Source organism: Hordeum vulgare, chromosome 5H (genome assembly GCF_904849725.1).
Source record: "Hordeum vulgare subsp. vulgare chromosome 5H, MorexV3_pseudomolecules_assembly, whole genome shotgun sequence".
Classification (NCBI taxonomy): domain Eukaryota; kingdom Viridiplantae; phylum Streptophyta; class Magnoliopsida; order Poales; family Poaceae; genus Hordeum; species Hordeum vulgare.
Genome location: NC_058522.1, coordinates 560,952,009 through 561,023,113, shown reverse-complemented (window position 1 = coordinate 561,023,113; position 71,105 = coordinate 560,952,009). Strand labels below are relative to the sequence as shown.

Genomic DNA, 71,105 nt, shown 5'->3' with positions numbered 1-71,105 from the left:
TGAGTGTGTGATTGAGTTTGTGGCCGCGTCCCTTGTTGCTTGTGACTTTGAGACTTCGTCTTCAGAGGGCAAGATCTAACATGGTGCCCTTTAACTTTGCACTTGAAGCAAATGATTTTGGCCGAATTCTTAACTCGTTCTAGGCCACTCTTGTTCTTGTTTGAGTTTACTCCAACATCATTTTTGTCATTCAGAGATGTTTGCTCACACAGGACGTTGTTGAGTGTGGACATCCCTTCATGACACTGTTCCAAGTCTTTCTTCAAAGAAGTGACTTGGGCCTTGAGCTCTTTGATTTCCTCTGCACGGTTAGTGTCAATGCAAGTACTAGAGGAAGTGTAAGCTTCATTGTTAGAGCAACAAGGCAAGGAAAGTAATTCATCACACGAGGTAGCAACATTATGAGTAGACAAATTACGAGGACTAGCACATGGAAATATAGTACTTTGATTAGAAGTGGTGCCATTGTCCACATGAGGCTCACTTGATGTTACCTTGGTGATGATAGCCTCATGAGCTAACTTTTGCACATTATCGGATGTTAGAAGATCGACATGAGAGCTTGTGAGCATTACATGGTTTTCTTCCAACTTCCCATAATTGCTAGTTAGTAAATCAAGTTGAGCACGTAGCTCAACATTCTCCTTCAATGTTGATACTTCAAAAGAGATAGGGTTAGATGTACAAGTATCATCAACAATATGAGAGGAGTAAGTAGCGATTAGAGACTTCTCATGAGTAGATTGAAGCTCCTCATAGATCTTAGAGTTTTTGATGAGCTCTCCCTTGCATTCTTGCATTCAAGGAGAAGGACCTCAAAAAAAATTTAAGTTTATCATGAGCAACTTCAATCTCTCCTTTTGAAGATCTTAAGTCTCTACATGCTTGATGACTCTTCTCAAGTTCATGTTCAAGTTGTTCACTTTTAGCTTGTTCATGATTAAGTGAATCATTACAATTTTCAAAGTAAGCAAGAACATCTTGGAATCTTTGAAGAGAGTTATTTTTAGCTTTATGAAGAATTTCACTGATCACACAGATATTTTCAGTCAAGTCATCATCATCATCATCATCGCAAATATCATCGTTATTGCACAGGGAAGATGATACCTCATTATTACCTCTTGCCATGAGGCACATGTGAACTGGAGGAGTTGATGATGATTCTTTTGGTGAATCAGATTCTTCAGTCAAAAGTACTTCATATTTCTTGGTTTCCCCTAAATGATTAGTCATAGAACAACTAGGGAGAAACAAGATATTTTGATCAAGAGGACACGGGAAAGCAGGCATATCACCACAAACATTTGTCGAGGGATCTTTAGGTGGAATGCATGACCTATCAGCACAATAATTTACACTATGTGTGGTGCTAGATATGCTCGTGTCCATGGAGGCTATGACATTTTCATCAACATGTATTTCTTCACTCGCCATGTCGTTACCTTATGAGATTGAAGATGCTGAGGTGTGCAAGCAATCGGATATGGAAGTAGTGGTGGACTATTTATGATCAAAAAGAGTGAAGAGCTCATGCACCAACTCCTTCATCATAATATCGTCTTCATCAAGATTGGACCCACCATATATATCTTCAAGTTTAGTCCAAACTTCATGAGCCGACTTGCAAGTCGAGATAGACTTAAACACTTCAGGACTTATGGTTCGATCAATGGCAAGACAAGCCTCACAATCAAGATACATTTCATTAGTAGATGAAGATGCATCATCCTTTTTGTCAGCAATCCCTACAAGAACAATTCGTAAAGTATTTGGGCCCATGGCCCGAAAGTGATGAAGCATACGAACTCTCCATAGGGTATAATTTGTGCCATCAAAGTCAAAGGTGTCATTGTGCACTAATCCAATAGTCGACATCGATACTCTCTAGGTCGTGAAACCTAATTAAAGAGAGACCTTGCTCTGATACCAATTGAAAAGACCTCGATGACGCCTAGAGGGGGCGTGAATAGGCTATTTAAAAACTTCTTTGGATTTGGCTTAAACCTAATGCGGAAATAAACTAAGAGGATACTTGTCAAGCACAAATCCTAAATGCACTAGGCACTTCAACGTGTATCAACAACACGATCTACCAAGATGGACACAATACAGTTACTAACAAGCCCAAGTAAGTTACACAAACTTACTTGAGCTATATCACACGACAAGTAGGTGAACGACACAAGATACTAGATCACACTATAGCACACGATATATCAAAAGCTGCAAGTGAACGTGTGGATATAGAGGGTATGCTTGAATGATTAATCTTGTACAAGAAATAGCCAACACACTATAATGAGCACAAACAATATGCAATGTATGTATGCTCAAGTAACACAAGTAAACCACAAGTAAGGAGTTAGGGTTAAGGATAACCAGGGTCACTGAGACGAAGATGTATCCCGATGTTCACTTCCTTGGAGGGAAGCTAGTCACCATTAGAGACGTGGATGTTACCACGAAGGCACACCAACGCCACGAAGGCTCACCCTATTCTCCCTTTGAGATAACACCACGAAGGCGTTTCTCAACCACTAATGGTAAGCCTTTGAGGTGGCTTCCAAACCCTCACAAACTTTTCCGGGGGGTAATCACACGGATTGATTCCTCTCCGAAGAACTCCTACCGCCTAGGAGTCTCCAACCTCCAAGAGTAACAAAATCACGGGGAATGCTCAAAACTTGCTCAAATCTCAAATAACTTGGGTTGAGAGAAGGAGAGGGAGACGATCTATCTTTTGATTGGAACAACTCTCAAAGGGGCTCACAAATGCTCTTGGGATCTAAGATTTGGTGTGAGCAAATGTGTGTGAGGTAGAAATGTGTTATTATGAGGATATGGCTGTGTTGGACACCCTCTCACGAAGTGGGAGGGGGTATATATAGTGGGGAGAGTAAAACAGCCGTTGGAGACACTTTAAGTCACACAGGGGTCGGACATCCGGCAGTTCACGGATGTCCGGGCGTCCACAAGGAGTCGGACGTCCGACAGGGGTCGGTCGTCCGAGGGATGTAAATATATCTGGAACCACTAGGTAGTTGAACAGGGACCGGACGTCCGGAGAAAGCCGGAAGTCCGAGTTATTCGACTCAAACTTCTCTGCTCCAAGATTCCGGATTTCCGAAAGTGGACGGACGTCCGGCCCTCGGACGTCCGGAGGGAGCCGGAAGTCCGAGTTATATGGCTCAAGTTTCTCTGGTGCAAAGCTCCGGATTTCCGAAGCTGGTCGGACGTCCAGAGAGAGCCGGAAGTCCGAGTTATATGGCTCAAGTTTCTCTGGTGCATAGTTCCGGATTTCCGAAGCTGGTCGGACGTCCAGGCCTCGGACGTCTGGAGGGAACCGGAAGTCCGAGTTATATGGCTCTGATTTCTTTGGTATAGGATTCCGGATTTCCGAAGTAGTCGGTCGTCCGGCCCTTGGACGTCCGCAGGAAGCCGGATGTCCGAGGCACTGGTCCTGTTTTCTGATAACAGCAGAGCAGTGGAGATGTGGTATGAGCCGAACAGTGGATATCTAGTTTGAGCAAGTTCATCACAAAACCTGTGATCCCCTCTTAATAGTGCGGGATCCCTAAAGACTCAAGAATTGTAAAAGGGATACCGATGATCCATACTTGAGTGTATACTTTTATTCGCTGATCATCACTCCGCACCACTAACTTCAAAGGAACTCATACCATTGAGTTAGCCCATTCACTCGAGCTTGATGTTGTTGTTCCTTCTTGGCTCAATGTTGAAAGCAAGACATGATGAAGTCTTCAAGTAGCTCTCCCATACACAATGTGGAAAGCCTAGCTTATATATTCATCTTCATTTGTCCACCATGTGAACATCCACAGGGATCAAGCATGTAGTGCTCAGGAATGCTTATCTTGATATTGTCCTTGTTAGCACATGAGCTTGTCCTTATCAACACATGATCATTCACAATAGCTTAAAAGGGGATTAGTGATTAATTATCTATATGTGTGTTGTCAACAACACCAAAACACGATTAAGGGCATGACTGCACTTTCACTTGTCACACAAACCATGAATGATATAACTAAATTAATTGCTCAAATTCTCAAAGTAAGAGCAAGTTATCCTAAACAAGGGATAAATCCATTCGAATGGACAACTTCGTTGAACTCATTTCACAAGCAATGTCTGATTATACATAATAGATCATGTAATACACATAATGGTTTAGTTCAATATCTTATCAAAGATAATGAAATTAATAATATGACAAAACTTATAGAATCGTAATTTACTAGCCTCATGCTAGACAAATACGACATTACACACCGTAAGTATGATATAAATCATACCAACTGCATAGCATACTACTTTCTCCTTGTAGTAATTACGTGGAAATCAACAAAGTATTTCCTATCTGCGATAATTCGGTTACATACCAATATCACCACTCCAGCATACATCAATGGGCTCTCACAAAAAAATAGGGATCTATGTGAGGAATAAAAATTTATCCGTCAATCAAAATTATTCATAGCCCGTATGCTGATTGCACCAGCAATAAGGACATTTCTGGCATTAGGGGGAGATTAGTACCACAAAGAATGCCAAGAAATAAATTAGAAATGTTATTCACATTTAGTCCTTATATCCACGTACTCAAAGAATCTGAACAAGAAGTTTAGAATCACATATTTGCAACACACTGCAAATCTGGCACATACATTTACTGATGACAAAGGTGTTACTGAGTTATATTCCTGCAGTAAAGTGTAAGAAAGAGTGGAGGTACCTGATAAACCACTTTTCTCCCAAAATGAGAGCAAGAGTGGGAGAAATCTGACCACACGAGATATAATCTCGCATATGCTTCCGCGGAAATAGAGGAAATCAAATCCTTAACCAGTAAATGTAATTCAACATCATGTTGAAAGACACCTCACCGGATGCTCATCATCCAAAACCTGACATAAATGTGCACAATGTTTTGGTGTCGGGACATCGAAACACCTTGACTCCATTGTTGTAGGAAATCACAAGGAGTTAAAAGGAATAAATGCATTTCCACAAATTTCATTGATATCTCCAGAATCATATAACATAAGTCTACATTTGTCGACATATATTTCTTCTAAAAATTGCTAAAACCTTTTGGGCCCTGAACCAAAATCCATGGTAGAGTGCCTCTTGTACTCATATTGGTTCACATAAAAGGAAGCAAGTAATGAAGAATAGCACTCACTCATCAAAGAGTGGTATTTACCATAGTAATACCTATTCCTCATAAGTATCTTCCATATGGAATACTAAGAACTTCTCATTTATAAACAAAGTCAATGAGGTGGTGAAAAAGCGAGGCTTGTAGCAAAAGGGTTCATGGAGAGACCCGACATCAAATTATGATGTAACATACACTCTTGGTATGAGTGGAATTCAGTTTCGATAATAAATATCATTGGCAGTACAAATAATATTATCCATGCAGTTAACGGATGCAGTGACTACATACTCATATGAGTCACTCATTTCGGAAATCTATATTAAAGTCCCTGAAGGGCTTCATTTCCGAATCCAAAAACAAATCGCAACATGTATTGTGTAAAACTTCATAAGTCACTCTATGACTAGAAATAGTCGGAAATCTTATGGTACTACCGACTAAATGATTTTCTTCTTCCGAAGGATTACTCAATGATGATTGTTTATGTGTTAACAAAGGAATACCAAATTTGAATTCCTTATATCACCTCAGTGTATATTGATGATTTCATCATCAATGTCTCTACATGACCTAAACATACATAAAATCATCTCAAGACGGAAAATTTGGATTTAACCAAAATTAGCTTAAGTTTACAACTTGAGCATTCTCTCAAGAATACATATTAGTCTACATATATCCAAAACATATACGAGAAGTTCTATTTAGATATATCATATCAATAAATGATATGTATGGTCATACCGCCCAAAATATGGTACAAATCCATCCATACCTAGAGGTGATAATGAAGTGATACTAGGACCTGAAGTTCTACATCTCACTAATGTCAAAGCACTCGTATACTTGCAAGCTACGTCAGGCCTGACACTATATTTGCTATCTTTATTCGGAGTGCAACCCCAATCAAAATTATCTGAAGATTACAATAAATCTTGAATATTTTCATCAGGAAATAGAAGATATGACCATGATATGATGTAATGATATTGGCTCTTTATTTGATCCCAACGACGCCATATCAATGACTGAATTTGCTGGAATAGCATTCACATGGAAGTCATATAAATGAATTTTAATGGTTATTTCCACTTATCATTCTGACATAATTGCTTTATCCTAAAGCATTGCAAAAATATGTATGGCTTGGCAGAATGATTAACCACACTCAAAATCGTGTGGTTGAGATTCATCAGAATCACATAACTTGATTTAACAAGATACTTCCACTTGTGTTACTCAATACCTACAGGTTATATGAAGAGCAATACCATAAATCACATTGCTCAGAAATTACTTATCCTCAAGGATTGTCGAAAATTGAGGAAATAATTTGCAAACAAAATATTGTGATAATCCAACAGATCATACACAATCTCATGTTCATGTCAATGACAATGGTATGAGACATTCTCCATATTAGCAAGGTTCAGGGGGAGTAATCTCCCAAACTATAACTTGTTAGCAATCATCAGATTGCATATATTGTACTCTTTTTCCCTTGACGAGTTTTCCCTAACGGTTTCTCATAAAAGGTTTTTAACGAGATAATATAAACACAAGTATCTTTATATGCCATATCATTTTCTCCTTGTATTTTTCCCACTGGGTTTTAAAGGAGTTTTCAATGGCATGTACGATTGCACTCTTTTCCCTTTTGAGTTTTCTCTCAAGTTTCTCATAATGGTTTTTAGTGCGGCAATACTTCTCAAAGATCATATGTCATACTTTCTATTTTCCCTACCAGGGTTTTTAAAGGAAGTACTCAAGACATATTAATTATTCTCTAAACTTATCAATGAGTTTTCTCCTTCTTCAAAAGTTTTCTCATATGAGTTATCAAGAGACAATGATCATCATATGTTGCATCATTTTCTCCTTATTTTTCCCACTGGGTTTGAAGGAGTTTTAACAACATATCTACTCTATTCTCCTCATATTTTTCCCACAGGGTTTTTGAGGGAGACTCTAAAGATTATCTGGAAGATTTCTCAAGATGGAAGATATATATGCAAGAAGCTTTCAATGATGAAACATTCAAGGAGCGGTGTTGTACAAGGGGGAGTGTTAGAAATTAATTAGTAGATTAATCCAAGGGATGTGTCCAACCCCGAACAGTCGTGTCTCCTCTCTCTCTCTATTGTCAACAGGCACCTGTTCTGGAGGGATGACTCCGAACAGACACCTTTTTTTCGCACCTTTTTCAGATGTATGTAAACTTGAGAATCAATAGAAATCAGGACTAATCGTTCATTCACTTTCATTCAATCTCGTTTTACTCTAACAAAAACTAGGAAGGGTAGCCATCCAGCAACTCGAGACCCCGAGTGTGCATGTATGTTTTGCGCAAAGGTGACCTGGAGTATTAGCATTTCTAGATACATGTTAAATAATAAAAGACCATAAAGATGAGGCTAGTCCTTCAACTTCCATGAGAATTGGCGCTACCACCGAGCGCGGGAAAGTGCGTGAGGTCCAAAGATCGACCTCCTCCTTGGGGTCAACCTCGAGCATCACTCGCAAGAAACCTCGGAGCTTTGCGAAGCGAACACCATCACGCGGGGCCATAGCTTCTGCTACCAATGGGTCTGTAATTTCCGGATAATGCTTACTCCAGGCTGCAAGGAAATCGATGGATGACCGGGCGATGCCCCCGCCCCACCTTTGATTTCCTCCTGTGGCACACCCGCGTCAGTGTTGATTTTGATCGATTCATCCTCCGGCGGCCTCCAACCAAAACCGGTCCGAACTTTGGTGTGTTCCAGCAGACTGTCTAACACTGCCAAAGCTTCCTTGATCAATCGAATAAAATGACCTCGGCCGAGTCCTTCCTTGTCATGTGTAATATTGTTTCTGGAGGTCCAGATCGCCCACATCACGGAAACTTTGCCCCCTGTCATCCACTAGGAATCTCTGGTCACACACGATGTCCTTCGCCCACATCTCTGGGTGGAGGTCGGGAAGTTTAACCTGCAACCATTCTCGAGCTTCCATCCAGAACCGTTTAGCATGAGAGCATTTAACCAACGGATGCAGTAAGTCCTCATCTGCAGCAACGCAGAATTTGCATCTCGCCGTAGTGACACTCTGCCTGTATTGTAGTGTTCGCTCCACCGGAAGGATACCCCGTAGAACTCGCCACCAGAACACACGCACCTTAGGCACCACCTTCAGCTTCCAGAACCGTGTCCATAACTGATTATCAGTCTCTGAAGTACCCATCATCGTCCCTTCCTCTAGAGCGGAATGCTCGTTGCGAGTCATAAGAGCCCAATAAGCAGATTTTACAGTATAGACACCCGTCTTCTCCCACGCCCATGCCCAGAAGTCCTCACCTCCCCCAGTCGCAGTGGTATGTTCAATATAGCATCAACATCGGGGGCAATGAAGTTATTTCTGACAATATCCTCTTTCCATGACCAAGAATCACCATCGATGAGGTCGGACACTCCGTGAAGTGTATCATTTTCAATCTGCACCGCCGGCTGCATTGAGAGATTTCCTGGTATCCAACTAGCATTCCATATAGACACCGAGGAGCCGTCCCCAATACGCTTGAAGAGACCTGCGTTGAGCGCCTCCCTTCCCGATATAATCGTGCGCCATGTTGCCGGAGCGTTTTCGGGCACACTAGCCTGCATAAAATTCGTGGCCGGGAAATACTTCCCCTTCAACACTCGACCACTAAGAGAATTCGGATTAGTGGTCGGTCTCCATCCATGCTTACCTAGCATGGCAAGATTAAACATCTCAACGGCCCGAAAACCCATGCGCACGCGTGGTATTTGCAAAAAAAGAATGGGTACATCAGCGGTAGCGAGCGGGTACGCAGGTTTGAATTTTGGTTTAGGCCCTGTTTGGAACCACCCAGATTATATAATCTGGTTTTTATAATCTATTGTATTTTTAAACAGGACAGTTTATATTGTAGATTTTATAAACTAGATGATCAGATTATTATAATTTCATAATCTCCTCTACCCCAGCTAAAATGAGATTATGGATTACAAATGACGTGTTATCCTTGTAAAACTTCAAGAGAATTACGCAGTGCCGCCGTCACTTTTTTATTTTTCCTTGTAAACTGAGGGCAAACATGTACAATTTAAAAGCTGGTTTACAGTTTATATAATCTGGCCTCCAAACATGCCCACCTGGATTATTTTAAACCAGTTTATATAATCTATGTTCATAATCCAGATTATTATAATCTATTATGGTTTCAAACAGGGCCTTAGGCGAGCGATTTTTTCCGCCCAAATCCATTTTTCTTGTAAACAAAGGATAATACGAAATTAAATAAAAACTAAGGGTCTTTTCTTGCAAAGTGGTACTGACTTAACTCTAATCCACCTCATCAATATTTTCAATTTTTTTTCTTTACTCTCATGCGGCTGTTTCTATAACATTCGACCAAATGACAACTTTCTATGGCAGAGAATCCCTCGTATCCGTCTCAAACGCCCCAGGCAGGCCGTCCGTTTACTCACCGGTCATAAAACACACGACTCAACCGGACCTTTCAAATGGGTCTCAGAAGTATGGGTTGACTGACACCCCTCATATTCAGTCCAAATGTAGGGCGGATATGAAGGAGTCCGGGCACGTCCGCCTGACCCGCGCCGGCCCCATATATACTCGTCCTCATACATTCGTCGGAGCAAACCCTAGTCACTTCACTTCACCCCTCTCCACTCCCATTCGCCACCCTAGCCCACCTCCGGTGATCTCCGACCTTTTCTGACATGGAAGGCAGTGGATTCAACTCCGTTCAATCCCGATCCATTGACTGCGGGATCGTTCCATGCCGATTGAAGAAGGCAATGATGGTTCGCATTCCACTCCGCCGCTTCTCTGAGGACATCGCCCGACCTACGACGGGATCTGTCTGTACCGACTCCATAGCGTCCGCTCAAGAGACACTCGGTTCTCTTGCGGCTCGCCCTCCTCATGTGGGTACATGCGGCTCTAGTTCTGGTCATCGAACATGATTGCCTCTGTTTCTCCATCTCCACCGAAAGACAAAAACCACCGCATGTGCCTGAATCTCATCATCGGCGTCCGCAATGACGAGCTGCTTGAGCTGGGTTGCTCCAGTTGAGACTCAGCTATGACGTTGTCATCGGGAAGGAGGCCCCGTTTCCCTCCACTTCACGCTCCACGTCGACTAGAGTCTAGAGCAACATGACAGCCCGAGAACACGATGGTTTCCCGCTCTCGTCGTGACTGGAGGCCTGATACATACCCCGACATGCTCCTCCACCACAACGGCCGACGTCTTCGATGATGTGCTCGATGGGTGTGTGTGCTCGTCCTGGTCGACGAGCTCCCTCCTCGAAACAGGCATTCGTCCTGTTTTATATATAAAGTACAAACCACAAATACATGGCAGGACGATACAAAGTGATGAGGAGGCCCTCAAACAAAGCAGAACTTAGAAAAAGCGGACAACATACATCGGCCGGGGCACAACTTTGCCGCCAAGAAAGGTAACAGGATGACCTAAGGACTACACAACGACGACCACCAACTGTTGGGTTCCCTTGGCAACGCCCTCAAGAGTGGGAACGACGCGACGCGTCACCATTGCCGCGTCCAACAATCCGGATCAAGGTTTTCACCCGGAACACTGGCAGGGGGAGCAAACATCCGACGACGTCCTCAAGAGAAGAGCGGCACCCACGGGCACCGTCGGCGGCGACGTCGAAGCGCAGAGCTTTCGTCAAGTTGCACTCGCGCCACGACGTACTAGGAACATCTAGAACCAGAACTGGGCATCTCCTCTATCGTGACGAAGAAGACGCCAGAGCCTCCCAACGCAGCACCCCTCGCCGCCCACACGACCGAAAGATGTCGCCACCATCGCTAACAGGTGACTCGCCGGAGAGCCAACCGGATAGCCCGCCGCCCCGGCATCCCTCTCCACTGCACTCCATGATACCACAACATGCACATGCCGCCACCAGGAGGGAAAGCAAACACCTGCCCGCCAACCCGCAAAGTCCAAGCACACAGCCAGCCAGAGGGGGGCCATATCCGGGCAGCGCCATCGCCACAGCTGCTCCGTGACCAACACCAAGCCGTCGGAATAGGGAAGACCCGACCAAACGGGCCCGTGTCGCCAACCCTCTGCCGAAAATGCCTCGGGCCTTGTTCGGTTCCTTTATATTTGAAGAGGTTTGGAGGGGATTGAGAGGGATTAAATCCCCTACAAGTCAAATTTCACCTAAATCCCCTCCAATCCCCTCCTGAGAGGGATAACCGAACAAGGCCTCAGGAGGAAAGCGACGGCCGGTGCCCCGTCGGATTTGGTCACTACAGATCTGGACCGGGGGGGGGGGGCAGGAACCTGCATCTCCAGTCACCAGGGAGCTTCGGCAACACCGGCCACAGCCACCTCCAAGCCCCCACACCAACGCCAGCCCTTAACCCATCGAGGTCCGTCGCCGCAACATCCAACCTTGTGCGCGCGCCCGCACAGAAGTGTGCGATCTCAACATCATCCGGACGCTGGCACCCACTCCATCACACCCAACAACGCTGCCCCCTACCACTAGCGGCTGCAGCACCCCAAGAAGACGCAACAGCCCCAGGACCACGTCGTGCACAACCTGCGCCGCCTCGTACTCCCTAGCGCCAGCTCCGAGCGGGCAAGGCCCTGAGCTCCGCCACGCAGAGGGAGACACGCCCCACTCGGAGGCCACCCGCCCCGCAGCGAGCCCGCGGGCCGTCGTCGTCGGGAAGGGAACCACCCGCAGCTGCCTGAGATCCAGATCTGGACCCCGCCGCAGCTACGGGAGGATTTTTTCACGATTTTGATCCATGGGATGAAAGTATTGCACGGAATGAACTCTGGTTGAAACCATTTCACGATCTGACCTTTTTTGAAACGCCAGAGCCCGTGGCGTTGCAGACGCACATAGAAACGCCAGTCTAATATGGCGTTGCAGACCCACTCAAACGCCAGTCTAATGTGGCGTTGCAGACCCACGCAAACGCCAGTCTAATGTGGCGTTGCAGGCCACGCGTGAAACGCCATGGTCCATGGCGTTTCAGCAGTGCACATGTTGCTGGCAGCATGCCGTTGGCTGGCTGGATGTCGTCGCTGCGTTCCATAGTGGGTCTGCAACGCTAGCACTGTTGGCGTTTCACAATGGGCCTGCAACGCCACATTAGACTGGCGTTGCAAGAAAGAAAAAACGCCACGGTAGACAGGCGTGTCACTGTTCGGCAGAAAAACCAGCACTGTTGGCGTTTCACAGTGGGCCTGCAACGCCACGTTAGACTGGCGTTGCAAAAAAGAAAAAATGCAACGGTAGACAGGCGTGTCACCAAAGGCAGCAACGCCATGGTAGACAGGCGTTGCATAGTGGGGCAGCAACGCCACGGCTTGTGGCGTTTTTAAAAGGGTCAGATCGTGAAATGCTTTCAAGTCTGATGCATTTTGTGCTCATGTTTAGAAAAAAGGTTAAAACAGTAAAAAAATCCGCTACGAGACGCAGCCGCCACGCGCCATCACCAGCAGCACGTCCTCGCCAGAAGACCCCGTCGCCACGCCGTCGGACCCCGCACACGCGCGGCGCCTCCGCCCCGGCTGGCTGCCCCGCGCCCACCACCACAAGACGAGGAGAGAGGATGCCCTGCCGCGACCGCGTCGCCGGACCCCGCGCACGCGCGACGCCTCCACCCCGGCTGGCTACCCCGCGCCTACCACCACAAGACGAGGAGAGAGGATGCCCTGCCGCCACCTCAAGGGGCTTTGCCCGAGCGGCTCTAGCCGACGGCGGAGGCACGGGAGGGGTGAGGAGAGGGGGCCGCCCGCGGTCGGATCTGGAGTCGCCGCCCGGGTCGCACGCGGGGGCCTGTGTGGAACTTTTTTTGATTAATTATTAATTTGGTAAAAGAAACTCGACGAGCTCCCTCACCGTGGGTTTCCTCGGGTCACGACTCTGGCGGATGATACTCAAGGCAATGTGTACTGACCCGATCGCTGTCAAGCCGTCTTGTGAGATACAATCGTCAATTCGTCATGCTTAAGCCTCTGTTGTTATATATGGAGAACACATGAAAAGTTATTCTTGTGGCAAACATGAAAAGTTGAAGAAAAGCGAGAAAAAGGCAAGAGAGCGAATGAAAAAGAGGATTATTCTGTTTGCATCTGTCCATACACATACACCCTAAACTGCAGCTATACATACATGCATCACGCCACGTCCGCTATATTCCAATGTTCAGCGCCCAAACTAATTCACAGACCCAAATACATTAAAATATGAAACTAAGTCCACTTGTTTAATCATTAAAACAACCTATAAAACTGGTGAAATGTGCTTAGTTTAGCAAATTACAAATTAGCCTAACTAATCCAGAGCCATTTCTTCGCCGCAGCATGATTAGTTAGGCTAATTTCGAATTTCAAATTAGCCTGACTAATCCAGAGCCATTTCTTCGTGCATACCCGTCCATGCGATATGTGCCGTTTCGTCTCTTGAGCAAAGTTCAAATCTCACATCGGGTGGGCCCATCGTACCGTCAGGTCGGCCGGCCGGCAGGTCACGCGTCCGTTTCGTCCCTGCCCCATCTGTTTTTGGGTGGGTGCGCGTGCGCATCACTTGCACGCACGATTATCTCATGGCATGGCCCGCGGCCGGCGGCACTGCCGAGTGATCGATCACCGCGGCATGGGGCGCGCGAGCGCGAGCGCGAGCGCCGCCACGCCGACGAGGACGGCGGCGAGGTCCAGCGCCGGCCGCGCGGCTGCGCCCGCTCCGACGAACTGGTCGCCCCCCTGGTACACCATCGTGCCGTTGATCAGCGGCAGGCCCGCCGGCGCCTCCGCGTTCGACCCGGCCGACTTCACGCTGCACAGCACACACAAAATAAAACGTACTATCGTCAGCACGAAATGTTAATAGTACATGGAATATGTATACCAGTATACGTACACGTCAGTGCAATAGTGAGCGGCTATCGTTAGAAAATAAGCCACGGAGAGGAGAGCGTGCATCGTGACGGGATAACACGTTGCGTGTCACCAACGAGAGACGATTTGGCTTGGAACTGTTCGATTGGCGGCATGCGTGCCACCGACCGGGCTCTCGCGGACGGACGCGGCGAGGTCGTTGTTGGCCGGCTCGTCTCGTCGGTGCGCCGTGCACGTCAACCGGACAGCCATGCTTTTCTTTTGCTTTTGGGAGGGCCTAGCCATGGAAAGGCAGCTCTCTTTTGGTTTGACAAAACGCAACGATAGATAGTTACCGTACCTTGTTGTGCTGGGGCAGAAGGTGATGGCGTAGGCGGAGACGGCGCCGGCGCAGGTGAAGGTGGAGGTGGCGTCGTCGTAGGCGTAGCTGTAGGCGCGCGGGCACGCGTTCTTGAAGAACTGCGAGTAGGCCGACGGCCGGCACGTCCCGGGGCTGCCGTACTCGCCGCTGCAGCAGTACTGCGCCGTCCCGAACGCCTCGCACGCGCTCTTGCACGCCACGCCGCCCGTCGACGACGGCACGCGCAGGTCGCCCGGGCACGCGCCGTTCAGGTCCACCACGCACCCCGTCGGCGCGCAGTTGCCGCCCGCCGCCGCGGCGGCGCCCTGCTGCTCCGGCGCCACCAGCATCGGCAGGTTGTACCCGTCCACCAGGCTCACGTCGTAGAAGTCCATGCCGTCGTTGCCGTCCATGGTGAACTCCGCCAGCGTGGCGGGCGGCGCCGCCCCGCCGCCCGCGCAGTCCTGCCGCCCGGAGCCGCAGTCGCCGGTCACGCACGCGAACTTGCCGGCGGGGTCCGTGGTGCAGAGCGTGCGGCCCCAGAGCCGCCCCGACCACCCCGCCGGCACCGGCATGGTCCTCGACTCCCCCGGGGCCAGCGCGAAGCCGGTGCTGTCCATGCCCGGAGAGCCCGCGCTGGAGAGGATCCCCGGCCACACCGTGTACTCGCAGTTGTTGGTGATGGCGAACGACTTGGACGCCACACCTGAAGAATCAACAGCGAGCGACGATCCATTAGCAACCAAGTAGTAACTAAATTGAACGGAAGATGGAAAGGGCGTGCGTCCATGCATGGATCGATTCGCGGCTTACCGGTGACTGAGGCGAGCAGTAGGACGAGGAGGGAGATGGGAGCTCGGTGTGCCCGTGTCGCCATTGTAGCGAGTGCGGAGAGCGTTGCTCTGACTCTGATGGTACGCTGGCCGGTATGGTTAGGGCAGACACGTGGGTTTTATTTGCAGGGCGGTAGGAGTGTGGCCGCAATTGGTGTGGGCAGGCGCTGGTGGTATTTATAGAGAAACCCATTTTTCTGTGGGAGACGATGTCAGATATTTTTCTGCTTTTTCTACGGCCGATATGACGTGTAAATTTCTCAATTTCTCAGGTTATCTTATCTTAATTTATTGGGCGTCCGATGTGTCGTGTTCCATCGCATGACGCAATGCACATCTGCCGTTCGGTGCAGTCAGTTGAGACTTTTCTTCTTTGAATTTTTATATTATCTATTCATCGTCGATGATCAGATAATATTACAAACAACATCAGAAGTAGTAGCAAAAGTTACATCTAGGTTTGTAGACCATCTAACGACGAGTACATGCGTTGGAGCAAGCCGCGTCATCGTCATCGCCCCGCCTTCGTCGAAGCCAGACAATCCGGTTGTAGTAAATAGTTGATAAGTTGTCATGCTAAGTCTTCATAGAACCAACAAAATAAAACAACAATCATTACTGATGACGAGAAGCATATTTAGACAAAAATGATCCAACCTGAAAACAAATGTACGAAAAATGAATCCAAACATATTCATCGAAGACCAACACCGAACAAATCCCATGATGTCCATCAAAGACACACCTCCACATGCCCTTCGATGATACCAGACACACTACCGAGATGTGGTTGGGCGGGAAGCTTATTCCATCTTTATGGAACTGCTGACACCTCACCTCCATGAGCACAACACAAAACCTAATCAAACATAAAACCTAGCTAAACCGGAGCATGATCCCTCCCGTCGACAAGGGCCGGGATCCACCGCACCTCCATGGTCCTAAGGCCTCCATGGCCCTAAGCTGGATGAGGTGATGCAAGAGCAAATTCCCTTGTCCATAGAGTAAAATCATACAGGAAAGAAATATTCATGTAACAATAAACCATATGAAAACCAGAGCATACCGAAAGGATACGCAAAAATCACGAGGAACTGCATCGCAGATTGATCCCACATAGTGGTAGACCCCGAGTTGGGGTTGGGCCCATGAAACGCACACGCTTGTGCATTTGCTCTCCAGCTTGTCACACATAGCGACAAATAGGAGCACTTCATAGTGTCGGGGACGGCTGTGACGTTCCATGGATCAGTCAGCGACGACCCTTTGTCATGATCTTGGTCTTGGGGTTGCGGTCAAGTGAACCAGCTAAGCCATAATAGCATTTATAGCCGGATTCTTCACATTAACTAGACGAGGGCAGGGACCACTGACTAGACAGAAGAGATAAGGAAACAAGTTAACCCAACCGGATCCTTCATAGTCTCGTTAAATGCCCGGGCTGTCCGGCACTCCCCAAATTGCCCTCAAATATGGGATGAGTATGAGATGTGTCCCGGCGTGTCCGGTCAATGGTCCTGCATTCACAGATAATTTTGTCCCACCTTTTTTTTCTTTATTTATTCTTTCTTTTCTTTCTCTCACTTTCTCTCCATGAATGACATGCATGTAATTGGACATATATTGAAAAAGTAAAAGACACTGATATGAAAGTGAAATTTGAAGTGATGGCTGAGCAGTGTCTGCAGACGCGCCCGGTCGTGTATGCGGACGTTTGAGGGCTTAGATTTGCTTGCGAGTGTAGATGCTCTAAGGGATGCTACAAAATGCACCAAGAACCAACCCAAATCCATCCACGGAAATCCACGTTATTATTTGGTTAGGTCTTTCCATGACCTTTATGGAGGCGATATTAATCCCATTGTGTCCTTTGGATTCAGGTTCGGTCGAAGCGGCTACTGCAATAGCAAAATTGCTATGATGAGGAAGTAGTTCCGATGAAGGTAAGTTTACAATTGTTTATGGTGATTGTGTTAGCAACCATGAAATGATTGAAAGTGTAAATGCCAATTGCTGCGATCATTTACATTTGAAATTTCTCTATTAATAGCTGGTTTTATATGGTATTTCGAATAACAAAATAAATATTATATATGGCAGTACTGAAGTATAAACTCTTTCATAATACTACAATATTTATCTCTCCCTTCTCGTCTTGGACGCGAGGACGTGGAGGGGGTATAGGCCTAGTTTAAAAAACGGGCCGGAACGCCGGTTAAATAGGAAAAAAACGAAACCGGCAGCCTCGTTGGGGTTTTAAGCTAATAAAACCATTCTGTAATTGGATCGAGAAAAATCAGTCAACCGGCCGGGTTTTTTAAAAATCAATGAAAATAGGGTCATTAAACCGGGAAAATCAGAAAAATATTTTAATAGAAATTAGGAGAAGTGGGATTCGATCCGAGGTCATGTGAGCAATACGCGAGACCTGCCCACGGACTTATAACCAATTCGGCTATGCTATTTTGTTGTCCACTACATGAAAATAATTTTATTTGCCCATTGTTTCACCCTATATTAACACATATATTACTCAATATTTTTTTTTCTTCTTGAAAACCGACAATTGAACCGGTGAACTGTTGGTCCAACCGGTAAAACCTGAACCGACAATCTTTCCGGTCCGTTTTTCAAACTATGGGTATAGGTGATGATGGTAGGGAGCGACAACCAAGACGGGGATGAGCGACGAAGCTATGATCTACAAGAGTGAGGCCTACAACGGTCATTGGGGGGTTAGATTCGCAGACTCGATCCGCCGTTAGTAGCGACGGCGGTTAGGGAGGCGTTTGATTGAAAAAAGGTAAAGCAAACAGTAACATAATCATTGTCTGTTGGTAAAGAAAATGCAATGAAAAGCCTAAAGTATGTTTGTTTGCTGGATGTAAACATAATGGGAAAACATAAAATCAACGGTTCTCATTCATCTGAGCACCCTCTAACTCTGCACCCGGCCCATTGGACTGGCACCATCAGAGCCCTCCCACCACGGCCATGCATGGGCGCTCCCATCGACGATGACAGGGACCACATCGATGATTGGTAGTCCATGCTACTCCATGAAGGATGGAATCGATTGTGAATTGAAAAGGCTACACGGCTCGTAACACGAGGATGTCTAGGTGAAAGTTGTGGTCAGAGGATGGCGCAACAGAAAATGAGTAAGTTTCGCTCCGGTATCACTTCTGTTACATGAGGTCTTAACACAATCGACGGTGAATAGAGTGTGTCTAATTTACTCTCTTTGCAAAGAAATATAATATCGTTTAGATAAATATAAAGCAAACAATGTTTTAGTGCCGCACCCTTAAAAATGAAAAAAAAACGTTTTTAAGGGACACACTCTAATAATCAGATTAAAGCATCTCTAGTAGATCCCGTAACCCGTCATCCCGCAAAAATCGTTTACACTATCTCATACCCGTATTTCATAAACGATTTTGCTGGACGCGAATGCGCAACCACAACAGATCTTATAAAATGCTACTGCAAATTTAAACTTCTAGTTTACGTGGAAACATGGATCACCAGAGTTCGTCAAACATAGCATAGGGAGGTTCTACTACATAACATAGTGGATTTAAATACAAATCAAAATCAAAACATCTCCGTTTTGAATTTTTTTTAAATATCTATCGAAACGAAAAGCATAAATATCTACTCCTCGCCGGAGTTGATGTCGCTGTCGTCGCGCGTGCGGTTGCAGCTGCATCTCCGACAGCGGCGGCCTCCTTCGCCTCAAACAAGGTGCGCTCGACCATCCGGAGGTGCTGGATGGCCGGATCAAAGAGGTTCTTGAGGCGACAGAAAGTTACCCAAGCCCACGCTCCGACGCTGCGGGACTTCGTGTCGCGGGTGCGCTCCTACTCCATGAGCCTTTCCGACGTGGGAGGGTGGAGGGAGGAGTTATCGGCCTCGTCATCGATGTGGCGCTTGATGGGGAATGTCGCATGGGAAACAAAAAATTTCCTACGCGCACGAAGACCTATCATGGTGATGTCCATCTACGAGAGGGAATTTCCGATCTACATACCCTTGTAGATCGCACAGCAGAAGCGTTAGTGAACGCGGTTGATGTAGTGGAACGTCCTCACGTCCCTCGATCCGCCCCGCGAACCGTCCCACGAACCGTCCCGCGATCCGTCCCACGATCCGCTCCGATCAAGTGCCGAACGGACGACACCTCCGCGTTCAGCACACGTACAGCTCGACGATGATCTCGACCTTCTTGATCCAGCAAGAGAGACGGAGAGGTAGATGAGTTCTCCGGCAGCGTGACGGCGCTCCGGAGATTGGTGGTGATCTAATCTCAGCAGGGCTCCGCCCGAGCTCCGCAGAAACGCGATCTAGAGGAAAAACCGTGGAGGTATGTGGTCGGGCTGCCGTGGCAAAAGTTGTCTCAAATCAGCCCTAATAGCTCCATATATATAGGAGGAGGGGAGGGGAGGCTTGCCTTGAGGCTCAAGGAGCCCCAAGGGCTGCGCCACCAAGGAGGAGTTGGAGTCCTCCTCCAATCCTAGTCCAACTAGGATTGGAAGGAGGAGTCCTTCTCTTCCTTCCCACCTTTCCCTTTTCTTTTCTCTATCTCTTCTTTTGGTTTTTCTTTATCTCTTGCACAAGACAGCCTTGAGCTGACCCCACCTACTTGGTGCGCCACCCCCAAGGTCCTCGGGCCCTCCCGGGTGGGTGGCCCCCCCTCCCGGTGAAGATCCGGAACCCATTCGTCATTCCCGGTACATTACCGGTAATGTCCGAAAACCTTCCGGTAACCAAATGAAGTCATCCTATATATCAATCTTCGTTTCCGGACCATTCCGGAAACCCTCGTGACGTCCGTGATCTCATCCGGGACTCCGAACAACATTCGGTAACCAACCATATAACTCAAATACGCATAAAACAACGTCGAACCTTAAGTGTGCAGACCCTGCGGGTTCGAGAACTATGTAGACATGACCCGAGTGACTCCTCGGTCAATATCCGATAGCGGGACCTGGATGCCCATATTGGATCCTACATATTCTACGAAGATCTTATCGTTTGAACCTCAGTGCCAAGGATTCATATAATCCCGTATGTCATTCCCTTTGTCCTTCGGTATGTTACTTGCCCGAGATTCGATCGTCAGTATCTGCATACCTATTTCAATCTCGTTTACCGGCAAGTCTCTTTACTCGTTCCGTAATACAAGATCCCGCAACTTACACTAAGTCACATTGCTTGCAAGGCTTGTGTGTGATGTTGTATTACCGAGTGGGCCCCGAGATACCTCTCCGTCACACGGAGTGACAAATCCCAGTCTCGATCCATACTAACTCAACGAACACCTTCGGAGATACTTGTAGAGCATCTTTATAGTCACCCAGTTACGTTGCGACGTTTGATACACACAAAGCATTCCTCCGGTGTCAGTGAGTTATATGATCTCACGGTCATAGGAACAAATACCTGACACGCAGAAAACAGTAGCAACAAAATGACACGATCAACATGCTACGTCTATTAGTTTGGGTCTAGTCCATCACATGATTCTCCTAATGATGTGATCCCGTTACCAAGTGACAACACTTTCCTATGGTTAGGAAACCTTGACCATCTTTGATCAACGAGCTAGCCAACTAGAGGCTTACTAGGGATAGTGTTTTGTCTATGTATCCACACATGCACTGTGTTTCCAATCAATACAATTAAAACACAATCAATACAATTATAGCATGGATAATAAACGATTATCATGAACAAAGAAATATAATAATAACTAATTTATTATTGCCTCTAGGGCATATTTCCAACAGTCTCCCACTTGCACTAGAGTCAATAATCTAGTTCACATCACCATGTGATTCCAACGAATCCAACACCTACATAGTTATGGGGTCTGATCACGTCTTGCTCGTGAGAGAGGTTTTAGTCAACGGTTCTGAAACTTTCAGATCCGTGTGTTCTTTACAAATTTTTATGTCATCTTATATATGCTGCTACTATGTGCTATTCGGAAATACTCCAAATATCTACTCTACTGTACGAATCCGTTGCACTACTCACAGTTATTCAGATTAGTGTCAAAGCTTGCATCGACGTAACCCTTTACGACGAACTCTTTAACCACCTCCATAATCGAGAAAAATTCCTTAGTCCATCGGTTAGTAAGGATAATTTTTGACCGCTGCTAGTGATTCAATCATGGATCACTCTCTGTACCTCTCAACAGACTTTGAGTCAAGGCACACATCAGGTGAGGTACCCAGCATGACATACTTCAGATTCTACGGCCAAGGCATAGAAGACGACCTTCGTCTATTCTCTTTATTCTGCCGGGGTCGGGTTTTGAGTCTTACTCAAATTCATACCTTAGAACGCAACCAAGAACTCCTTCTTTGCTGATCTATTTTGAACTCCTTCAAAAACTTGTCAAGGCATGCATCTTGTTGAAACTTCTATTAAGCGCTTTCAATCTATCTCCATAGATCTTTGATGCTCAACGTTCAAGTAGCGCAATCCAGGTATTCCTTTGAAAAATTCCTTTCAAACAACCTTGTATGCTTTACAGAAATTCTACATTACTTCTGATCCACAATATGTCCACCACATATACTTATCAGAAATTCTATAGTGCTCCCACTCACTTCTTTGGAAACAAGTTTCTCATAAACCTTGTACAAACCCAAAATCTTTGATCATCTCATCAAAGTGTATATTCCAACTCCGAGATGCTTGCACCAGTCCATTGAAGGATCGCTGGAGCTTGCATACTTGCTAGTATCTTTAGGATCGACAAAACCTCCGGGTTGTATCACATACAATGTTTGCTCAAGGAAACCGTTGAGGAAACAATGTTTCGACATCCTATGTGCAATATTTCATAAATAATGCAGCAACTACTAACATAATTCTAACAGACTTTTAGCATCGCTACGAGTGAGAAAGTCTCATCATAGTCAACTGTTTGATCTTGTCGGAAACATCTTTGCGACAAGTCGAGCTTTTCTTAATGGTGACTTATCACCATCATCGTCAGTCTTCCTTTTAAAGATCCATTTTTACTCAATAGTCCTATGACCATCAAGTAGTTCTTCCAAAGTCTACACTTTGGTTTTATACATGGATCCTCTCTCGGATTTCATGGCCTCCAGCCATTTGTCGGAATCCGGGCCCACCATCGCTTCTCCATAGCTTGTAGGTTCACTGTTGCTCAACAACATGACCTCCAAGACAGGGTTACCATACCACTCTGCAGTAGTACGCGACCTTGTCAACCTACGAGGTTTTTAGTAACTTGATCCAATGCTCGATGATCACCATCATCAGCTTTCACTTCAATTGGTGTAGGGGCCACAGGAACAACTTCCTGCGCCCTGCTACACACTGGTTGAAGTGATGGTTCAGTAACCTCATCAAGTTCTACCACCCTCCCACTCAATTCTTTCGAGAGAAACCTTTCCTCGAGAAAGGATCCGTTTCTAGAAACAAACACTTTGCTTTGGGATCTGAGATAGGAGATGTACCCAACTGTTTTGGATATCCTATGAAGATGCATTTATCCGCTTTGGGTTCGAGATTATTAGACTGAAACTTTTTCACATAAGTGTCGAAGCCCCAAACTTTCAAGAAACGACAGTTTAGATTTCTCTAAACCTCAGTCTATATTGTGTCATCTCAACAGAAATACGCGGTGCCCTATTTAAAGTGAATGCGGTTGTCTCTAATGCATAACCCATAAACGATAGTGGTAATTCGATAAGAGACATCATAGCATGCACCATACCAAATAGTGCGTGGCTATGACGTTCAGACACATCATCACACTATGATGTTCCAGGTGGCATGAACTGCGAAACAATTTCCACATTGTCTTAACTGCGTACCAAAACTCGTAACTCAGATATTCATTTCTATGATCATATCGTAGACCGTTTATCCTCTTGTTACGACGAACTTCACTCCGAAACAGAATTGAACTTTTCAATATTTCAGACTTTTGATTCATTAAGTAAATACTCTTGTATCTACTCAAATCGTCATTGAAGTAAGAACATAATGATATCCACTGCGTGCCTCAGCACCCATTGGACTGCATACATCAAAATGTATCACTTCCAACAAGTTACCATCTTGTTTCATCTCAATGAAAACAAGGCCTTGCTCATGTGGTATGATTTGCATGTCACTAGTGATTCAAAATCAAGTGAGTATAAAGATCCATCAGCATGGAGCCTCTTCATGCAATTTATACCAACATGACTCAAGCGGCAGTGCCACAAGTAAGTGGTACTATCATCATCACCTCGTATCTTTTGGCACCAATATCATGAACATGTGTAACACTACGATCGAGATTCAATAAACCATTGAAGGTGATTATTCAAGCAAATAGAGTAACCATTATTCTCTTTAAATGAATAATCGTATTGCAATAAACACGATCCAATCATGTTCATGCTTAACGCAAGCACCAAATACCAATTATTTAGGTTTAACACCAATCCCGATGGTAGAGGGAGCGTGCGACGTTTGATCATATCAACCTTGGAAACACTTCCAACACGTATCGTCACCTTGCCTTTAGCTAGTCTCCGTTTATGTCGTAGCTTTCATTTCGTGTTACTAATCACTTAGCAACCGAACCGGTATCCAATACCCTCGTGCTACTAGGAGTACTAGTAAAGTACACATCAACATCATGTATATCAAATATACTTCTTTCGACTTTTGCCAGCCTTCTTATCTACCAAGTATCTAGAGTTGCTCCGCCTCAGTGACCGTTCCCCTCATAATAGAAGCACTTAGTCCCGGGCTTGGGTTTAATCTTGGGTCTCTTCATTAGTGCAGCAACTGCTTTGCCGTTTCACAAAGTATCCCTTCTAGCCCTTGCCTTTCTCGAAACTTAGTGGTTTTACTAACCATCAACTATTGATGCTCCTTCTTGATTTCTACTTTCGCAGTGTCAAACATCACGAATCGCTCAAGGATCATTGTATCTATCCTTGATATGTTATAGTTCATCACGAAGCTCTCACAGCTTGGTGGCAGTGACTTTGAAGAACCATCACTATCTTATGTGGAAGATCAACTCCAACTTGTTTCAAGCGATTGTCGTACTCAAATAATCTGAGCAGACGCTCAATGATTGATCTTTTCTCCTCTACTTCGTGGACAAAGAATCTTGTCGGAGGTCTCATACCTCTTAACAAGAGCACAAGCATGAAATCACAATTTCATCTCTTTAGAACATCTCTTATGTTCCGTGACGTTTCAAAACGTCTTCGGCGCCTTGCTTCTAAGCCATTAAGTATTTTGTACTGAACTATCGTGTAGTCATCAGAAACGTGTATGTCGGATGTTCACAACATCTACAGACGACGCTCGAGGTGCAGCACACCGAGTGGCGCATTAAGGACATAAGCTTTCTGCGCAGCAACGAGGACAATCCTCGGTTTTACAAACTCAGTCTGCAAAGTTTGCTGCTATCAACTTTCAACTAAATTTTCTCTAGGAACATATAAAAATAGTAGAGCTATAGCGCAAGCTACATCGTAACTCGCAAAGACCATTAGACTATGTTCATGACAATTAGTTCAATTAATCATATTACTTAAGAACTCACACTCAAAAAGTACATCTCTCTAGTCATTTGAGTGGTACATGATCCAAATCCACTATCTCAAGTCCGATCATCACGTGAGTCGAGAATAGTTTCAGTGGTAAGCATCTCTATGCTAATCATATCAACTATATGATTCATGCTCGACCTTTCGGTCTCATGTGCCATGTCTGCACATGCTAGGCTCGTCAAGCTTAACCCAAGTGTTCCGCGTGTGCAACTGTTTTGCACCCGTTGTATGTGAACGTTGAGTCTATCATACCCGATCATCACGCGGTGTCTCGAAACGAAGAACTGTCGCAATGGTGCACAGTCGGGGAGAACACAATTTCGTCTTGAAATTTTAGTGAGAGATCACCTCATAATGCTACCGTCGTTCGAAGCAAGATAAGGTGCATAAAGGATTAACATCACATGCAATTCATAAGTGACATGACATGGCCATCATCATGTGCTTCTTGATCTCCATCACCAAAGCACCGACACGATCTTCTTGTCACCGGCGTCACACCATGATCTCCATCATCATGATCTCCATCAATGTGTCGCCATCGGGGTTGTCGTGCTACTCATGCTATTACTACTAAAGCTACGTCCTAGCAATATAGTAAACGTATCTGCAAGCACAAACATTAGTTTAAAGACAACCCTCTGGCTCCTGCCGGTTGCCGTACCATCGACGTGCAAGTCGATATTAACTATTACAACATGATCATCTCATACATCCAATATATCACATCACATCGTTGGCCATATCACATCACAAGCATACCCTGCAAAAACAAGTTGGACGTCCTCTAATTGTTGTTGCATGTTTTACGTGGTGACCATGGGTATCTAGTAGGATCGCATCTTACTTACGCGAACACCACAATGGAGATATATGAATTGCTATTTAACCTCATCCAAGGACCACCTCGGTCAAATCCGATTCAACTAAAGTTGGAGAAACCGACACTCGCCGGTCATCTTTGAGCAACGGAGTTACTCGTAGCGATGAAACCAGTCTCTCGTAAGCGTACGAGTAATGTCGGTCCGAGCCGCTTCGATCCAACAATACCGCGGAATCAAGAAAAGACTAAGGAGGGCAGCAAAACACACATCACCGCCCACAAAAACTTTTGTGTTCTACTCGAGAAGACATCTATGTTGGAAATATGCCCTAGAGGCAATAATAAATTAGTTATTATTATATTTCTTAGTTCATGATAATCGTTTATTATCCATGCTATAATTGTATTGATTGGAAACACAATACTTGTGTGGATACATAGACAAAACACTGTCCCTAGTAAGCCTCTAGTTGACTAGCTCGTTGATCAAAGATGGTCAAGGTTTCCTGGCCATAGGCAAGTGTTGTCACTTGATAACGGGATCACATCATTAGGAGAATCATGTGATGGACTAGACCCAAACTAATAGACGTAGCATGTTGATCGTGTCATTTTGTTGCTACTGTTTTCTGCGTGTCAAGTATTTATTCCTATGACCATGAGATCATATAACTCACTGACACCGGAGGAATGCTTTGTGTGTATCAAACGTCGCAACGTAACTGGGTGACTATAAAGATGCTCTACAGGTATCTCCGAAGGTGTTAGTTGAGTTAGTATGGATCAAGACTGGGATTTGTCACTCCGTGTGACGGAGAGGTATCTCGGGGCCCACTCGGTAATACAACATCACACATAAGCCTTGCAAGCAATGTAACTTAGTGTAAGTTGCGGGATCTTGTATTACGGAACGAGTAAAGAGACTTGCCGGTAAACGAGGTTGAAATAGGTATACGGATACTGACGATCGAATCTCGGGCAAGTAACATACCGAAGGACAAAGGGAATGACATACGGGATTATACGAATCCTTGGCACTGAGGTTCAAATGATAAGATCTTCGTAGAATATGTAGGATCCAATATGGGCATCCAGGTCCCGCTATTGGATATTGACCGAGGAGTCTCTCGGGTCATGTCTACATAGTTCTCGAACCCGCAGGGTCTGCACACTTAAGGTTCGACGATGTTTTATGCGTATTTGAGTTATATGGTTGGTTACCGAATGTTGTTCGGAGTCCCGGATGGGATCACGGACGTCACGAGGGTTTCTGGAATGGTCCAGAGACGAAGATTGATATATAGGATGACCTCATTTGGTTACCGGAAAGTTTCCGGGCATTACCGGAAAAGTTTCGGGCTCATCGGTAGTGTACCGGGAGTGCCGGGAGGGGTGCCGGGGACCATCGGGAGGGGTATCACGCCCCAAGGGGTCTCATGGGCTATGGGAAGAGATAAACCAGCCCCTAGTGGGCTGGAATAAGTTCCCACTAAGGCCCATAAGGTTTGAGAAGGAAAAAACACAAGGTGGAAAGAGTTTCCAAGTGGGAAGGTGGAATCCTACTCCAAGTAGGATTGGAGTAGGACTCCTCCACCTCCAATTTCGGCCAAACCTTTAGGTTTTGAGGCTGCCTCCTCCCCTCCCTCCCACCTATATATACGGAGGTTTTAGGGCTGATTTGAGACGACTTTCTCACGGCAGCCCGACCACATACCTCCATAGTTTTTCCTCTAGATCACGTTTCTGCGGAGCTCGGGCGGAGCCCTGCTGAGACAAGATCATCACCAACCTCCGGAGAGCCGTCACGCTGCCGGAGAACTCTTCTACCTCTCCGTCTCTCTTGCTGGATCAAGAAGGCCGAGATCATCGTCGAGCTGTACGTGTGCTGAACGCGGAGGTGCCGTCCGTTCGGTACTAGATCGTGGGACTGATCGCGGGATTGTTCGCGGGGCGGATCGAGGGACGTGAGGACGTTCCACTACATCAACCGCGTTCACTAACGCTTTTGCTGTACGATCTACAAGGGTACGTAGATCACTCATCCCCTCTCGTAGATGGACATCACCATGATAGGTCTTCGTGCGCGTAGGAAATTTTTTGTTTCCCTTGCGACGTTCCCCAACAGTGGCATCATGAGCTAGGTTCATGCGTAGATGTCTTCTCGAGTAGAACACAAAAGTTTTTGTGGGCGGTGATGTGCGTTTTGCTGCCCTCCTTAGTATTTTCTTGATTCCGCGGTATTGTTGGATTGAAGCGGCTTGGACCGACATTACTCGTACGCTTACGAGAGACTGGTTTCATCGTTACGAGTAACCCCCTTTGCTCAAAGATGACTGGCAAGTGTCGGTTTCTCCAACTTTAGTTGAATCGGATTTGACCGAGGAGGTCCTTGGATGAGGTTAAATATCAACTCATATATCTCCGTTGTGGTGCTTGCGTAAGTAAGATGCGATCCTACTAGATACCCATGGTCACCACGTAAAACATGCAACAACAAAATTAGAGGACGTCTAACTTGTTTTTGCAGGGTATGCTTGTGATGTGATATGGCCAACGATGTGATGTGATATATTGGATGTATGAGATGATCATGTTGTAATAGATAATATCGACTTGCACGTCGATGGTACGGCAACCGGCAGGAGCCATAGGGTTGTCTTTATAACTAACGTTTGTGCTTGCAGATGCGTTTACTATTTTGCTAGGACGTAGCTTTAGTAGTAATAGCATGAGTAGCACGACAACCCCGATGGCGACACGTTGATGGAGATCATGATGATGGAGATCATGGTGTGACGCCGGTGACAAGAAGATCGTGCCGTTGCTTTGGTGATCGAGATCAAGAAGCACGTGATGATGGCCATATCATGTCACTTATAAATTGCATGTGATGTTAATCCTTTTATGCACCTTATTTTGCTTAGAACGACGGTAGCATTATGAGGTGATCTCTCACTAAAATTTCAAGACGAAATTGTGTTCTCCCCGACTGTGCACCGTTGCTACAGTTCGTCGTTTCGAGACACCACGTGATGATCGGGTGTGATAGACTCAACATTCACATACAACGGGTGCAAAACAGTTGCGCACGCGGAACACTCGGGTTAAGCTTGACGAGCCTAGCATGTGCAGACATGGCCTCGGAACACATGAGACCGAAAGGTCGAGCATGAATTGTATAGTTGATATGATTAGCATAGAGATGCTTACCACTGAAACTATTCTCGACTCACGTGATGATCGGACTTGAGATAGTGGATTTGGATCATGTACCACTCAAATGACTAGAGAGATGTACTTTTTGAGTGGGAGTTCTTAAGTAATATGATTAATTGAACTAATTGTCATGAACATAGTCTAATGGTATTTGCGAATTACGATGTAGCTTGCGCTATAGCTCTACTGTTTTTATATGTTCCTAGAGAAAATTTAGTTGAAAGTTGATAGTAGCAAACTTTGCAGACTGAGTCTGTAAAACCGAGGATTGTCCTCGTTGCTGCACAGAAGGCTTATGTCCTTAATGCACCACTCGGTGTGCTGCACCTCGAGCGTCGTCTGTGGATGCTGTGAACATCCGACATACACGTTTCTGATTACTACACAATAGTTCAGTGCAAGATACTTAATGGCTTAGAAGCAAGGCGCCGAAAACGTTGTAAAACGTCACGGAACATAAGTGATGTTCTAAAGAGATGAAATTGTGATTTCATGCTTGTGCCCTTGTTAAGAGGTACGAGACCTCCAACAAGATTCTTTGTCCACAAAGTAAAAGAGAAAAGCTCAATCGATGAGCGTGTGCTCAGATTGTTTGAGTACGACAATCACTTGAATCAAGTGGGAGTTAATCTTCCAGATGAGATGGTGATGGTTCTCCAAAAGACACTGCCACCAAGCTGTGAGAGCTTCGTGATGAACTATAACATATTGAGGATAGATACAATGATCCTTGAGCGATTCGTGATGTTTGACACTGCGAAAGTAGAAATCAAGAAGGAGCGTCAATAGTTGATGGTTTGTAAAACCACTAAGTTTCAAGAAAGGCAAGGGCTAGAAGGGATACTTCGTGAAACGGCAAAACAGTTGCTGCACTAATGAAGAGACCCAATATTAAACCCAAACCCGAGACTAAGTGCTTCCGTAATGAGGGGAACAATCACTGAGGCGGAGCAACTCAAGATACTTGGTAGATAAGATGGCTGGCAAAAGTCGAAAGAAGTGTATTTGATATACATGATGTTGATGTGTACTTTACTAGTACTCCTAGTAGCACGAGGGTATTGGATACCGGTTCAGTTGCTAAGTGATTAGTGACGCGAAATGAAAGCTACGGCATAAACGGAGACTAGCTAAAGGCGAGGTGACGATACGTGTTGGAAGTGTTTCCAAGATTGATATGATCAAACGTCGCACGCTCCCTCTATCATCGGGATTGGTGTTAAACCTAAATAATTGTTATTTCGTGCTTGCGTTAAACATGAACATGATTGGATCGTGTTTATTGCAATACGATTATTCATTTAAAGAGAATAATGGTTACTCTATTTTCTTGAATAATCACCTTCAATGGTTTATTGAATCTCGATCGTAGTGTTACACATGTTCATGATATTGGTGCCAAAAGATACGAGTTGATGATGATAGTACCACTTACTTGTGGCACTGCCGCTTAAGTCATGTTAGTATAAATTGCATGAAGAGGCTCCATGCTGATGGATCTTTGTACTCACCTGATTTCGAATCACTAGTGACATGCAAATCATACCACATGAGCAAGGCCTTGTTTTCATTGAGATGAAATAAGATAGTAACTTGTTGGAAGTGATACATTTTGATGTGTGCAGTCCAATGAGTGCTGAGGCACGCAGTGGATATCATTATGTTCTTACTTCACTGACGACTTGAGTAGATGCAGGAGTATTTGCTTAATGAATCACAAGTCTGAAATATTGAAAAGTTCAATTCCGTTTCAGAGTGAAGTTCGTCGTAACAAGAGGATGAACTGTCTACGATATGATCATAGAAATGAATATCTGAGTTACGAGTTTTTGGTACACAGTTAAGACAATGTGGAAATTGTTTCGCAGTTCATGCCACCTGGAACATCATAGTGTGATGATGTGTCTGAACGTCATAGCCACGCACTATTTGGTATGGTGCATACTATGATGTCTCTTATCGAATTACCACTATCGTTTATGGGTTATGCATTAGAGACAACCGCACTCACTTTAAATAGGGCACCGCGTATTTCCGTTGAGATGACACAGTATAGACTGAGGTTTAGAGAAATCTAAACTGTCGTTTCTTGAAAGTTTGGGGCTTCGACTCTTATGTGAAAAAGTTTCAGTCTGATAAGCTCAAACCCAAAGCGGATAAATGCATCTTCATAGGATATCCAAAACAGTTGGGTACATCTCCTATCTCAGATCCAAAAGCAAAGTGTTTGTTTCTAGAAACGGATCCTTTCTCGAGGAAAGGTTTCTCTCGAAAGAATTGAGTGGGAGAGTGGTAGAACTTGATGAGGTTATTGAACCATCACTTCAACCAGTGTGTAGCAGGGCGCAGGAAGTTGTTCCTGTGGCGCCTACACCAATTGAAGTGGAAGCTGATGATGGTGATCATCGAGCATCAGATCAAGTTACTACAAGCCTCGTAGGTTGACAAGGTCGCGTACTACTACAGAGTGGTACGATAACCCTGTCTTGGAAGTCATGTTGTTGAGCAACAGTGAACCTACGAGTTATGGAGAAAGCGATGGTGGGCCCAGATTCCGACAAATGGCTGGAAGCCATGAAATCCGAGAGAGGATCCATGTATGAAAACAAAGTGTAGACTTTGGTAGAACTACTTGATGGTCATAGGACTATTGAGTAAAAATGGATCTTTAAAGGAAGACAGACGATGATGGTGATAAGTCACTATTAAGAAAAGCTCGACTTGTCGCAAAGATGTTTTCGACAAGATCAAACAAGTTGACTATGATGAGACTTTCTCACTCGTAGCGATGCTAAAGGTCTGTTAGAATTATGTTAGTTGTTGATGCATTATTTATGAAATATTGCATGTAGGATGACAAAACATTGTTTTCTCAACGGTTTCCTTGAGCAAACATTGTATGTGATACAACCAGAAGGTTTTGTCGATCCTGAAGATACTAGCAAGTATGCAAGCTCCAGTGATCCTTCAATGGACTGGTGCAAGCATCTCGGAGTTGGAATATACACTTTGATGAGATGATCAAAGATTTTGGGTTTGTACAAGGTTTATGAGAAACTTGTATTTCCAAAGAAGTGAGTGGGAGCACTGTAAAATTTCTGATAAGTGTATGTGGTAGACATATTGTTGATCAGAAGTAATGTAGAATTTCTGTAAAGCATATAAGGTTGTTTGAAAGGAGTTTTCAAAGGAATACCTGGATTGAGCTACTTGAACGTTGAGCATCAAAGATCTATGGAGATAGATCGAAAGTGCTTAATGGAAGTTTCGACAAGATACATGCCTTGACAAGTTTTTGAAGGAGTTCAAAATAGATCAGCAAAGAAGGAGTTCTTGGTTGCGTTGTGAGGTGTGAATTTGAGTAAGACTCAAAACCCGACCCCGGCAGAATAAAGAGAATAGACGAAGGTCGTCTTCTATGCCTTAGCCGTAGAATCTAAAGTATGCCATGCTGTGTACCGCACCTGATGTGTGCCTTGACTCAAAGTATTTTGAGAGGTACAGAGAGTGATCCATGATTGAATCACTAGCAGCGGTCAAAATTTATCCTTAGTAACTAATGGACTAAGGAATTTTTCTCAATTATGGAGGTGGTTAAAAAGTTCGTCATAAAAGGTTACGTCGATGCAAGCTTTGACACTAATCCGATTAACTATGAGTAGTGAAACGGATTCATATAGTAGAGTAGATATTTGGAGCATTTCCGAATAGCACGTAGTAGCAGCATCTATAAGATGACATAAAGATTTGTAAAGAACGCACGGATCTGAAAGTTTCAGAACCGTTGACTAAAACCTCTCTCACGAGCAAGACGTGACCAGACCCCAGAACTATATGGGTGTTAGATTCGTTGGAATCACATGGTGATGTGAACTAGATTATTGACTCTAGTGCAAGTGGGAGACTGTTGGAAATATGCCCTAGAGGCAATAATAAATTAGTTATTATTATATTTCTTAGTTCATGATAATCGTTTATTATCCATGCTATAATTGTATTGATTGGAAACACAATACTTGTGTGGATACATAGACAAAACACTGTCCCTAGTAAGCCTCTAGTTGACTAGCTCGTTGATCAAAGATGGTCAAGGTTTCCTGGCCATAGGCAAGTGTTGTCACTTGATAACGGGATCACATCATTAGGAGAATCATGTGATGGACTAGACCCAAACTAATAGACGTAGCATGTTGATCGTGTCATTTTGTTGCTACTGTTTTCTGCGTGTCAAGTATTTATTCCTATGACCATGAGATCATATAACTCACTGACACCGGAGGAATGCTTTGTGTGTATCAAACGTTGCAACGTAACTGGGTGACTATAAAGATGCTCTACAGGTATCTCCGAAGGTGTTAGTTGAGTTAGTATGGATCAAGACTGGGATTTGTCACTCCGTGTGACGGAGAGGTATCTCGGGGCCCACTCGGTAATACAACATCACACATAAGCCCTGCAAGCAATGTAACTTAGTGTAAGTTGCGGGATCTTGTATTACGGAACGAGTAAAGAGACTTGCCGGTAAACGAGGTTGAAATAGGTATACGGATACTGACGATCGAATCTCGGGCAAGTAACATACCGAAGGACAAAGGGAATGACATACGGGATTATACGAATCCTTGGCACTGAGGTTCAAACGATAAGATCTTCGTAGAATATGTAGGATCCAATATGGGCATCCAGGTCCCGCTATTGGATATTGACCGAGGAGTCTCTCGGGTCATGTCTACATAGTTCTCGAACCCGCAGGGTCTGCACACTTAAGGTTCGACGATGTTTTATGCGTATTTGAGTTATATGGTTGGTTACCGAATGTTGTTCGGAGTCCCGGATGGGATCACGGACGTCACGAGGGTTTCCGGAATGGTCCGGAGACGAAGATTGATATATAGGATGACCTCATTTGGTTACCGGAAAGTTTCCGGGCATTACCGGAAAAGTTTCGGGCTCATCGGTAGTGTACCGGGAGTGCCGGGAGGGGTGCCGGGGACCATCGGGAGGGGTATCACGCCCCAAGGGGTCTCATGGGCTATGGGAAGAGATAAACCAGCCCCTAGTGGGCTGGAATAAGTTCCCACTAAGGCCCATAAGGTTTGAGAAGGAAAAAACACAAGGTGGAAAGAGTTTCCAAGTGGGAAGGTGGAATCCTACTCCAAGTAGGATTGGAGTAGGACTCCTCCACCTCCAATTTCGGCCAAACCTTTAGGTTTTGAGGCTGCCTCCTCCCCTCCCTCCCACCTATATATACGGAGGTTTTAGGGCTGATTTGAGACGACTTTCTCACGGCAGCCCGACCACATACCTCCATAGTTTTTCCTCTAGATCACGTTTCTGCGGAGCTCGGGCGGAGCCCTGCTGAGACAAGATCATCACCAACCTCCGGAGCGCCGTCATGCTGCGGAGAACTCTTCTACCTCTCTGTCTCTCTTGCTGGATCAAGAAGGCCGAGATCATCGTCGAGCTGTACGTGTGCTGAACGCGGAGGTGCCGTCCGTTCGGTACTAGATCGTGGGACTGATCGCGGGATTGTTCGCGGGGCGGATCGAGGGACGTGAGGACGTTCCACTACATCAACCACGTTCACTAACGCTTCTGCTGTACGATCTACAAGGGTACGTAGATCACTCATCCCCTCTCGTAGATGGACATCACCATGATAGGTCTTCGTGCGCGTAGGAAAATTTTTGTTTCCCTTGCGACGTTCCCCAACAATCTACGCATGAACCTAGCTCATGATGCCACTGATGGGGAACGTCGCATGGGAAACAAAAAAATTCCTACGCGCACGAAGACATATCATGGTGATGTCCATCTACGAGAGGGGATTTCTGATCTACGTACCCTTGTAGATCGCACAGCAGAAGCGTTAGTGAACGCGGTTGATGTAGTGGAACGTCCTCACGTCCCTCGATCCGCCCCGCGAACCGTCCCACGAACCGTCCCGCGATCCGCTCCGATCAAGTGCCGAACGGACGGCACCTCCGCGTTCAGCACACGTACAGCTCGACGATGATCTCGGCCTTCTTGATCCAGCAAGTGAGACGGAGAGGTAGATGAGTTCTTCAGCAGCGTGACGGCGCTCCGGAGGTTGGTGGTGATCTAATCTCAGCAGGGCTCCGCCCGAGCTCCACAGAAACGCGATCTAGAGGAAAAATCGTGGAGGTATGTGGTCGGGCTGCCGTGGCAAAAGTTGTCTCAAATCAGCCCTAATAGCTCCATATATATAGGAGGAGGGGAGGGGAGGCTTGCCTTGAGGCTCAAGGAGCCCCAAGGGCTGCGCCACCAAGGAGGAGTTGGAGTCCTCCTCCAATCCTAGTCCAACTAGGATTGGAAGGAGGAGTCCTTCTCTTCCTTCCCACTTTCCCCTTTTTTTTCTCTTTCTCTTCTTTTGGTTTTTCTTTATCTCTTGCGCAAGACAGCCTTGGGCTGACCCCACCTACTTGGTGCACCACCCCCAAGGTCCTTGGGCCCTCCCGGGTGGGTGGCCCCCCCTCCCGGTGAAGATCCGAAACCCATTCGTCATTCCCGGTAATGCCCGAAAACCTTCCGGTAACCAAATGAAGTCATCCTATATATCAATCTTCGTTTTCGGACCATTCCGGAAACCCTCGTGACGTCCGTGATCTCATCCGGGACTCCGAACAACATTCGGTAACCAACCATATAACTCAAATACGCATAAAACAACGTCGAACCTTAAGTGTGCAGACCCTGCGGGTTCGAGAACTATGTAGACATGACCCGAGTGACTCCTCAGTCAATATCCGATAGTGGGACCAGGATGCCCATATTGGATCCTACATATTCTACGAAGATCTTATCGTTTGAACCTCAGTGCCAAGGATTCATATAATCCCGTATGTCATTCCCTTTGTCCTTCGGTATGTTACTTGCCCGAGATTCGATCGTCAGTATTTGCATACCTATTTCAATCTCGTTTACCGGCAAGTCTCTTTACTCGTTCCGTAATACAAGATCCCGCAACTTACACTAAATCACATTGCTTGCAAGGCTTGTGTGTGATGTTGTATTACCGAGTGGACCCCGAGATACCTCTCCGTCACACAGAGTGACAAATCCCAGTCTCGATCCATACTAACTCAACGAACACCTTCGGAGATACCTGAAGAGCATCTTTATAGTCACCCAATTATGTTGCGACGTTTGATACACACAAAGCATTCCTCTAGTGTCGGTGAGTTATATGATCTCATGGTCATAGGAACAAATACTTGACACGCAGAAAACAGTAGCAACAAAATGACACGATCAACATGCTATGTCTATTAGTTTGGGTCTAGTCCATCACATGATTCTCCTAATGATGTGATCCCGTTATCAAGTGACAACACTTGCCTATGGTCAGGAAACCTTGACCATCTTTGATCAACGAGCTAGTAAACTAGAGGCTTACTAGGGATAGTGTTTTGTCTATGTATCCACACATGCACTGTGTTTCCAATCAATACAATTATAGCATGGATAATAAACGATTATCATGAACAAAGAAATATAATAATAACTAATTTATTATTGCCTCTAGGGCATACTTCCAGTAGCGCTTGCGTCCAGCAAACTCTGTGCGGCACCCGAACCCAGCGCGGCCTCTGAAACCCCCACCATCACCACGTCCGAAACCCATGGAAGCCATCTCCAGCAAGATCCAACAGTCAAATGCGCCGCAAAACATCGCCAAAGGTGTTGGGATTTTTCGCCGGAGGGAGCAGTTTTGCGGCGGAGGTGGGTGGAGTAATTGCGAGGCGGGAACCCTAAATTGCCCCGGAGTCCGCATATATGGAGGAAACGAGGGCGGTTAAGGGTCATCTGTTATTTCTTTTTATCGTCCTTGCTCTTTTGAACGAATCTATCCATGATGTTTTTTTACCTATCTCGTAAACCATATGAAAAACGTAGTTTGTTGGACTTATACTGGATGTGCTAAAGATGCTGTGAATCCAGGAACCAAACACCTCCTAAGTGAAACAGGAGTGATGCAGAGCGTCCGGTACAAGGTTAAAGTCCGAGCTCTTTCAGAATGGTATCTTACTGATGGTTCGGGACTCTTCGGAAGGGGGTTTTCTTCGCCTTCCACCTAAGCTAGAAAGGTCCAAAGCCAATCCTAGAAAACCGTAAAACTTCATAAGATTCTTTTGTTCATATGCAGGTAATTCGCATCTTCACAGACATATCCAAATTGTTAGGCCTTTCATGCGGGTAAGAATTTATCCGACAAGGAATTTCATTACAAACACATACTCGTGAGATGGGAGTGGCGAAGCGGGATTGCTCGGTGGCAATTTTGCGGTAAACTAGTAACATTGCACGTGCAACGCACGTGTAACCGCAACATGAATTTTTCTCATTCATCCTTGTTAGGAGGAATCTTATAGTCCTATAGTATGTCACATATCGAAGACAATCAAATGTATCCATAGATAAAATATATAGTCATAGGTTCACTGAGTCTAGTGATAAATTTCATATCAAACACAAGAACATTAATCTTTGAAGCCCACAACTATATTGCTCAATCTAGTAGATTTGAGAATTATTTCCTCCAAGAGAACAATCCAATGCATGTGCTTACCTAGCCAGGGAAACGACTGCTTGTTGGATTGACCTTGCCAGGAAAAGGGGGGGTTGGGGTCTGATTTCTTAGATTTGGGTGGTGCATGTTCTTTTGAATTCAGTCAATAGTACCTTTTTGTTTGCATTGCAAACGGAGGGGACCTTTCATGCCACCGCACAAGTAGGTACATGTCCGACCCTATCCTCATCACCATCCGATATAAGCTGCTATCGATGTGAGTATGTGCACATCATGATGTGAATACATTTACTCCATTGCATGAGATAGTTAGTTAAAAAGATTGACAATTATATAAAGGTAGCATTTTTTCCATTGCTTGGTCATATTTTTTCCAGAGCAGAAATATACAGAGAGATCGTATATGATGTTACAGTTGTTCTATCCATGGGCAGATCCAAATTAAAACTTGTAGCCTGACTATCCGAAGTTAATTTACTGTGTATATTTAGCATCAGCGGCCATTCACTAAGATGGCATGGAGTGAGATTTCTAAGATAACCTTCCACATGTATTCAAGGCTAGATTATTCACCACTAATCATTATGCTTAAAGTTGACGGCATATGTTTATTCAACAAAAGAGGAGCCTATGTAACTCTTGAGGACCTAAAAACAGTATGGCATATTACACTTCTTCTGCAATGTGATAAGGAATCACCTCACATCGAATAAAATGTGTGTCCAGTAGAGGAGCCAAGACTTTAGCCAGCTGAGGCACATACCCAAACATCTGCCCACAATCAGACCCTGCATAAAGCACCTATCCATGGTATTAATAAAAAAATTCAACATGAATGGGATGCCAACAGAAAATATAACTCATTCATAAAGTATGGAAACCTTGACAGCATGAGGGTCCTTGGCATTCTGGGGGTCTCTTAAAATAGTAATGCTCATGCCTTCTTGCAGTTTAAAGTTTTCATGGAATCTCTCGCCCGCTATGACAGTTTCAACACCTAATGTGGTGCTAGAATCCGCGTTTGGAGATGCATCGGTACTGGCAGAAGTTGTTCCTCCTGAAAGTGAGAAGGAAGAGGCCTTCTCAACTGCATCGTCATTTTCAACGTTCTTCGTAATTGCCAAACCAGCATTTGAAGGTGTACATGTATTATGCATCTCTAAGATGCTAGGTGAACCATCCAGGCAACCAGTTAATAAGGCGGTTGCGCTATTCTCCGAACTTCCGATGCCACTATTCATGGAGCAAAATTCTGTCAGTACATACATCTCCATCCGTCAGTCCCTTGTTTTCTGCCTTGTGAACATTGGTCACTATGTCTAGAGTAGGCTCAACTGTTTTTTTACTGAATCTGAAATCGAGAAAGCTGCTCTAGAACTTCCATTTCGGTCCTCTCGTGAGGCATATATCTGCACAGTTCATGTGAAAAACGAATTCTTCAGAACATTATAGCATTGTTAAGCATGGCAAATCTTCCTATGCATCCCATTGTTCACTGAATGTCACAAGTTACAACTGCAAAAGAATCAACAAGCACACACAAATACACGACCACACCGGCAATGGGAACACAAGCTTTACTCGGCGCCTCAACTGAAACCAAAAGGCAAACAACTGAATCACTACAAGCATACACCCGTGTACCAGAGTTGAATCTTGGTATAAGATGGCCATAAAATCACAGCGTTTCACCCTGCTCCCGTGCCACGGAAGTTGAAAGGATGGCAAGGCTGTTGTTTAAGAACGTGAGCACAGATTCACAGTCTGAAATGATTTTTGTGACGGATGAAGGCTCGCTTGAATTTGAAAGTGACCCAGCTGCCATTGTTGTATATGAATCTTGCAGGCTCCTCAAATTTTCAAGGAACTGCACATCACAAATAAAACACTCAAGTCAAAGCATGTTTGTATGAGTAGTTAGCACTGTCAACACTTAGCCAGAGTATGCTAACTACTTGAAAGGACATGGATTATAAGAGCTGTAGAAGTTTGAAAGACAAGGTGGTATTGTTGGTAAATAGATGATACTGTGTAATTCTACATAAAGCCATACCATGTTATCTCATACTAATATTTTGGAGATGTTTCGTAGAGCAGAATACAAGGAGCTAGCCAGATATTTGATATTTCTTATACTCCCTTCGTCCGAAATTAAATGTCCTCAGGGTATTTTTTTGAAAACCTCCCTAGCAAACTCCCAACAAACACAACGCTCCTCTGCCCCGCTCCTCTGCCGTGCAGGAGACCCCCGTTCGCCTCCGCGTCGGAGATCCCCCGCTTGCCCCCGCTCGCCTCCGCGTTGGAGATCCCCCGCTCGCCCCCGCAGCTCCCCGATCGGCCCACGCCTGCACCGCAGCTTCCCTCACATTTTCCCCCTCCTCTTTCCCCATGGTGAACCATGGCGAGGACAAGTCTGATTTTTCCCCTCCGGCTCTCCGATCCACAGCGGCAGCGCTCTATCTGCGGCTGATACTCCCAGTCGAGTGGCATCGCCGGCCGGCGTACCGTGAGGGCCAGGTGTTGGGCGCCTCGCGCTGAGTCCTCCCCTTCGATCCGTCGCCGCCGTCGTGCTGCCGCCCAGGCCTCTACAAGTGGGCCGACCAGCACAACCCCGAGGACGTCCTCCATGCCGTTCTCCATGTCGTCCTCCGAAGAGTACGTCCATGCTGCTCCCTCCGTCAGCATCTCATTGAATCTATTGTTGGGTCAGTTTTGATGATAACAAGTAGATGATGAAATCAGTTTATGAGAAATTAGGTGGTTTTGTAAGCAAATCAGTTTCTTTTCCTTGATTGCGAATTGAGGGCTAACAGCATCGTTTCCTTTCTGATCATCAGGAACCTGGAGCTGGTGTGTCTGTCGTCACAGTACAACGACCTGTACATGGTGTTTCAGTTTCAGAAATTTTAACAGGGCCCGGAGCTGTTTCAGTTTCAGAAATTTTAACAGGCCTGGAGCTATTTCAGTTTCAGTTTCAGAAATTTGGTCAGGAAGAAAATAAGTTGTTCGGCGTCGCTTGAGAGAGCAGCAAGCTAGAGCTCAAATGATCTTCTTTTTGGGCAAGCCATTGCCAGTGCATTTGAAGAGCAGGAGGTCATCCACGTGCAGTTCGTGAGCCCTCGCAATTTCATCCCATCCTGGCATGAAGAAGAGCTCATCTCATACAGTTTGCCTCAATGGATGATAATGCAACAAAAACTCCTATTAGATAACAGGAGAGGAAACTAACTAATGCAACAAACCAATCGATGACTGTCTGTCATCCAGAAAGGGAAAAAACTAATTAACACTCAACTGAAATGAAACCCAAACCTGAAACCAATAGTGATGACTTTACCTGAAACCTGAAACGTGAAATTTTAACTGAACTTTACCTTCTTCTTCTTCTTCTACGAGCAGAGGTGGATGCCTCGGGGGTCAATGGCGGGGATCGGAGGGCGTCGGCGTTGGCCACCAGCAGCAGCGGTGGAAGCAAAGTCGTAGAACACCACCACGACCAGCAGCAGCCGGCGTCCACCACCACGACCAGCAGCAGCTCCGGGCGGAGGAGGAGCAACTTGCAGAAGAGCAACAGCGACAAGACCAGGACCTTCTTCTTCCAGGCGCTGGAGGCGTCGCTACTGAAGCTTCAATTATTCTTGACGAAGCTTCAATTATTTACGAACAAGAGTATATATAGTGTAAGAAGGAGTACTGCATTGGTAAGTAACCGTAAGATAGATATGAATTACCGTTACGAACAATGACGAAGACACAAGTCCCCTCGCTGATTTAAAACATCAATCTCACATGCTTTGTCTTCTCAACAAAACTGAAAAGAACATTTGAAATCAATATTTGTGACCAGAACAGGTTAGGGACAGGAACATATGCTAACACCCGTGCTTCCATATAAAAAACAGTTAAGACAATAAGCTGACAACACTTCAGAGACGGAAACAGCAGCAAGTAAGATGTGGTTCGCATCAACATATCACGTAAATACAGCTATACGTACCGCAGTTATTTAACAACAATACTATTATACTTATCAATGTGTGAATAATTCAGACATTTTTGCTCATATATTTTTTAAAAAAAACTTTAGAGTATATTTTCAACCGCAAGCTATGTCCAGAAAATAGGTTACCAAGTGCAGCACCCCTTTTTCAGGGCCAGCATGTAATTGTTCATCACCCGAGTACCAGAGAACTTGCTGATGGTAAAGTGGTAATCATAGAGCGGGATTGTAACAAGGTCCAGTTTGACAGCCCTGATCTAGGTGTTGCTATATTTAAGGTATATATTCATAGTAGTAAGCATTATTATCCTTGCAATCAGGGTTTTATCTTGAGTTTTCTTGTGAAATGTGGGTTGAAGGTTTTGGTCATTGACATACAAGGACTATGTGTAGTGCCCCAAGTGTAAACCTTCCCTATTTGGAACCTGTTGCAAGTGGGTCCACCTTATCAGACATGTGATGATTTCGTTTGTGCCCATGACTTCATGTGATGCCCCTTATTACTTCCTTTCTTTGCATGCATGCATAACATATTAGTTCATGCCCATGTGTTCTTGTTGTTGCAAAATGGTCATATGATTCCATGTGGTGTTTGTGGTCTTCTGTTGGATGTGATCTTGTGATTACGTGTGATGATGTGGTGTGATGTAGTGAAGTGTGCTTTGCTTGGCATATTTTTTTACAAACCCCCTGATTAGTTTCAAACCTTTCCTCTCTCTTATTCCCAAGTTCAAAACCTCCTTGCTCCTATGATGTTTTACAAATGTTACACCTTTAGCCCATTTTATTTGGAGTGTGGACATGTAGGAGAGGGGTTTTTAAAACATCTTTTCCTTGAGGTTTTTCTTTATTTCAGATTTATTTAAATCTGTTTGGCAATTATTTTTAGTTGCCCAATTAGCCATCTTGGTATTTTATTTATTTGGGGCATAATTCCCTTATGCCCAGGGATATTTCATTTCTATTTTTATGCCCTTAGTTTTTCCTAGGAATTTAGTGGCATGTGATGATGTATTTTTATTAGAGAGGGCCTCGGGTTTTCTCTCCCTCTCTTCCTGGCAGCAAGAGCCCAATTCCTCCCTGGCCCAAGCCTCTTTGCAACAGCAGCCCAGCGCCGTCCCTCGTCTTCCTCCTGGCGACGTCACGTTGTACGGCCGACGCTCCACCACTAATCTGTTGGAAATATGCCATAGAGGCAATAATAAATTAGTTATTATTATATTTCTTTGTCCATGATAATCGTTTATTATCCATGCTATAATTGTATTGATTGGAAACACAGTGCATGTGTGGATACATAGACAAAACACTGTCCCTAGTAAGCCTCTAGTTGACTAGCTCGTTGATCAAAGATGGTCAAGGTTTCCTGACCATAGGCAAGTGTTGTCACTTGATAACGGGATCACATCATTAGGAGAATCGTGTGATGGACTAGACCCAAACAAATAGACGTAGCATGTTGATCGTGTCATTTTGTTGCTACTGTTTTCTGCGTGTCACGTATTTGTTCCTATGACCATGAGATCATATAACTCACTGACACCGGAGGAATGCTTTGTGTGTATCAAACGGCGCAACGTAACTGGGTGACTATAAGGATGCTCTACACGTATCTCCGAAGGTGTTCGTTGAGTTAGTATGGATCGAGACTGGGATTTGTCACTCCATGTGACGGAGAGGTATCTCGGGGCCCACTCGGTAATACAACATCACACACAAGCCTTGCAAGCAATGTGACTTAGTGTAAGTTGCGGGATCTTGTATTACGGAACGAGTAAAGAGACTTGCCGGTAAACGAGATTGAAATAGGTATGCGGATACTGACGATCGAATCTCGGGCAAGTAACATACCGAAGGACAAAGGGATTGACATACGGGATTATATGAATCCTTGGCACTGAGGTTCAAACGATAAGATCTTCGTAGAATATGTGGGATCCAATATGGGCATCCAGGTCCCGCTATTGGATATTGACCGATGAGTCACTCGGGTCATGTCTACATAGTTCTCGAACCCGCAGGGTCTGCACACTTAAGGTTCGACGTTGTTTTATGCGTATTTGAGTTATATGGCTGGTTACCGAATGTTGTTCGGTGTCCCGGATGAGATCACGGACGTCACGAGGGTTTCCGGAATGGTCCGGAAACGAAGATTGATATATAGGATGACTTCATTTGGTTACCGGAAGGTTTTAGGGCATTACCGGTAATGTACCGGGAATGACGAATGGGTTCCGGATCTTCACCGGGAGGGGGGACCACCCACCCGGGAGGGCCCAAGGACCTTGGGGGTGGCGCACCAAGTAGGTGGGGTCAGACCAAGGCTGTCTTGCGCAAGAGAGAAAGAAAAACCAAAAGAAGAGAAAGAGAAAAAAAGGGAAAGGTGGGAAAGAAGAGAAGGACTCCACCTTCCAATCCTAGTTGGACTAGGATTGGAGGAGGACTCCTCCTCCCCTTGGTGGGGCAGCCCTTGGGGCTCCTTGAGCCTCAAGGCAAGCCTCCCCTCCCCTCCTCCTATATATAGTGGGGTTTTAGGGCTGATTTGAGACAACTTTTGCCACGACAGCCCGACCACATACCTCCACGGTTTTACCTCTAGATCGCGTTTCTGCGGAGCTCGGGCGGAGCCCTGCTGAGATTAGATCACCACCAACCTCCGGAGCACCGTCACGCTGTCGGAGAACTCATCTACCTCTCCGTCTCTCTTGCTGGATCAAGAAGGCACAGATCATCGTCGAGCTGTACGTGTGCTGAACGTGGAGGTGCCGTCCGTTCGGCACTAGATCGGAGCGGATCGTGGGACGGATCGCAGGACGGTTCGTGGGATGGTTCGCGGGGCGGATCGAGGGACGTGAGGACGTTCCACTACATCAACCGCGTTTCTTAACGCTTCTGCTGTGCGATCTACAAGGGTACGTAGATCGGAAATCCCCTCTCGTAGATGGACATCACCATGATAGGTCTTCGTGCGCGTAGGAATTTTTTTTGTTTCCCATGCGACGTTCCCCAACATGATCTTCCTTTCCCCTCGATCTGGTGGCTCCAAGTGCGCCTCCCGGGGTTACTTAAGCGGCCAGCCCTCCTCCCCGCAACCCTAGGGCGCCGTTTTCCCCTCCTCTCTTCTCTGGCGCTGTCGGGAAGGACCCCGAGCAGAGCTACGCCATGGTCGGCTCCAGGTGAGCTCGACGCTGGCGGATCGACGCCCCTCCTTCTGCCCCAACCAGTTCGAGAGGGTGCGGTGGCCCAGGTGAACCCATTCCCGTCAAGACCGAGTAGCGGGAGCGGCTACTTCGTCGGCCTCCTCTTCCTCCTCTACGGCGGTCGTCCTGCTGCACCTCGTCGACGACAGCTCCGCCACCACGTCGTGCGCCTCGCCTCCTGGCGCAAGGTGAGCGAGACCGTGCACCCTCCTCATTTTTTTCCTCTTCGGTAGTGGCGCCGAGTCTCCTGCTCGAGGCTTGCCGGAGTATTTTCGAATAGCACATAGTAGCAGCATCTATAAGATGACATAAAGATTTGTAAAGGACACACGGATCTGAAAGTTTCAGAACCGTTGACTAAAACCTCTCTCACGAGCAAGACATGATCAGACCCCATAACTATATGGGTGTTGGATTCGTTGGAATCACATGGTGATGTGAACTAGATTATTGACTCTAGTGCAAGTGGAAGACTATTGGAAATATGCCCTAGAGGCAATAATAAATTAGTTATTATTATATTTCTTTGTTCATGATAATCGTTTATTATCCATGCTATAATTGTATTGATTGGAAACACAGTGCATGTGTGGATACATAGACAAAACACTGTCCCTAGTAAGCCTCTAGTTGACTAGCTCGTTGATCAAAGATGGTCAAGGTTTCCTGACCATAGGCAAGTGTTGTCACTTGATAACGGGATCACATCATTAGGAGAATCATGTGATGGACTAGACCGAAACTAATAGACGTAGCATGTTGATCGTGTCATTTTGTTGCTACTATTTTCTGCGTGTCAAGTATTTGTTCCTATGACCATGAGATCATATAACTCACTGACACCGGAGGAATGCTTTGTGTGTATCAAACGTCGCAACGTAACTGGGTGACTATAAAGATGCTCTACAGGTATCTCCGAAGGTGTTCGTTGAGCTAGTATGGATCGAGACTGGGATTTGTCACTCCGTGTGACGGAGAGGTATCTCGGGGCCCACTCGGTAATACAACATCACACACAAGCCTTGCAAGCAATGTGACTTAGTGTAAGTTGCGGGATCTTGTATTACGGAACGAGTAAAGAGACTTGCCGGTAAACGAGATTGAAATAGGTATGCGGATACTGACGATCGAATCTCGGGCAAGTAACATACCGAAGGACAAAGGGAATGACATACGGGATTATATGAATCCATGGCACTGAGGTTCAAACGATAAGATCTTCGTAGAATATGTGGGATCCAATATGGGCATCCAGGTCCCGCTATTGGATATTGACCGAGGAGTCACTCGGGTCATGTCTACATAGTTCTCGAACCCGCAGGGTCTGCACACTTAAGGTTCAACGTTGTTTTATGCGTATTTGAGTTATATGGTTGGTTACCGAATGTTGTTCGGAGTCCCGGATGAGATCACGGACGTCACGAGGATTTCCAGAATGGTCCAGAAACGAAGATTAATATATAGGATGACCTCATTTGATTACCGGAAGGTTTTTGGAGTTATTGGGAATGTACCGGGAATGACGAATGGGTTCTGGGTCTTCACCAGGGGGGGGGGCAGCCCACCCCGAGGAAGCCCATAGGCCTTGGGGGTGGCGCACCAGCCCTTGGTGGGCTGGTAGGACAGCCCAAGAAGGCCCTATGCACCATAGATAGAAAATCAAAGAGAAAAGAAAAAAAAGAGGTGGGAAAGGAGAGAAGGACTCCACCTTCCAATCCTAGTTGGACTAGGATTGGAGGAGGACTCCTCCCTTGGTGGCGCAGCCCTTGGGGCTCCTTGAGCCTCAAGGCAAGCCTCCCCTCCCCTCCTCCTATATATATGGAGCTATTAGGGATGATTTGAGACAACTTTTTGCCACGGCAGCCCGACCACATACCTCCACGGTTTTTTCCTCTAGATCGCGTTTCTGCGGATCTCGGGCGGAGCCCTGCTGAGATTAGATCACCACCAACCTCCGGAGCGCCGTCACGCTGCCGGAGAACTCATCTACCTCTCCGTCTCTCTTGCTGGATCAAGAAGGCCGAGATCATCATCGAGCTGTACGTGTGCTGAACGCGGAGGTGTCGTCCGTTCGGCACTAGATCGGAGCGGATCGTGGGACGGATCGCGAGACGGTTCGTGGGATGGTTCGCGGGGCGGATCGAGGGACGTGAGGACGTTCCACTACATCAACCGCGTTTCTTAACGCTTCTGCTGTGCGATCTACAAGGGTATGTAGATTGGAAATCCCCTCTCGTAGATGGACATCACCATGATAGGTCTTCGTGCGCGTAGGAAATTTTTTGTTTCCCATGCGACGTTCCCCAACACAAACCTCCAAGCAACGCTCTTGTCAAATTCAACCCCAGATCAGCTCGAGTCAACATGGTGAATGCAGCTGAAGCAGACAACTCCTCTGATGTGATCATGGGTAACCTCCTCGTCAATGATATTCCTGCTAAAGTGTTATTCGATTCTGGTGCTTCTCATTCATTCATGTCTAGACCATTCGCATGGAATCATGATTTCATATCTAAGACCTTGGACAAACCTTTTCGTGTGGTTTCCCCGGGAGCGTTGTTGAGCTCTAATGTGGTGATTCCGGATGTTTCTGTCAAGATGGGTGCTTATGCTTTTCTAGCATCTTCTATTATCTTGGGCAATTCCGACATTGATTTGATCCTTGGTATGGACTGGTTGGCCATGAACAAGGCGTCAATTGATTGTGAAGCTAAAGAAGTCAAGCTTACCCACTCTTCGGAGGATGTGATTATATTCGCGACGCGCGATGACACAATCCGTTTGTTCTCCTTGAATGAAAAGGGTGAGATCAATCCTATTAAGCAAGTTCCAGTAGTCTGTGAATATCAAGATGTGTTTCCTGAAGAGCTAACAGGCATGCCTCCGCACCGTGAAGTTGAGTTCGTCATTGAGCTTGAGCCAGGCACAGAGCCAGTGTGCAAACGACCGTACAAGCTGGGTCCAGAAGAATTGAAGGAACTCAAGAGGCAACTCGATGAGCAGGAGCGTTTGGGTTTGATCAGACCAAGCTCGTCTCCGTGGGGATGTGGTGTTCTATTTGTCAAGAAGAAGGATGGTTCGGACCGGTGTGTGTCGATTACCGCCCATTGAACAAGAAGACAATCAAGAACAAATATCCACTTCCGAACATAAATGAGTTGTTCGAACAGTTGAAAGGTGCTAAAGTATTCTCCAAGCTTGATCTCAGAATGGGATATCATCAGATTCGCAATCGCAAGGAAGACATTCCGAAGACGGCATTGAGGACTAGTTTTGGCTCGTATGAGTATACGGTCATGTCTTTTGGTCTGGCTAATGCTCCTCCGACTTTTCGTCGATTGATGAACTATATTTTCTCACCATACAAGAATGAATTTGTCTTGCTCTATCTCGACGACATTCTGGTCTTTTCTGAGGATGAGGAAGAACATGAGAGACATCTCAGGTTGGTGCTTGATAAACTGAGAGAATACAAGCTGTATGCCAAGTTTTCCAAGTGCGAGTTCTGGCTGAAAGAAGTGGTTTATCTTGGGCATATTATCTCTGGCGAGGGCATTAAGGTTGACCCGTCCAAGGTTCAAGCCATTGTTGAATGGGAACCTCCGCAGAATGTGAAGCAGCTTCGAAGCTTTCTCGGGCTTGCCGGATATCCCAGAAGATTCATTGAGAACTTCTCCAAAATCACCAAGCCGCTCTCTAGTCTTCTTCAGAAGGGTGTCAAGTATGTTTGGTCTCCAGAGTGTCAACTGGCTTTTGATACACTCAAAGAGAAGCTTATCTCCACTCCGGTATTGGCCCCTCCGGATGATTCCAAGCCGTACCAGGTCTTTTGCGATGCTTCTCTCCAGGGTCTCGGTGCAGTCTTGATGCAAGATAGGAAGGTGGTTGCTTATACCTCCAGGCAGCTGAAGCCTGCGGAGAAGAACTATCATGTGCACGATCTCGAGCTAGCAGCTGTTGTGCACGCCTTGATGACTTGGAGACATCTCTTGTTGGAACGTAAGGTTGAAGTTTTCACCGATCACAAGAGCCTCAAGTACATCTTCACTCAGCCTAACTTGAATCTTCGGCAAACACGTTGGGTGGAAATGCTCCAGGATTTTAATCCGAGTGTTGAATACACGCCAGGCAAGGCAAATGTTGTGGCGGATGCATTGAGCAGGAAGGCATATTGCAACAGTCTGATTCTGCAACCTCTCCAGCCGGGTCTTTCTGAGTCTTTCAGGAAGCTCAATCTTTAGCTGGTTCCTCAGGGTTTTCTTGCGAACCTTCAGATCTCTCCTACCTTGGAAGATCAGGTCAGAGCAGCTCAGCTACTTGACTCTATGGTGAAAAAGGTCAAGATTGGCGTGGGAAAGAGTCTCCCTAAGTATAAGTGTTTCACTGTTGATGCCAGGGACACATTGTTTTTCGAGGATCGCCTTGTCGTCCCGAAAGGTGATCTCAGGAAGGTGATCATGGAAGAAGCTCATAACTCTCTGCTCTCTATTCATCCTGGAAGTTCCAAAATGTACCATGACTTGAAGCAGACTTTCTGGTGGACTCGTATGAAACGTGAAATTGCACAATTCGTAAACGAGTGTGATGTATGTCGAAGGGTGAAAGCAGAACATCAAAGACCAGCGGGCCTCTTGCAGCCTTTGCCGATTCCCGAGTGGAAGTTTGATCACATTGAGATGGACTTCGTCACCGGGTTTCCGAAGTCCAAGAAGGGCAATGACGCTATCTTCGTCGTCATCGACAAATTGAGTAAAGTGGCTCATTTCCTTCCAGTCAAGGAGTCCATTTCAGCAGCTCAGCTGGCAGAGTTGTACACCTCCAGGATTGTCTCTTTGCACGGCGTACCTATGATGATCTCGTCAGATCGCGGAAGTATCTTCACTTCCAAGTTCTGGGACTCCTTTCAGTCTGCTATGGGCACGAAGATCCGCTTCAGCACAGCGTTCCATCCTCAGACTAGTGGTAAAGTGGAGAGAGTGAATCAAGTCCTTGAGGACATGCTGAGAGCCTGTGTTATCTCTTTTGGCATGAAGTGGGAGGATTATCTGCCTTTCGCGGAGTTCTTGTATAACAATAGTTATCAAGCTAGTTCTGGCAAGGCTCCGTTTGAAATTCTCTATGGCAGGAAGTGTCGTACTCTGCTCAACTGGTCCCAGACAGGCGAGCGTCAGATCCTTGGCAATGATATGATAGAAGAAGCTGAGGAGATGTGTCGGATCATTCGCGACAACCTCAGAGCAGCTCAGTCCCGTCAGAAGAGCTATTACGATAGCAAGCACCATGACTTGTCCTATGAGCTTGATGACTTTGTCTATCTCAAGGTGTCACCTATGAAGGGTATGCAGCGTTTTGGCATCAAAGGCAAGCTTGCGCCTCGTTTCGTTGGTCCGTCCAGAGTGGTTGGCAAGAGGGGCGACCTTGCGTACCAGCTCGAGCTTCCGTCAACCTTTGCAAATGTCCATGATGTGTTCCATGTTTCTCAGCTTCGGAGGTGTTTCAAGACCCCCGAGCACACTGTGCATCTTCAAGATATCGACCTTCAGCCTGACCTTTCTTATCGTGAGCATCCAGTTGTGGTTCTCAAGGCGACTGAGCGCAAGACCCGTAACAAGACTGTCAAGTTTCTCAAAGTGCAGTGGTCACACCATTCTGATAAAGAGGCTCCATGGGAACGCGAGGACCACCTCCGTTCCGAATTCCCCGATTTCTTTCAGTCTTAGATCTCGAGGTCGAGATCTTCTTCGTAGTGTGGGAGAGTTTGTAGTGCCCCAAGTGTAAACCTTCCCTATTTGGAACTTGTTGCAAGTGGGTCCACCTTGTCAGACATGTGATGATTTCATTTGTGCCATGACTTCATGTGATGCCCCTTATTACTTCCTTTCTTTGCATGCATGCATACCATATTATTTCATGCCCATGTGTTCTTGTTGTTGCAAAATGGTCATATGATTCCATGTGGTGTTTGTGGTCTTGTGTTGGATGTGATCTTGTGATTACATGTGATGATGTGGTGTGATGTAGTGAAGTGTGCTTTGCTTGGCATATTTTTTTTACAAACCCCCTGATTAGTTTCAAACATTTCCTCTCTTATTCCCAAGTTCAAAACCTGCTTGCTCCTATGCTGTTTTACAAATGTTACACCTTTAGCCCATTTTATTTGGAGTGTGGACATGTAGGAGAGGGGTTTTTAAAACCTCTTTTGCTTGAGGTTTTTCTTTATTTCAGATTTATTTAAATCTGTTTGGCAATTATTTTTAGTTGCCCAATTAGCCATCTTGGTATTTTATTTATTTGGGGCATAATTCCCTTATGCCCAGGGATATTTCATTTCTATTTTTATGCCCTTAGTTTTTCCTAGGAATTTAGTGGCATGTGATGATGTATTTTTATTAGAGAGGGCCTCAGGTTTTCTCTCCCTCTCTTCCTGGCAGCAAGAGCCCAATACCTCCCTGGCCCAAGCCTCTTCGCAACAGCAGCCCAGCGCCGTCCCTCGTCTTCCTCCTGGCGACGTCACGTTGTACGACCGACGCTCCACCACTGATCTTCCTTTCCCTTCGATCTGGTGGCTCCAAGTGCGCCTCCCGGGGTTACTTAAGCGGCCAACCCTCCTCCCCGCAACCCTAGGGCGCCATTTTCCCCTCCTCTCTTCTCTAGCACCGTCGGGAAGGACCCCGAGCAGAGCTACGCCATGGTCGGCTCCAGGTGAGCTCGACGCCGGCGGATCGGCGCCCCTCCTTCTGCCCCAACCGGTTCGAGAGGGTGCGGTGGCCCAGGTGAACCCATTCCCGTCAAGACCGAGTAGCGGGAGCGGCTAATTCGTCGGCCTCCTCTTCCTCCACTACGGCGGCCGTCCTGCTGCACCTCGTCGACGACAGCTCCGCCACCACGTCGTGCGCCTCGCCTCCTGGCGCTAGGTGAGCGAGACCGTGCCCCCCTCCTCATTTTTTTCCTCTTCGGTAGTGGCGCCGAGTCTCCTGCTCGAGGCTTGCCGGAGTTGCACCGGCATGCATGTGTAGTTGTTTCTCTGTTCGTTGGCGCACCATAGGGTAGTCTTCGGCCGTTCGTGTCGACGTAGACGAGGTAGCCCCGTGGCTGTGCGTAGGTAGCGGCAGGGGTTCCTTCTTCTCGGGTCGCTTCGGTTCTTCCGGTAGCGTAGCGCCAGCAACAACCCCGGCGAAGACAGCCCCGTCGTTCTCCCTATCGCCGGTGCTCCCCTGTAGACAGGAGGAGAGCAGCAATAGCATTCCTTGCACGCGACCCCTTCTCTGTCAGGCTTCCAATCGTACCCCAGTGGTTGATCCTTGTGATTGTTATCGTCAGGTGCAGGGTTCGAGTCCCAGCTGGAGCACCCTTTTTCTCTTCTTGTTCTTTTCCCTGTTGGAGCAGTGGTTGCGCAGGAGAGAGGTTTACAACGTTAGATATTCCTCTGTTTCGTGCAGCAGGGCAGTAGCAGAGTGGCACAAGCGGTGTGGTGCATTAGGGGGTCCTTGGTTCGATCCCAGTGACCCCCCTTTTTTTCCTTTTGCTGTTGGGTAATTTTTCCTTCCCCAGCTTTGCTTGGGCAGCAATTTGATATTTTTCTTTTGCTAGGTTTGACTTCAACTTTTCTCTACCTAGAATTTAGAGTTGTGTGTGTGTGCTCTAGAGGGAGTGCATATAGGTGAGAGATGGATGCATGTGTAGATTTATGTGTGTGTGAGTGAGTGCTTGGGGGTGAGTGTGTGTGCAAGTGTGTGTGTGACTCTACACACATGCTTGTGCAATTGCACAAGCCCTTGAGTTTAAGCTTTGTGTGTTAGTAGTTTTGTGCATGTGTGTGTGTCTCCCCACACACTTATGCATACACACCCATGTGAGTGTGTATGTGTAGGTGAGTGAGTGTGTGTGTTTGTTCTTGCTAAATTGTGGTGTGAGTGGGTGTGTCCATGAGCTTGGTGTTGGACTCATGCCACCATTGGCCTTGTGATAGTGTGCAATGGAGTATGTGGGAGTTGTTCTAGTGATTTTGCACATGTGATGATGCACTAATCTCTATAGGTGATTCTATGTAGATTTTCTTTTCTAGTTTGTGTTCACTTGCTCCAAGTAAGTGCCCACAAATTATATATGTTTTTGGGGTAGAATCTCCCAAGGAATCCAGTGGTGAAGTTACTTTTGCCATTGGGAGACTTTATGGATTTGACATATTCATATTTGTTGCAAGTTTGATCTTTGATTCCATGGAGTAGGTGGAGCCCAAGGGCATGAGTTTTAGTGTGGTACTAGTAGGGGTTTTGCTCTACACCATAGTGGTGTCATTTATCACTTGGGGTCATTTTTGTGCAAACTATGCCTAGACAAAGTGGGCATGTGGCTGAAAAGTCCAGCTGTCTGGGATTTCTGGAAACATTTTCTACCCCTATAGATGAGGATGTGCTGGTCATTCTGTTGAGAACTAGCCTTAGTTCAGTGCTAGGATTTTGAAGCTCACCGTCAAATTTCAAATCATTTGGGGTCCAGTAGGTTGTGTTTTGATTGCTGTCAAAAAGCTTCAGAACAAAGACAGAAATTCAGGTGCAGGAATTTTCACTAAGTCCCTCAGATCTGATGGTTTTGGGGAAGTTTGTGGCCTTGTATCTTCTAGAGTTTTATTACTTTTGCTGTGATTCTTGCTGGTGTTGGTAGTGTTCTTGGTGGGCTACAACCACATATATTATTTGTCATGTTTGGAGGTCTGTAGCTAGGTTGCATGTAGCTCACAAAGTGCTAAGATGCAGATTATGGCAGATTATGTAGTTTTGTTATTTTGATGATTGTGTGAGCTTAGTGGATGTTGTGGTGTTCTTCCTTGCTCCATTCCATTCATGTTGGTATGATACATGTCTTGGCAACCTGGGAATACCAGATTTGTGCCAATTGTGAGTGTGGTGTTGAATCTTCCACGTAGAGCTTCATATCTTGTTTCGTTGATTCCCGTTGATCTGTAGCTCCGTTTGCAATGTTCTTTATATGGTTTTGCATCGTTTTCACGAGCCGCATCTGTTCATGCCATTCTCATGCATGTCAAAATAGCTTAGTGTACAGTTCTGTCCAGAAACTTGCAATAGTTTATTTTGCTTGTGCTAGTGATAGAAATAGTGGTGCATGCTCAATTTTCATCTCATGCATCATGTGATTGTTGCATCTTGTGGTGCTGCTGTTCATTGGCTGTTATTCTTATGTTGGGTAGCACCGGGATCGGAGAACGAATACGTGGAGTCAGGAGAGTACGTGCAAGACGAACCAGAACCATTCCAAGCTGAGGATATCACATGCAAGATGATATGACCTTGATTACATCTCTAGACTTGTTATGCTAGTTTTCGTTTCCATGTCATATTGCTCGCTGCCTACCACTGAAATTAAATTGCCTCCTCATATGCCATGAGCCCAAACACCGTTCCCCTTCCTAACAAAACTTGTATGGCTAAGTAGGCTTGCTCAGCTACTAATGTTAGCATTGCTAGATGTAGGTGCTATGACTCATGTAATAACATGAGTTTTGATATCATTATCTTAAATCCTGTTATTTAATTAATGCACCTATATACTTGATAAATGACAGGAGGCCTAGCCTTTTGCCGGGTGCCTTGTTCCGTTATTGCCGCCTTAGTTACCGGTTACCGGTGTTTGATTCCATAATGATCGCTCCTAACACATTCGGGGTTGTTATGGGGAGCCCCTCGATAAATCGTGTAGTACTAAGGCTTGTCCGGCAGGACCCAACATTGGTGTTAATTTGCTAATCACTTAATAATAAACTGCATAGGGAATAGCTACCCCGAGGACTTTAATCAACAACCCGGGCCAGTGCTCCTCATGAGTGTTGGTCCAAAATGAGCACTGTGCGGGGCCAACTCAGGGCAACTTGAGAGATTTCTATCAGGCCACTGTACGCGTAGCTCATCCGGCGTGTCCTGAGACTGAGATATGCGGCTCTTATCGGGGTCGTCGACACGTCGGGAGGTCCTGCTAGCCTTGCCTTACCTTAGCGGTATATCTTGCGTATAGGAATCCCAGTGAAGCTTTGGTTTCCCCCAGAGTTGAGGTTTTCCTCTAAGGAATCCGACGAGATCACGAGATTCGTGATAGAGGATGCCTTTGCGGCCTGTGTTCATTTGTGATGGACTAGTTGGAGCACCTCTGTAGGGTTTAATCTTTCGGAAAGCCGTGCCCGCGGTTATGTGGCAACTTGGAATATTTTGTTAACATTCGGTATTAGAGAACTTAAACATAAACTAATAAAATTGCCAACTGTGTGCGTAACCGTGACTGTCCCTTCGAAGATCTCTCTTCGTTCGGGAACACGGTGGGGTTATGAATGCCGTAGATAGGTGTTCAGGATCACTTAGTGATGAAGTAGTCCCGACCGCTAGTGTAGACCACCTTCACTTTTACCTTGCGTAAGTTAGCCTCTAAACAAGCTTAGGATGCTGCAGCCTCATACACTTCACCCTAACCCTACCTAATAACATGACTAGTTCTGGTACCAAGGTCTTAGATTGCTGAGTCCCCGTGGCTCACGGATTCCTCCGAAACTCCCAGCAGGTACAGGTACCCCAGAGACAGATGATCCCGACGGCACCCAGCTGGCGTGGCAGTACGACGAGGAGACAGACCGCCTCTACGTGAACTATCCAGAGGACTGAGGCGTGGTCGTGATCGTGGGCCTGCAGGCAGGGTAGCATAGCATTTCCATGTTTTGTAGTCCGTAGCGGAACTACCTTGATTGTATCTGTGTTGTACTCTGAGTTATTAATAAGAAGACAGTTGAATCCCGAATTGTCTACTTTTATTATTATTTGTGCTATGTTACTTGCTTGCGAAACGCTTAGATGCGCTTCTTTCCTATTCGGGGCCTCGACCCCCAGATCGGAAAGGACCGCATCTTGGTCGTTACACTATGATAAACAGTTTCCGGTGAAAAGTACTAATTTGGCGACAACCTTCAGTACATGTGGTTTTAACACATACCAATTATTGTTTTTGTTATTTGGCATGCAACCATTTGTGCAGTTTTGTTGATGTAGTCATTCAAGTATCCCCTCCATTTTCCTCTCCGCTGACGGTAGTACTCATGACGAAAGACAGACCTACTGAGAAAAGATGACAAGAACAGAAGATTATTTTGGCTTCTTTTAGTAATGTCTGTTGATTCAGAATTGGCAGTAGATGGTCAACACCAACATTAGTATGCATGCGCCTCTCTCTCATTGCTCATGCAGCTCTGTTGCGCCTATTTTTCTTCTCATGGCCTTGTCGGCCGGCTAGCATACTCAAATGCAATACCCCATTATCCCTTTTCAGTAGTTTACACAGGAGAACTTGCAGTCCAGATTACAGTAGCTTCAGAGAATAAACTACTGTAGGAGATAGGTTGGCAGCCTGGCATTGCCAGTTACTCTACTTAGTTTTGTCCCTAAGCTAGTGTTAATCTCCGTCAAAAAATTATGAAGAGTTAGTAATGACTCTTATTGTGCTTGTAGGAAGCACCTTGTAGTAGCTGTCATGGCACTAATTTATCTCCACTAATTGTCTTTGGAAAGCCCTCAGGTTTCCATCATGCATGTGGAGTTTTTAAAGCCTAATCACAAATCATGGTTCGGCTAACAATGCAGCATCTCCTTGAATTGAAAATAAAAGTCTAATCACAAACATCAATTTGATTTGAAGATACAAACTGTAAAGATGAACTGTTGTGGGAAGCGAGGCGGAGGAGGAGCAGGATCTGGGACGGACCTGTAACTCGCGCCGGCGGGCTTCTTCCTGGACAGGGACGTGGCGAGCGGGGGTGGCGGATGGCGTCGGGCGGCGCGAGCGGGGGGAGGCGGGGCGAGAGCGGCACGTGGCGAGCGGGGCGAGCGCGGCCCGGCCGGCGAGCGAGGCGAGCGGCGCGGCGCGGCGGGGGGAGCGGCGTGGCGCGGCGTCCTGGCGAACGGCGCGGATGGCGTCGTGCGGCGCGAGCGGGGGGAGGCGGGGCGAGCGCGGCACGTGGCGAGCGGGGCGAGCGGGGGAGGCGGCGCGGCGTCCTGCGGCGCGAGCGGGGGAGGCGGGGCGAGCGACGCGGCGCGGCGCGGATGGGGAGCGGCGCGGCGCGGCGGCCTGGCGAGCGGCGCGGCGCGGGCTGAGCGGGGAGAGACGGGATTGACGAGAAGAGGTGGGGGGTGTGCGAGCCGAGCGGGGAGAGACGAGATTGACGAAACGAGGTGGGGGGGGGGGGTGTGCGATTAGTTTAGCGCTAACGAAAACCGTTTTCGTTAACGACGTATCCAGACCGTTGATCAATGTTTAGACACTCAAGATCCAGAGTTGGATGTGCCTTCTCGATTGCACAACTGCGTAGCACTGCCGTCCGTGCGAGGCAGCTTCGCTGGTGAAGCATCCAACCCTGGTCCTCTGCCCTACGGGCTACGGCGACCCCACCCACCCCCAACACAGACACCAAGCGCTACGCCTGCAAATCCTCTCCCCTCCGGCGACGGATCCGGCTCGGCGGCGTGCTTTTTCTCCCACCAAGGTCCGCCGCCACGCCTCAAATCTCCTCCCCGTCCTGCGGCGGCGAAGAAGATCCGGCGTTCGTCTTCCTCCTACTTGGACCAAGGGGCAAGGTTTGCCGCCTTCCGCTCCTCCTCTTCCACCCCGTATTCGCTTCTCGCCTTCGTTTGATCCAGATCCACGAATTACTAGTATACAAGTATACTCTGATTGACTTCATGTAAGGCGTAGTGCTTAAATTTAGCCTGCAGAGTTCCTTGTTCGCAGATAGGCAGGGTTTCTTCCTGCCTGTAGCCATGTTGGAGAAGATCGGGTTGCCGCCGAAGCCCTCGATGCGAGGGGCGACCTGGGTGCTGGACGCGTCAAACTGCCAGGGCTGTGCCGCTCAGTTCTCCTTGTTTACACGGAAGGTAATCAATCTCGTGATTTCTGGCCTCGTGATGATGGTATGAAGCATATCATACTCCTCTGCCATGATCGAATCGGGCACAAATAGTCCCGTTCATATAATTTACTGATGGTGCTACAGTTTCCCTTGCCATATTGCGTGTCATGTCCACCCCAATTTCAGTTGCATTTCATGGGAATCCCCTTCACTTTTGGATCACTGTTTCACTCGAAGAAAATCTACTCATTACTTGGATAAATTCTTGTCACGTCTCGCCTCTGCCTTTGCTGTCATGATTATGCAGAACCAAGAATTAGCAGTTTTAACTGTGGGGTTTTACCATGTGCTTGCAAGGCGGTTAGATGAGTTGTTGACACACATCCCAGCCTATTAGTACTCGGTCGGATCTCAGCCCAAAAAAAGTACAGAACCAATACATGCTGCAAGCTTCACACTTTGTAGTTTCATATACATAGCGATTATGTCGAGGGGGGTGAACTTAGTTGGGGGCGGGGCGAACTAAGTTGCCCTTATTCTCACTGGAATGACCTCAATGTATGACAGACTGATAATCTCTTTTAGTCCTAGCAGTGATGGTTAATAATTGCTCTGTTTCATGCCTAATAAAAAAAGTAGCACTGCATGTTTGTTTTATGCTATCTGAATGTACATTCACAAATCCAAAGCTTTAAACAGAAAAATCATGTGCTGTTGCCGGTCTCTCATGAAGTTTGGATTTATGGGGTCTAAAAATATCTCTTGTTTTGTTTCAGTAATTTGAATGATTGGATTCACCATTAGTCTTTGCATATCTGTCACTTGACAGAAATTTCACATTTCTTGTAATCTTATGGAGATAGTTGGATCAGGAGCTATGTTAACTTTCGTTTATTTAATATGTAGCATCATTGCCAAAGATGTGGAGGCCTCTTCTGCAGCAGTTGCACCCAGCAGAGGATGGTATTACGTGGACAGGGTGACTCACCTGTTCGAATCTGTGATCCTTGCAAAAAACTCGAGGAAGCAGCACGCTATGAGTTGAGATACGGACACAAAAATAGAGCCGGGAAAGGTCAATTTATTTCCATGCGCTTTCTATCAAATTTGTTTCTTATCAAAGGAATTATGATTTGATTGATACTTGATACATCTAAAAGTGGCGAGTCCTGCTTGATTAAAAATTAATCTGTTTGTCAGCATTGGACACAATTGCTTTTGTATTATGCAACCTTCCCAACCAGCACACATTAGGGCACTTGTTTACAGTCGAGCTGCAGGGCTGAGCTCTGTAACATTCGTCCTCCTGTTTGGAGTTCTGTATGAGATGTATATCCATGTGGTTCAATACACAGGGGATAATTAACTGAATAACCTAGCAATGGTGCTTTCGTCTTCTTACTGCTAAACAAGTAACACTTAGGCGGTGTTTGTCCATTCACGTGATTTAATATGTTCCTGTTTGTCTGGTAGCTATAGCTCAGAATTTCAAATGCTGATAAAACCATATAATTTGGGTCTTTGTTATGAAAGGTTATATTCTCTGTAGATGTCACATATGTGAAGTTATTACTAGTTTGGTTGTTTCATGGTTCTCATGTTTATTTTGCATTGCTTTGTTTATTATTTCCCACCAAGCTGAAACATGGTTAAGTTTTACTCCAGTTATAGTAGTATGCTTTTGTCAACTTGCAATTGTATATTTCTTTTCACATCTGTTTTGTTAAGAATACTTAACTTGCAAATAATTCTATGTATGTTGTTTTCACAGCTAGCACAAAACCAGCTTCTAAACCAGAGGATGAAATACTTAGTGAACTTCTTGGAGGTGATAGTGTGCACGGTCAACTTTCTCGTAGGGAATCTCTGGGTTCTGAGGCTCCTGGGAGAACCGTAAGCACTGCCAGTGCATCCAGTTCGGGTTCCAGAAAAGCCAGTGTGGATGGGAATGGTGACGGAAGCCTTTCCACTGAAGCACAAAACTATGAACTCAACAACACTGCATCCATTTTTACTCCGGAAGAACTGCGTCAACAAGCAGTAGAAGAGAAGGGAAAGTACAAAATACTAAAGTCAGAAGGAAAACCTGAGGAAGCACTGCGGGCATTCAAGCATGGCAAAGAGCTTGAGAGGCAAGCCGCAGCACTTGAATTAGAATTGAGGAAGAGCAGGAGAATGGCGACAAAAGCTCCCATTGTTAGTGCCGTTGTTGGTACCCAGAAGATTGAGGATTATGATGACGCTGTAACAAAAAAGGCTCCAAGTGGGAAAAGTGTTAGAAAAGAAAAGAATGATCTTGCTTCTGAACTCAAAGATCTAGGCTGGTCAGATGCAGATCTTCATGATGAAACAAGGCCAACTGCTATGAGTGTTGAAGGAGAGCTGTCACAGATTCTTAGAGAAGTAGCACCAAAGACATCAGAGGGCAAGAAAGCTGGTGGTATTGACAAATCCCAGGTTAATGCTCTGAAGAGACAGGCCCTAGTGCTGAAGCGTGAAGGTAAACTTGCTGAAGCAAAGGAAGAGCTGAAGAAGGCTAAAATTTTGGAAAGACAATTGGAAGAACAGGAGATTCTGGGCGAGGCGGAAGAGTCTGATGATGATTTGGCTGCAATTATTCATAACATGGATGATGATAACCAGGATGACATATTATACGACAATTCAAGACTACCTGCTATCAATTTCGAACAAATTCTGGCTGTCTCTGATGATCTTAACTTTGATGGCAATTTCGATGTTACAGACGAGGACATCAACGACCCAGCTATGGCTGCTGCCCTAAAATCATTTGGTTGGAGTGAAGATGGTGACAACCAAATGGACAGCCATGCACCTGTTTCTTCTTTGAATCGAGAGGCAGTAAAGGAACAAGTGCTTGCTCTGAAAAGAGAGGCTGTTTCTCACAAGAAGGCTGGTAATGTTGCAGAGGCCATGTCATTGCTTAAAAAGGCAAAGCTACTTGAGAAGGATTTGGAAACTGAACAGCCGGAGTCGGAGGTCCTTTTTCCAGGACAGAAAATTACACACACTGAAGATATCAGAGTCACAGAGATTAACACGCGTCGTGTATCAGCACCGAAAAGTAAGCTTGCAATTCAGAGGGAGCTGCTAGCTCTGAAAAAGAAGGCACTAGCGTTGAGAAGGGAAGGAAAGGTTGATGAGGCTGAGGAAGAGTTGAAGAAAGGCAGTATTCTTGAGAAGCAACTCGAAGAACTTGAAAGCTCTTCCAATAGATCTGTAGCCAGGGAAAACATGGGCTTTAGTTCGAAGTCCCCACTTAATGCTGAACCCCCTAGTCTGGATTTTGCTGATGAAAGCTATGAACCTGAGGTGACAGACAATGACATGCAGGATCCAGCATTGCTGTCTGTGTTGAAAAATATGGGATGGGAAGATGATGATAATGATTCTGTGAAAACAACAGATAAACCATTGAATCGTTTACCTATAGTTGCCCAGAAGCCAAAGAAGAATAAGGGTCAGATTCAGAAGGAACTGCTTGCTATCAAAAGGAAGGCTCTTGCATTTAGGCGTGAAGGGAAGAATACAGAAGCTGAAGAGGAACTAGAGAAGGCGAAGGTCTTGGAGGAGCAACTTGCAGAGATAGAAGAATTGGCTAACTCAACTGCTTCTCAAAAAGGTTCAGGTCCTGGTGAACATGAGACTATGGAAAATAAATATGATATTCAGCATGTCCCTAATATTCATGCTACTGCATCTTCAATAAAACATGCATTGAAGGAGGATGTTTTGTTGCCAGTGAATGCATCTGAACTTAGTGCGTCAATAGATACTGTAGCTAGTTCTGGAAGCAAACCACAAACTGAAACAGTCATTTCCCAACCTACTCACAATTCAAAGGTAACTAGTGATGGAGCATACTCGGCCTTCTCCAGGTCACCTGCTGCTGATCAGTTGCAAACTGCAGAAGCATTGCATTCACCTTCAGATGTTGATCATAAAGAACCTCCGAAGCCACATGGAGGCGACACACTCAGAGATGATATCTTACTCCATAAGAGAAAAGCAGTTGCTTTTAAGAGAGAAGGGAAGTTGGCAGAAGCTAGAGAAGAATTGAAACTAGCAAAACTCCTAGAGAAGCGTCTTGAAGCCCCTCAACAAGACATTGAGGATGGCGCGCATGAGTTAACGACATCAGTTGTGCAGCAGAGCAATTCGATCCAGCAATCCGCCAGCATCAGCACTCACACCAGCCCGTTGACCTATGCCCCTCCGGCACAGGAGAACAAGTCAGTTGAGCCTCAAAAGGCAATGTCTAGCCGAGACCGTCTCAGGATCCAACGCGAGTCCCTGACTCACAAGCGCAATGCCCTCAAGTTGAGGAGAGAAGGAAAGACTGCAGAAGCAGATGCGGAATTCGAATTAGCCAAGTCACTAGAGAGCCAACTGGAAGAGTCGGACAGCCAGGGTTCGAATTCTGGAGGAAAATCAACTGAAGCAAGTGACGCATTTGTGGAAGATCTTATTGATCCTCAAATGATGTCTGCCCTGAAATCCATCGGCTGGAGCGCAGCTGACCTGTCCACGCAATCTCCGAGCCTGCAACCACCGGTGAAAGCAGAGGCAAGGCCAACCGTGGCGGCTACAAGCAAGGCTCAGACTGAGAGAAGTCAGCTCGAGGAACAGATAAAGGCTGAGAAACTGAAGGCCCTGACCTTGAAGCGGGAAGGGAAGCAGGCAGAGGCTCTGGAGGCCCTTCGCTCAGCAAAGCGCCTGGAGAAGAAGTTGGCCTCACTCAGCTAAGTACCCCATCACCTTCCTTACCTCACATTTTTATTTGGTAAGTCAATCCAGATGATAGTTTGTCTAATAAGGATGTAATACTGTAATGCATGTCTGAATTAGTAGCAGAAGGCTAAAGGCTTATAACTTGTGAGCCAGGTGCACAGCATCTTTGGTCATGTGTGTATGTAAAAATGTAGCAACTGAAGTTGCTGGGGCAACAATTGTTTTGATGACTCCAAAGTAATTACTGCATCCGTGTAACAACATACCCCCTCCGTTCCTAAATATAAGTCTTTTTAGAGATTCCACTATGAACTACATACGGATGTATATAGACATATTTTAGATTGTAGATTCACTCATTTTGCTTTGTATGTAGTCCGTAGTGAAATCTCTGAAAAGACTTATATTTAGGAACGGAGGGAGTATGTTTGTAGTTTTATGTATACTGAAGTTAGTTGATTTATTTGTATCATATGTAGAACCTCACAGGAGCAACAGAGGCCGTAGAGACAATAGTAGAATCATTTGTGTGTGGGCACCACAAGGGTTGTCAACATTGAATGTAGAAAGGCTGATGAGGAAATTAATAAAAAAATTGAAGGTCTTGAGGGCATGTGGCGCATACCTCGGGATCACATTAGCATCAAGGCCCTCATATTGTTAGATCTTGTTGTTTCAGATGGTGATTAGCATCAAGATTTTTAAGATGATGTTGTCTTCTTGAATGTAGTTTATCTTCCAGATGGTAGATTCCACTTTACTAGGAAGAATCTTGAAGTGATTTTCAGGTTGACTGTTGTCCCTAGCCTGTTGTCAGATTGAAGGCCAAATTGCATGTTTGAGTTTCCAGAAACCTCTCCAGTTGCTGCCGCCTTTGACAGTGCTCTCCTGTGTTTCTCCGAACAAAAAATGGTGTCCGGTCCTGTGCTGCTGGCCATCATCATTTCTATATCTTCTGGATCCAAAATAGCTTGTTTGTTGTTTGATTTCCAGTTGGTTAAACTCACTCAAATTAATTTGTTTGTTGTTTGATTTCCAGTAGGTTGAACCCACTCAAATTAACTTGTTTGTTGTTTGATTTCCAGTTGGTTGGAACATACATTGCTATGCTTACTACTAGTTGTCAGAAAATATTTACTATGTTTCTGTTATCAGTATTCGGTATCGGAGTTGGGTTTGTTTGTGTGCACTGTTTGAACTGTTTGCTTGTGCAGAGAGTAATGCTTCATTTAATTTCAGTACAAACTGTTTTAGATGTTGGGAGTCTCTTGGATGAGATGTTGCTTGTGTTTGTCTGTTTGATGCACGAACTATCCCACAATCCTGGGTTCATGTAAGCGCGGGAGGGGAACATACTTTGGTGGAGAAAATAACCACTATAACAAAAACATAAGGGCCTTGGTATAAAAATTCATCCCAAAGGTTCAATATGTATTTCTTGTTGATACTTTCTTTTGATTCAACAAAAGGGCATTTGGTTCAGTATGATTCTCTTCGTGATACTGACACTGATATCTCAAAGCTAGCTCGCTTTATTTCTGTTAGTACAACTGGGGATGTTTGGCATGGTGAACCCCCTGATTTCCTAGTTTTTTCCTTGTAACAGACACCATTATCGTATGAATAAAGTTGCCGAAGTTTAGAAAAGAAGAAGAGATGCTATGCATATGACACTCCACATCCAAATTTTGGATGATGCAATAAGCAAATTGTTGGATCACACCAATCTCCTGATTTACGTGGTTTCGTAGCAAACTCATACATGTAATTGTCGTAATCATAGTTGTTTCAAAAAAAAAAGACATTGTTTCACACCCCATGTTTAGAACCATTCAAAGCATCTTTTGATGTGTGTTCGCATTTCATCAAGATTTGTGTATTCACCTATAGATTTGCAAATCCCTTCCACCAAAAGGCCATGGATTCAAATACTCTTTGTATTAGTATATGGAGAGATCAGAACACCCAGACTTCGAGGTTGACGCTGGCTATTTGGAGCTTGATGGTCTCGATCGAGGTCAAAATATTTGCTTGGCTTCTATTCAGAGACACATTTTGAACACAAAGGCGAACCTTCTACTTGAAACCATCTCCTCCTACTCTTCATGCCCATGATGTACATTTTGAACACAAAGGCGAACCTTCTACTTGAAACCATCTCCTCCTACTCTTCATGCCCATGATGTTATCACCACTACGAGGATGTGATTCACCTTGTTCTCCAATATGCTAAGGCCACATAGGTGTGGCTGCTCCTCGGCTCAACATCCAAATCTCCATTGACCTTGTTTGGGACATCATCACATCAGGGGGCCTTGACATCAACATCTAGCCTATCGCCGCCCTCGCCATTATCTGGAAAATTTGGGATGCCTGCAATGCCCATGTCTTTCGCAAAGTACCTTTCAACGACATATTTTTTAGGAACATCACCTCGGGCTTCTCACTGTGGATTTTCGGGTTTAGTAAAGAGGTTGCTATGTCATGTCACCTCTACCCCTCTTGATGTGTAAACCTCGGTATCTAAATACTTGTAGTTTGGGAGAACTAGTCTAGTTCTCCCAAACTATATGTATTCAGGTACGGAGGGAGTATAAGCCTATGGGCTATTTTTTCTTGAAACGGAGGCATCGGATTCGCCTCATCTATTAATTTAGGAGAGGAAAGAGATGGTTACAAGTAAGGCGTGCACAAACTTGATCACCTACATCTCAAGCGCTAGGCGTGCACAAACTTGTCGGGGTTGAGGACCCCTAGACCACCATATCCATGCGGCCGACAAACGACTTCCCTATTCACCTTGCATTTTGCAATCGTCGTCCTATCCGAGCCAGACCAAAGGAAATCTCTTTCAAGCTTGTCAACATTATTTAGAGTACTTGGCGAAATAACAAGTGACATGATGAAGTAGACCGCTTGTCAGGTGATGACGGACTTGACAAGGGCCGAGTGACCAATGGTGGTAATGGTTTGGCCTCCGTAGGTGAGCAACTTGCTCATGACTTTATCCTCAAGGAATTGGAGACCCAACTTCTTGTGTTGCTAAACGAAGAAGGGAAGACCCAAGTATCTTATTGGGGAAGATGCTCTAGTTGCCGGCAACACAAGCTTTGAAGAATGTTCCCAAATTATGTGGTTGCACCGAATGGGCACGACATAGCTCTTATTAAAGTTGGTAGATAGACCGGTGACCTCACCAAAACCTCTCAATATGATCAAAAGGTTGCCACTATCTCTTTTAGTTGGAGCCATGAATACCATCATCCACATATAGGGAGGTTTGCACCATCACACCCCCTCCACAAATTTGTGGAGAAACCCCTTTCGTGTTGCCGATTTAAGGATTTCTTGTCGTGGATCAATGACAATGATGAAGAGAGAGCGAGGAGGAGGGGGGGGGGGGAGGGGGTTGGCAATGATCGAGAGAGAGAGAGAGAGAGACGCAGGGGGGGGGTCCCTTGCCAAATACCATGACCTTGCTTAATGGGTGGTGAATATCAAGCTTGAAGAGGATGGACAAAGTGTTGCACTTGCGAAGCCGACGGGCAAGGTTTCAAATGAGTAATGCATTGGGGGACCCTCATCCCCGATGGTTGTTAGACTATCCACAGTGGAAGTAACATAGGTTATAACATAGATGTCACCTAAACGAAAAAATATGTGATAACTAACTAATGAGGAGAGAGACAAATCGAGTAACATAACTAGTTACTCATAATATAAGTAACATAACACATATCAAGACATGATGAGTTCATATACTAATAAATGGAAACCTCTATGTTATCATTTCTGTGTTACTATACACTATGAAGGTAGTAACTTAGACTACTAACATATGCATGTTACTAATCTATGTTATTTTCTATTATAGGCAGTGTTAGAAAAACATGATGGTGCATGTAAAACCCACCAGCGGATGAGAAGAGACTACACTCTTTGGTTTTGCAGGTCTTTGCTGACTATTTGGATGGTAATTGAATCTTTTTTGGGAAATGATTAGCATCCATGGGGGAGTGCTCCCAAATATCAACCTCCTCCACCCCCCTTCACCTTTCCTTCCCTAGAAAATCTCCCTCTTATCCAGAAACAGGGCCTCGGCTCGCATAGACATTGGTTATGAAAAGACTAAATTTCTACAACAAGACCTTTTGTTGTGACAAATTTCTGTAATTTTTTTGACTTCTGTAAAATTTCTGTAACAAGACTTTTGTCAAAAAAATTCTTCGACAAGAACTCTATTGAAAGGAAAAAATATAGCTAGATCTATATTACAATTTTTTTTACAACTTAACATATGTTCTAAAAATTGTTGTAAAACGATCCGGTCTCTGCAACACAATCTATGTTGTAATGGTATATGATGACGCTCTGTCATCAATTCGTAAGATCCGACGGCTTAGGGGTGATGGATCTTATCAAAAAAATCCTTGGGCTGACGTGTAGCACCTCCATTTTTTTTGGTATGTACTGTACGAAATTGATGACCATTTCTAGTAATTGACACTGGGTGCCAAGACTGTATATATCCCGTGGCCGGCAAACACCAGACCGGAGAGCAACAAAAAGTAGTCCACCGCACGCGCCCACGGGCTCGCCCTCGGCCCCACGACGCGGAGGTGGAAGAGCGCCGGCAGCACGAAGGAGAGCAGCGCGCACACCGTGCTCCCGACGAACGCGACGAACTGCCCGAACGCCGGCACGAAGCACGCTATCGCGGCCAGCGCCGCCACCACCGCCACGCGGCTCAAGTGCAGCGCCGCCCGCTGGACCACGCCGCCGCAGCGCTTCCTCACCCACCCTCCCGGCGCCAGCAGCCGCGCCTCCACGATCTCGTGGATCGGGTACATCATCACCGCGAACGTCAGTGCCAGCCCGACGCACAGCACGACCTTCACGGCGGCGGTAGACCAGTTGTCCGGGAGGTTGAGGGTGACGATGTCCTGGGTGGCGTCGCCATAGGCAAGGTAGCCGCACACGCCGAAGCCGACGTAGACGACAGTGACCCCGACGATGGCCTGGAGGAGCACCGGCCGGAACCTGCTCCTGTTCGACATGGACGCCTCCAGCGCCAGCGTGAGGCAGAACCCCTCGAAGCAGAACACGGCGACGCCGCAGGCGAACGGCACGCCCCAGAGGCCCGCGAACGCGCTCCGGCCGGCGAACGGCCGCCCGCGCTCGGCCAGCAGCTGGACGTCCTCCTTGACGACGGCGGCCACGGCCAGCACGGTGCAGGCGTCTGCGAGGATGCTGAAGGGCGCCAAGGCGGAGAGGGAGCGGACGAACGAGAGCGCGACCTCGGCGGGCAGCAGGACTGCCAGGACTACCGTGGACGACGAGAGCGCGGGGAGCACGGAGCTGAGGTTCTGGCCGATGAAGACGAGGTAGGCCACGCTGCCGCCGGTCTGGCCGATGATGATGATGGCCTCCGTGAAGTACCTACCGATGGGGCCGAAGCCTCGCTCGCCCAGATCCCCGTAGGTGTAGTTGCCGCCATCGCCATGGCGGCACCGCTCATCTCCGAGCCCGTCCTCCTCTGTTTCTTGCTCCCGCAGCTTGTCCCTGCAATCCAGCTTCAGAACGAACAGGAGCTAAATTCAACTGCGAATGCGTGACTAATCTTGATCAAACTAATCGACCGAGCACATCAAGCTGAATAATCAATCACAGCATACTAAGACTGCGTGAAGCTTGTTGAATCATATAAGAAATCCAAGAAATGATACTGAAACAGGGGGGGTTGGATGTACTGGACTGGAGGTGGAGCAAATGTGTACTGACCAGGAGGAGCATGCAGTAGAAGGTTGCGGCGCCGGCGCCGGCGACCCCGAGGGCGCCGGCGAGCCACCCCGCGGTGCGGAAGGCGAAGGGCAGGCCGAGCACGCCGGTGCCGACGATGGACACGACGATGTTCCCCAGCGTCTGCGCGGGCGTGGCGCCCCTAACCTCCAGCAGCGGCACCTTCACCTCCGGCGCCATGGAGGGATGGTCCGACTCCGACGGACTAAACAGAACAGCTCAAGATCAATCGAAGCGCTGCTTAGCGAGAGAAGACATGGCGCTGTCGCGATGTTCTACCGGGCCGGGTTCTTGAAGGAGAATGAGGATGGACTACCGGTGATGATGACGACGCGTTGGCGTTGGTTGGTGGCGGCGACTAGCGCATGTGGAGGGCTCGCGCTGGACGCTGTCGGGTTGCGTCGGGGAAACAGATAGGAAGATGGCGCACGCGATGCATGGTTTCCAAGGTTTTTTGATCTGGATCGGTTTGCTTTGGGTTGATGGGGTCATATGGTATCAGATCGTCAACGATTTTTCGTGTGGAAAATGGGTTAATAATAGGCTAGGGAATCAGGCACGGCACATGTAAGTCATCTTTTAGGGGCTGCCGTGGAGCAAATGAATTTGTCCAGGATTAGCGGGTGGGCCCCATCCCAATTGTATTAGAGTCTGGTTAATAGTATAGCCAGATGCTGTGAGCTATTGTCATGTCATCTATAGTTTATTTTATAGTTACTGATCTTTTATTCTTACAAGATGCCTAAAAACCCATGCTAGACCTGACTCTTAAATAAGAGCTCGTCTATTCTTTTTCTCCTCCAACTAAGCAAAAACTAGTCTATTTTTTATAGCCCCCTGATCCGGCCCTATTATACTTGCTCTTAGCGAGAGAAGATAATTCACCGAATGACTAATTAAAGAGTACTAGTTTCAAAGGCCACTCCCACCTTTCATGTTGCTACAAGTGACGTGTGTGTCATTTGTTGCAACATGTGAGTTTTTTCACACATTCGTTATTTTACAAAGTTTTATTTTATAAACCATGCAATTAAATCTTGAAACGATTTTATTGTCGGATTTCTCGCGTTGGGATCTTTAAAACTAGATCTTATGATGATAAATTTTAACGATTTTTTAAAAAAAAAGACAAAACCGTTCTTTTCATGAAAAAAAAAGAAAACATGTTTTTTTCTGTTTTTGAGTGCCTCTTGCGAGAAGCAAGACCGTGTCTCTTGCAAAAGAAAAAGAAAATATTTTTTTTCCATTTTTGAGAGGCACGTGGAGGCAAATCTATGTTTCCCGCGAAAAAAAACCGTGTCTTTCGATAAAGGAAAAAAAATGCATTTTTTCGTTTTCAAGAGGCACAACGAAAGCAAATCTGTGCCTCTCAGAGAAGCAAAACCTTGCCTTTCGAGGAAGAAAAGAAAAAGAAAATGCGTTTTTCCCGTTTTCAAAACCGTGCCTCCCAAGAAAGAAAAAAAATAAAAAAGTGTTTTTTCATGCATTTTTTATTTGATGTTTTTCGTCCAAAAGCTAAGAAACACCGGTGGAAAATCAAAACACCAAAACAATCAAGAAAAAACATTTAAAAACCAAAAATGTGTAAAAAAATCCGGAGAAAAAGCCTAGAGTACGGTACGTGACGGCGGGTGTGTATGCGCTAAGTGGCGATGCGTGAGAGTGACCCTCGGAAGGCTCCCGAAGGAGCGCTCCTCAGATAACGGGTGGTTACTTCTTGTCGCGGGCCTTGAGTCGTCACTTTTTGTGATGTTAGAACATCTTCAAAAGATGACGTAAATTTGAAGATGTGAAAATGGTTGTTTTATAATTTAGATCATGAAAAATGCGTTTTACATCTTCACAAAGATCTCAACTTCAACAGATGATGTATACCCAACTCCGATAGATGATGCAAATGTGAGATGTAAAACCGATCGACGGTTGGGCGGATGTATACGGCTGTTGTATAGGCGTACAAATTGAAATAAAAATATCCTATATTAAACTTAAAATTTTCACACGTCCATAATATCAAATTATTACATAATTCATTATATCCAATATCAAATGCAACACAAATACAACAAAGTTCTTGCACAATACAAGAAACACATAAATGAAACTAGGCGCTTCTTTCGCCATGCCATTTACACCACTCCTCCATCAAATCTATCCAAAGTTGATGTGTGTATTTGAGTCTCTAATTTCATTATACACCTCCATGAAACGTCTGATTCTTTCCTCTTTTTTCATTGGCATAATGCATACCTCGGGTGGATTGATTTGACCAAAGTACTCTACCTCGGGTAGATTCCGTCCGCAAGATAATACTCATAATTGCCTGTGCGATCATTTGCTTCTAAGGTCACTAGTGGAGCTTCTTCATTAGCTAACTTGGCCAAAATAAGTGATGAGTCAAGTACATTGATGTCATTGCAAGATCCAGACATATCAAAATATGAGTGCCAAGACCATGTTTCTTGATCGGCAATAGCCTCAAGAATGATGGTGGCATCCTTCCCGTGACCCTTAATTAAACTGTCCATGCCATACTTTTGGACAATTCTTTCACTTCCAATGCATGCAAACAACGGACCCTGGCATACGTGGGAAGCTACGAGAGTCTCTGAGAGTCCTGAGCATTGGCTACTCTTGTCTCAAGTACTGTTGACAAAACAATTCTATCATAGTCTTTGTAAATTGTTTGACATAGAAGATATAAGTGCTCTATGCCATCGCTAAATTGTCAGCAATGTAGTCTGCTGGAACACCATAGTCCATCATGTGCAAAGCGCAATGACCTTCTGCTCGGTGCTATGTCCAATCAACCTTGCTCAAGTCCTTGTCTATTGAAAGGATTGATGATGCTGCTTCATAGAAATGCAAATGTTAATGAACAAATGTTTGGACATCCTGAACCGACATCGGAAGTACCTTTGTTTCATAGAAAGATTCCAAAAGCACATTGATGCCGAAAGAATCTTCAAAA

The 71,105-nt window shown here is 45.8% G+C and overlaps 3 protein-coding genes, 1 long non-coding RNA gene and 1 pseudogene across 8 annotated transcripts; 1 reads left to right on the top strand and 4 right to left on the bottom strand.

The window, feature by feature from the left end:
- Positions 1-13,319: 13,319 nt before the first annotated feature.
- On the bottom strand, positions 13,320-15,440 carry LOC123452996 (thaumatin-like protein 1b). 2 transcript variants are annotated; one of them, XM_045129752.1, is made up of 3 exons: positions 15,265-15,440; positions 14,452-15,157; positions 13,320-14,049 (listed from the first exon to the last, which is right to left on the bottom strand). In XM_045129752.1, the coding sequence occupies exons 1-3, from the start codon at positions 15,326-15,328 to the stop codon at positions 13,860-13,862; spliced, it is 960 nt and encodes a 319-aa protein (XP_044985687.1). In that variant the 5' UTR covers positions 15,329-15,440; the 3' UTR covers positions 13,320-13,859. The 2 variants fall into 2 exon arrangements, 1 of the variants encoding a protein (XP_044985687.1); XR_006632686.1 differs by having other exon boundaries at positions 13,957-14,049; positions 14,134-15,157.
- A 24,191-nt stretch (positions 15,441-39,631) lies between these two features.
- On the bottom strand, positions 39,632-40,867 carry LOC123399186 (annotated as a pseudogene).
- A 9-nt stretch (positions 40,868-40,876) lies between these two features.
- LOC123399187 lies at positions 40,877-56,514 on the bottom strand. Its single transcript, XR_006610329.1, has 3 exons — positions 56,443-56,514; positions 41,217-41,296; positions 40,877-41,132 (listed from the first exon to the last, which is right to left on the bottom strand). It is a non-coding gene; the product is annotated as an uncharacterized LOC123399187 (long non-coding RNA).
- Positions 56,515-57,015: 501 nt separating this feature from the next.
- On the top strand, positions 57,016-62,593 carry LOC123452995. Of its 2 annotated transcripts, none has more exons than XM_045129750.1 (4): positions 57,016-57,311; positions 57,466-57,608; positions 58,490-58,658; positions 59,355-62,593. In XM_045129750.1, the coding sequence occupies exons 2-4, from the start codon at positions 57,495-57,497 to the stop codon at positions 62,348-62,350; spliced, it is 3,279 nt and encodes a 1,092-aa protein (XP_044985685.1). In that variant the 5' UTR covers positions 57,016-57,311; positions 57,466-57,494; the 3' UTR covers positions 62,351-62,593. The 2 variants fall into 2 exon arrangements, with proteins under 2 accessions (XP_044985685.1, XP_044985686.1); XM_045129751.1 differs by having other exon boundaries at positions 57,063-57,311; positions 57,470-57,608.
- A 3,899-nt stretch (positions 62,594-66,492) lies between these two features.
- LOC123452994 (amino acid transporter ANT1-like) lies at positions 66,493-68,652 on the bottom strand. Of its 3 annotated transcripts, none has more exons than XM_045129749.1 (3): positions 68,414-68,652; positions 68,117-68,339; positions 66,493-67,908 (listed from the first exon to the last, which is right to left on the bottom strand). In XM_045129749.1, exons 2-3 carry the CDS (start codon positions 68,312-68,314, stop codon positions 66,829-66,831), a joined length of 1,278 nt encoding a protein of 425 aa, XP_044985684.1. In that variant the 5' UTR covers positions 68,315-68,339; positions 68,414-68,652; the 3' UTR covers positions 66,493-66,828. The 3 variants fall into 3 exon arrangements, with proteins under 3 accessions (XP_044985684.1, XP_044985681.1, XP_044985682.1); XM_045129746.1 differs by having other exon boundaries at positions 68,451-68,652; XM_045129747.1 differs by having other exon boundaries at positions 68,117-68,650.
- Positions 68,653-71,105: the final 2,453 nt, after the last annotated feature.

What these genes read in the sequence shown, in the direction of transcription:
- LOC123452996 (XM_045129752.1), bottom strand. Translation starts at nt 15,328, where the DNA reads ATGGCGACACGGGCACACCGAGCTCCCATCTCCCTCCTCGTCCTACTG. An exon ending in ACTGCTCGCCTCAGTCACCG is followed by an intron (nt 15,158 to 15,264) that starts GTAAGCCGCGAA and finishes TTGATTCTTCAG; the next exon opens with GTGTGGCGTCCAAGTCGTTC. An exon ending in TTCTGCCCCAGCACAACAAG is followed by an intron (nt 14,050 to 14,451) that starts GTACGGTAACTA and finishes TGTGCTGTGCAG; the next exon opens with CGTGAAGTCGGCCGGGTCGA.
- LOC123452995 (XM_045129750.1), top strand. Translation starts at nt 57,495, where the DNA reads ATGTTGGAGAAGATCGGGTTGCCGCCGAAGCCCTCGATGCGAGGGGCG. An exon ending in TCTCCTTGTTTACACGGAAG is followed by an intron (nt 57,609 to 58,489) that starts GTAATCAATCTC and finishes TTTAATATGTAG; the next exon opens with CATCATTGCCAAAGATGTGG. An exon ending in CAAAAATAGAGCCGGGAAAG is followed by an intron (nt 58,659 to 59,354) that starts GTCAATTTATTT and finishes TTGTTTTCACAG; the next exon opens with CTAGCACAAAACCAGCTTCT.
- LOC123452994 (XM_045129746.1), bottom strand. Translation starts at nt 68,626, where the DNA reads ATGACCCCATCAACCCAAAGCAAACCGATCCAGATCAAAAAACCTTGG. An exon ending in ACGCGTCGTCATCATCACCG is followed by an intron (nt 68,340 to 68,450) that starts GTAGTCCATCCT and finishes TGTTCTGTTTAG; the next exon opens with TCCGTCGGAGTCGGACCATC. An exon ending in TCTACTGCATGCTCCTCCTG is followed by an intron (nt 67,909 to 68,116) that starts GTCAGTACACAT and finishes TTCGTTCTGAAG; the next exon opens with CTGGATTGCAGGGACAAGCT.